The sequence below is a fragment of the Schistocerca serialis genome, chromosome 3 (genome assembly GCF_023864345.2).
Source record: "Schistocerca serialis cubense isolate TAMUIC-IGC-003099 chromosome 3, iqSchSeri2.2, whole genome shotgun sequence".
Classification (NCBI taxonomy): Eukaryota; Metazoa; Arthropoda; class Insecta; order Orthoptera; family Acrididae; genus Schistocerca; species Schistocerca serialis.
The window spans coordinates 990033764-990105852 of NC_064640.1; positions in this window are offsets into that span (position 1 = coordinate 990033764).

Consider the following 72089-nt stretch of genomic DNA (forward strand, 5'->3'; position numbering starts at 1 on the left):
CTAACTGAATGATGAACATCACATTAGCAGGAACCTGCTGGAAAGTGGAAGAAGTAAACTCATCTTCAGAACTGGGGGTAGGAAGATGGTGCAAAACAACTGTCACTGAACAAAACTACTTAAACTGGACTTTTTTTTTTACTGGAAAATCTGTTGATATGTTGAATCAGTTTAATAATCTTCCTAACGCTGTCAAGTGAAACCGCCCTTAAATGAATAAATCACTTTTAGACAGACTCCTTGCAATGCATTAATTTTATATGTTTGCTCAAAACACATTTGCCCTGATGAATTTATATCACATCGTTTTGTTGAAAACTCTGTCTGTTACAGTGGGTCTGAGACTCTCAGTGCAGTAGCTAACTGATGCAAAAAAGAAATTAAGAATTAATTTAGCCCATGAGATAAGGAGCGGCCTCACAGTTGCATTTAATGGTACTAGCTATCCTTTCACTTCTAAAAAACCCAAAAGGAAAATTCTGCGACCTTAAGATTTCCTGCACCAGCTCGGTGAGACACCTGTACAAAACGTAATGCTCACACCTTTTATTATGATAGTGTCAGCACACGACCTAGCGTTTAACTGAAATCATGAGCCTAGCTTGTTTCCGTTCCTATAATTTAGCAACATCAGAGGAATGAGAGATGTAGTATAAAATAAGAATTGGAATTTCGGTGATGGACGTAGGTGCGTTGTTTGAGAGACAGTGGTGATGTCACCTTGCCGCATGTGGTAGTTTGACGTGTGGCATGATCTTTCTGTTTTCTGACGTTATGTTGTGTCAGCATTTTATTATAACATATCACCGAAGTTAAATACACAGTAGTCTGTGTGCTAGTAGTGATGACATTTCACAGGCTGCTGTGTTATGTATCTACTGTGAATCTCTCTTTCCTAGCGTTTATCCTAGTGGTTCCCAACCTGGGGCTAATTACTCCCTGAGGGGTAAAATCACATTTTCTAAGGGGTAAAAAGTAAATGATTCGATTCAGTTTCAGACACGAAAATAAATTATTTTCGAAAGAGCATTATTATTGTCACAATTGTGTAAGACTCTAATACTGATTATATAACTTATCAAATAATTACTTTTTCTGAATTAGTAGCATTAGTGCGATGGACTTTACAGGTTCCTCATATAGCCCACTCACTACACATATATGTGTGCTTTGTCGCCCATATCGCTGATGATGAAAATGAGACATATTCGTAACAAATGCTAAATATATCAGGAAAACGTCTCCTCCAAGTTGTAGATAACACCTGCAGTAGCCCAGAAATTGCTTCATTACTCGCTTCGAAACAGATAAATCAATTAATTGAGAGAACGAGACAACAATAAGTACATAACGGCTACTACATTGCTGTACACATTATTATTATTACTATTAGTGGAGGTCAGACACAATGCATTAACTGCCTGTAGTCTTCCAATTTCTGCCAGTTCAGAAATAAGGAGTGCAGCAATCAAGTGATTTTCGAAAAGTAAGTATTGTGTACACGTTTTAACGTGGTTGATGTTAAATGGGGTTGCAGTATGCAGGTTAAGCAAGTGCCGCAATGGAGAGGAGTAATGCAGGGTAAGTATGTTTTGTAACAGGTGTCTACCCTCACTCAGGATAGTTAGCTTTCTTATTTGAGAAGAACTTGTGAGTACCACTTGCGATGCACACAAGCACACGCACACATACACACGCACACACACACACTGTGATTTCCCTAAATCACTCCAGGCAAATGCTGGGATGGTTCCTCTGAAAGGGCACGGCCGACTTCCTTCCCCATCCTTCCCTAATCCGATGAGACCGATGACCTCGCTGTCTGGTCTCCTTCCCCGAAACCAACCACACACACACTTGCATTCATGGATAATGGTCTAAGAAAGGTTGCGAACTATTGGTTTATCCGGTCATACGGGGTCCGCTGTTTTCATGATTTGGCAAATCTGTGTTATCTCAGCTTTGTATCCGGGTGCATTTCCTGTCACCACAGTTGTGAGCCTAAGGGAGAGAAGACGTGTGCGCCATCAGTTTATGAGTAACGTAAACTTTGTTCTGTCGGTTTTCCTCTTCCTAACTGTTTGCTCATCGTATTTGTGAAGGCGAAGATGTGTAACAGGCTCGTAATTTTCTAAATGAGGGTAGAAAGTCGCCTAAAATCCTGGCACGGACTATCGTTAACCCGCCACGCGGATACGATCCGGTTGTTGCTCATCGCCCTGTCTCGGAAGCTCACAGGATTGTCACTATCACGATCAAAATAAAACTGGAACTGCTTCTGCTACCGCTTGGACCACTGGTCGTTTTGAACAAGTGACGATGTGATGTCTTCGCATTTCAAATGTTAGTGTGGGATTAAATAAGACTTTAGTGAGCATATTGCAGATTGAAGGATCTATTGGCATTTCAAATATACACTCCTGGAAATTGAAATAAGAACACCGTGAATTCATTGTCCCAGGAAGGGGAAACTTTATTGACACGTTCCTGGGGTCAGATACATCACATGATCACACTGACAGAACCACAGGCACATAGACACAGGCAACAGAGCATGCACAATGTCGGCACTAGTACAGTGTATATCCACCTTTCGCAGCAATGCAGGCTGCTATTCTCCCATGGAGACGATCGTAGAGATGCTGGATGTAGTCCTGTGGAACGGCTTGCCATGCCATTTCCACCTGGCGCCTCAGTTGGACCAGCGCTCGTGCTGGACGTGCAGACCGCGTGAGACGACGCTTCATCCAATCCCAAACATGCTCAATGGGGGACAGATCCGGAGATCTTGCTGGCCAGGGTAGTTGACTTACACCTTCTAGAGCACGTTGGGTGGCACGGGATACATGCGGACGTGCATTGTCCTGTTGGAACAGCAAGTTCCCTTGCCGGTCTAGGAATGGTAGAACGATGGGTTCGATGACGGTTTGGATGTACCGTGCACTATTCAGTGTCCCCTCGACGATCACCAGTGGTGTACGGCCAGTGTAGGAGATCGCTCCCCACACCATGATGCCGGGTGTTGGCCCTGTGTGCCTCGGTCGTATGCAGTCCTGATTGTGGCGCTCACCTGCACGGCGCCAAACACGCATACGACCATCATTGGCACCAAGGCAGAAGCGACTCTCATCGCTGAAGACGACACGTCTCCATTCGTCCCTCCATTCACGTCTGTCGCGACACCACTGGAGGCGGGCTGCACAATGTTGGGGCGTGAGCGGAAGACGGCCTAACGGTGTGCGGGACCGTAGCCCAGCTTCATGGAGACGGTTGCGAATGGTCCTCGCCGATACCCCAGGAGCAACAGTGTCCCTAATTTGCTGCTACGGAACTGCGTAGGATCCTACGGTCTTGGCGTGCATCCGTGCGTCGCTGCGGTCCGGTCCCAGGTCGACGGGCACGTGCACCTTCCGCCGACCACTGGCGACAACATCGATGTACTGTGGAGACCTCACGCCCCACGTGTTGAGCAATTCGGCGGTACGTCCACCCGGCCTCCCGCATGCCCACTATACGCCCTCGCTCAAAGTCCGTCAACTGCACATACGGTTCACGTCCACGCTGTTGCGGCATGCTACCAGTGTTAAAGACTGCGATGGAGCTCCGTATGCCACGGCAAACTGGCTGACACTGACGGCGGCGGTGCACAAATGCTGCGCAGCTAGCGCCATTCGACGGCCAACACCGCGGTTCCTGGTGTGTCCGCTGTGCCGTGCGTGTGATCGATGCTTGTACAGCCCTCTCGCAGTGTCCGGAGCAAGTATGGTGGGTCTGACACACCGGTGTCAATGTGTTCTTTTTTCCATTTCCAGGAGTGTATTTCCATGTCCGCCCATAAAATATTGTCGGACACCAGTACTGTAAGTGACCACGAACACAACTCTGAGATACAGTGTAAGTGTGGTTTGCTGAACTCCCCACGGATGTAGCGTACTTACTTGGCTCCTGGAGTAATCCGCCTCAAATCGATTCGGAAAATCTGCGATTCTATTAGGCTCATGTACGCCTTTCGGACCTCACTTCGATGAATGTATAAGACCTGCGTGGGCGGCTGGGGCCATGAATCAGCGCCTTCCGCAGCCCCTGGTACTGCCAGATGTAATGTTTGTTAGAAACCAGGAGACTCTGTAGCACTGCGTTGACTGAGACTCCTTTTAGTTCCCTTATCATGCATACCCCCCCTGTATGTAGACTTAATTTTCTCCCTTTATCCTACCGAGCGAGGTGGCGCAGTGGTTAGACACTGGACTCGCACTCGGGAGGACGACGGTTCAATCCCGAGTCCGGCCATCCTGATTTAGGTTTTCCGTGATTTCCCTAAACCACTCCAGGCAAATGCCGGGATGGTTCCTTTCAAAGGGCACGGCCGACTTCCTTCCCCATCCTTCCCTAATCCGATGAGACCGATGACCTCGCTGTCTGGTCTCCTTCCCCAAAACAACCAACCAACCAAATCTCCCTTTATCTGTGCTAAGAGCGCCGTAGATCGATGTCTCGGGCAGGCTAGCACTTTGTATGTCGATCAAGAGAACCTCCTGTGCATTAGAGATACGGGATGAATTAAAAGTACTCAGACAGATTTTGGAGAAAGTTTCCTCTACACGAAATACAGAATAATGTGATGTAGATATACGTCCAGAAACCCTTCTTTTTTAGTTACTTCTGGAAGAACGTTTTATGTGATATTATGAATAAAGCTCAACTTGCTGATGAGCTCTTCCAAACAGTCTACGGAATTTCCCTCCAAGTAATAGTAACAACTAACTCCATGATGATGAATTGTAGTCCACTGTTCGGGATGTATTGGCCGATGTTAACAGAGACAGGTAGATGGGGGAGGAAGAATAACATGGCTTGCACGTTTGTTTGACGTCAATGGTCCAGATTTTCGTCCATAAGGATCGTATAAGAATCATTTTATGCTGTGGACATCTCATATACGGAGTCGTTTAATCAGCATGTCATGTAGTCCCGCGATAACTTACGATACCGTTCGGGGGCGTTTAAAGGATGCGGCAGTTCATTATACGTGTTCTAACGTTAATAGAAGCAAGATGAGGATATTTAGAACATCTTCTGAGAATTTTCATTAGGTACTGGCATTTGAACGATTCCTCTCACTAGCAGGCAGTATGCTATAGCAAAATGCTCTTTCGGGGAAAAATACGAAGTTACTTCCACACAACTTTTTTTGCTTCATGTTTTGAAGTAAGTCACCAATCCGAAAAGCTTATTTAAGTATTCTGGATGCTCGCTGTCAATCATGAAGTCGTGTGCAGAGTGCTCCTTGGGAGAAACGATTACTATGGAGATAGTGGTTAGATGAGCATTCACTTGGGGGAGGGGGGAGTTACCTATAGTGTCTCCAATGATGATTATGTTACTTTCCAGCTATATTAGGAGACGAGGTGTTAAAACTTATACGCTTCGTGAGCAAAGCACTAGAGATTACGACTATCTGTGTGGTGTATCATACTTATGTGGTAACCGCATGTAAGTATCAACATCATGTGCGACCAACATATGCAAATACGCTGACGCAAAAAAATCACAGCACTGACAAGGGAATGTGCGACATAAACGAAAGTTGGAAGGCGTGTTTCTGCATCTGAAAGATGATGTCTATTCAGATTTCGCAACAGTCACATAAGAATGGCACAGCTAACGCCACAATGAGGTTTGCTTTAAATACACGCTGTAACGGTCACGAGCCTTAGTTATCTTTGAGAACAGACGTGGCGAGTTGATGTTAGTCAAGAATACCTTTAAGGCGACAAAGACGCTATTATCAACACCTCACTGACTCGGAACGAGGTCGTGTAATAGGCTACGAGAAGTTGGATGTTCCTTCTGTGATATGGCAGAAAGACTTGAGAGGAGGGTAATCGCTGTAAGTAACTGCTGGAAGCGGTGGTCACGAAGCAAAACGACATAATTATAAATCAGAAGCAAAAAATTGTTGGTATTCTACAGAACATTCACAGTTTTATGGTTTCCATTTATAGCAGATTAATACCAATATTTCCAATTCTTCCAGAAAAATGATAGCATGGACACATTGTCACAGTCTCTAAAACAAATTAATGAGGCAGAAATTAGGATCCAACCAAGTATTCGCCTACTTGAATGTATGAAATGAACTAAAAATCACTCAGAGAGAACTTGGTTCTACAGAGTACCCATTCCAAATGAAGAGCACTGCATGTCATGGTAGCCCTTTAACCAACGGACCAGGAGTTATCATCTAAAAGGGCTTAAGATGGAAAGACATCATAAATCATTGTAAGAGATTTTAGAAAATGTAAATCATCCACCACGTTGCTGATTTATGATCTCTCGTCCGACTCAAACTTAATTACGTATTGTTCTCTGTTGTTGAATAATACCTTCCCTCCCTCCCCCCCCCCTCGCATCCCCCTCTCACCCCTCAAGAAAAAGTGTAACATGAGAGAGGGAGAGAGAGAGAGAGAGAGAGAGAGAGAGAAGATTAAAATAACAAGACCGTGGTTTTTCGCATACTTATTTAATATCAGTGAGGCGGTATTCTATTAAACTCCAGCGTCAGGAGTTGAAAAATGGGTTTTATTTGTCACAAAATATATATTTATCTTAAAACTCAGAGAACGCACCTTCCGCAGGAAAATTAAAAGAAATATTAAATTATTCCACATTTGTATCATATAAAAATCATGCCGATAAAATTATACAAATTCTCCTTTCTACAGTGTCCTATAGAGAATTATTCTTCAGTCGTACCATCCTCAGATAGGTGTGGTAATTCCTGACACACATCGCTGAAACACTGTGAATGACAGTAAAGGTAAATCAGCTGGTCAAGCTTCCACAACTTCCTTGTGACATACTTTACGAATATGCTAATTATTCGGATAATCCCACAGTTTAGTGTACTGTCTGACTACAACTTTGTCAAAAGTTTCTTCTGGATATTCGCAAGTACAGTTTCTCATTTATCTTACCACAGTGCCACACATTACATAAAATGTACTCTTTAAAGGAAATGCTTTGTCCTGACAGCTATGAGGACATTTTCACTGTCGCATGCTGAGGGTTTTAGATAGACTATTCAGTTACAGGTGGGTGCGGGCTATTGAATAGATGGATTCCAGTGTGAACTGTGCCAAGAAGATAGCTGTCATATGTGAGGAGATCACACTCCATGTCTGATAGATTAAAATAATTCATCTGTGTCCCACGACTGGAAGTCACGTTTGACACTTCGTGTTCACCGAACGAGGTGACGAACTGGTTAAGACACTGTTTCTTGGAGAACGACTGTTTGAAATCCCTCTCTGGCCATTCAGATTTCGTTTTTCCGTGATTTCCCTAAATCGCTTAAAGTAAATGCCGGGGACAGTACTTTTGGCAAGGCACGATCATTTATCTTCTACATTACTCCCCAATCCGTACTGGTACCCAGTCTCTAAAGAACTTGTAGTCGACGACACTTTAAACGCCAGTCCTCCTTCCTACATCATGTTCACAAGTAACTTAATTTAAATCGTGATGGTTGACAGGGACTTATAGAATTGTTAAGTTTCGATGACCAACAATAACCGCATAAAGAGTGAGCTTCTTATTCTGTTATAGTGACTGAAAAGTTCATAGAAAGTTTGTAACGAGAGAAGGACAGATTTCTTTCCGTGCACTGCTGTTATAATAATTTGAAAATTCAAGCGAAGTAATTGTGAGAAAAATCACTAATTTGTATATGAATTGACCATATAGCACCCGTACACATGCTTCTTATTTTAGCAATGATGTATTTATGCAGAACTAGGCTTCTACCGTTTCATGAAACTGGGGAATTTCTCTGATAAGACAAGTGAGACCAATTTTTCCCCTAAAAATGTGGTAGAAACTACTACAGCTTTTAGTTTTAAAGTCATATTATTCTATGTAATAAGCTTAGCTTCTATGAGATAGGGTAAACGTAAGTCTCCGTTTCGTCAATGAGCGTTGAAAACCACTCAGGAATCCGTATAATTGTCTTGGGTAAAGTCAATTTGGAAGTTGTAGCAATATACTAACTAAAGCTGTGTAACTATAGCGTGCAGCTGACTTAAAAAGTGCTTTTAGATTATAATCATTTGACTTTGTTGTTTCAGTCGCTAGGGAAGATTCTATATTCTGGGAAAACTGTGAAGAATTACAGCACGTTTATCAAAGCGATCGCATACTATGTCGGAAATGATCTATTCATGAGTGATTTTCGATTATTCGGATTCTGATCAATGCAGTATGTCTCAGGAGATCGAAGGAAATACTTGGATCGTAGAAGCAGCGTCAAGGAAGAAACGAAGAGAGAAAAAATACAAATTGTTGTCCTGTCGACATCGAAGTCATCAACCACTGGACAGGCTGTGGATGGACTCGGTGGAAGTAAGATATGATAGTTAGCAGAACAGCCATTAGAGTAGTAGGGCTGATAAATATCTGGGCCACCTTGACAAAAATTTTCAATTGTTTTACTTTTTGACGTCATATATCACACCAAACTGAGGTCATTGACACTGAATGAATGACGTCATCAGTGACATTGTCACGTACAAATATGACATCATCCATGATCTTGAATGCATGATGTCATCAAGATGGTTTATTGTGGGAATTTTAAAAATTAAGATCTGGTGACCTGTGGAAATTTTAAAAGTTAAAGATGGTGGTGAGCGGTAAATTAAAACACACACACACACACACACACACACACACAGAGAGAGAGAGAGAGAGAGAGAGAGAGAGAGAGACAAGATTTATATCTAATACTGTAGCCTCAGCAGTAACTTCCATTGCTTTCATGCTCGTTTCGTACTCCACAAATGTTTCCATCAGCCACAGTACTATCTCATCATCAGTGTAATCAAGAAGGAATCGGGATGACTGTGCATATTTAGATAAAACAAGAAATATTCAGAGTTCAAATTGTACAATTTTTACAGTATTTTTTGTACCAAAAATACTCAAGCTTCGTTAAAACCAGTTTGTTATATCGGTACTGTAATAATTTTACTTTTCTGTTATCTTATACAGTGGAAACATACGAATATAATACACTCTCTGATTCATCTTTGCCACTTTTTAGAATGTCATATACTGTAAATAGTAGATTGTTACAATTTGAGTGAATATTTGATATAGCGCCACCGGCTGATCATGTTTTGACAGCTGTATCTGCCTTAATAAAATCGAAATGACACTGAAATGCATTTTTGGACAAACTGTATACAATATGAATATATAAACTAGGACCAAAAAAAAAAAGACACACCATGAAGGAGTTATGCAAATTGGTCACCAACTGATAGTCATACACGTATTGACAGAAAATGCGAAATTGTAAACTATGGCGGCCGCTGGATGAATGTGAGACGCTGCTGCGTAATTTCATTGCGTAGCGGGCACGCATAGTAAACGGTGGACATGTCGTTACTAGGACATAACACCCTTGCGAATTTCATTTCGTGGGCTCAGTTGGATAGTAGCTGCAAGTCGCAGGCAGCCGCTTGAACAGTATACGTAGATGTCAGCGACTGAGACAGAACGTGTAGTGGGGTTCAAAGAAGCCCTATGGAGAAATCGGCGAATTGCTCAACATTTGAGTGAGAGCGATGCCACTGTTCGATAATGTGAACAGGAGCAGGTGAACCATAGCGTCAACAAGGAAACGGTCGACCTAGAGAGATAACAGAACTGGAGATCAGAGCACTCGTCAGAGAGACGCATTATAATCGATCAGACGTGCAACTGGTGATTCATCGACCACAAAGATGATTAATAGGAAGCTCACAGAAAGGGGGCTGAGCTCGCGGCGCCCCATCTGATGACTACCATTGACCTCTGTACACCAAAAAGCTCGTTTGCAACGATGTCGAGCACATTCGTTCTGGAATCTCATGAAATGGGGTAGAATCGTCTTCCGTGACGAGTCCTGCTTCGAAGTGAGCCCCGATGACCAGTGAAGATGTGCCTGGATACACCCTGAACAGCGGTGGGATACCAACTTAAGCCCCGTTTTGTTGCTCTTCATGGAAAGCCATCCTGAGCTTACATTTCAGCAAGATAAAGCCCGCCCGCACACGGCGAGAGTTTCTACCACTTGTCTTCGTGCTTGTCATACCCCACATTGGCCAGCAAGGTCGCCGAATCTATCCCGTTGACAACGTTTAGAACGTTATGGGCCGGGCCATCCAACCATTTCGGGATTTTGCCAGTCTAACGCACCAGTTGGACAAACTTTGGAACGATATCCTTCAGGAGGATATCCAACAACTCATTAAGTCAATTCCAAGCTGAATAACTGCTTGCGTAAGGGCCAAATATGGACCAATGCATCACTGAGTTGCTCTTTCTCTTGAATAAATCATCCAGTTTTTCCAGAAACGTAGTCACATCCATGGGTTTCTACCCCATTCGGATAATTCCTTCCTGGTGCGTCTTCTTTTGTCTTACAGTGTATATTACAAAAGGAATTAAATGAAACAGTTCTCCCTCCCGCACCCCACAGTAGCTAACGTCACCATTAGCTGACATTTCCCCAGTAGCTGACATCCTCAATACTGTGGGAACAAGTATTGACTTGATAAGACTCAGTTTTTGCGCCATGTTCGTATACGTGTAAATACTCGATTATCATCAGTAAAACACACACACGCACGCGCTCGCGCGCGCGCACACACACACACACACACACACACACATCTGTGAAACACGTTATGCTCGTCACTGCAGCTACTTTCTGGGGGAAAGAGAACTAGTGGAGGCTAGCGTGGGAGAAAGAGAGAGCTCTTACGTCTGAGCAGCAGTGGTTTCTGAGAAAATGGGCCAGCCGGCCTGTTAAGAGAGACGACTCGCATTATTTCGATAACGTTATATCTACCTCTCTTGCATGAAGTACAAACAATATAATACAGAGGCACTGGAAGGAAAAAATACTCAAGCAAAAAATACTCTATATGTAAAAGTATTACAGAACTGTTTTTACATTTTCGTAGAATTTGTTTACAAGTAATGTCATTACATTTTTATGCAATGATTTTACATCCAATGTTTTTATATTCGATATTACTAAATTTAAGTATACAATCTAGCTATAACAAGGGGTATTCAGAGTTTTAACTGCACAATGTTTGTACATTTCCATTCTCTGAGCAACTACGATGGACGATTCTTGATCACAAACAAACTAAACTTCCTAGATTTCCGTCGAAAAGTGCACATCTCTTACCCGAAATCAGATGAACTCAAGAGAATGAGGACATACTTTCCTGGAGTTTAATAGCGTCAGCCAGAAAGGAATATTTCCATATGAGCGTGTGAATTCTCAACACTTGCAAAAATGGATGTTACCTAACTTAGAATCTACGATTGCAATCTAGTCATCAGTTTATATTTTTCAACCCGCGTCTCCCACACACACACACGCACACGTCTCAGGTATTTACATTTTTTAAACACACCCACACTCTTTCACATTACTCACATTTTTCAGGTATTTGCGGTATATTCAATCGTCGTCGTTTTTCATGCGGTAGTGACCCAAAGCCAATCTATGTATCTTACCCCAAAGAATATAATGCTTGTAATCCTGTGAAAATAAACCAGTTTGTGTTGTTTAATGGTAGAAACCACATACATGTTGCTTTGATTGAATTATGTACAGCTCAGTTGTTTTCACTTTTGAATACAAGGTACATTGCCTGTAATCATCAGTGGCTAACCTGTTATCAGAAGACCGTTTTGTACCCTTTTCTCTGTGCTTTATACGTCCAGACTCAGTCTCGAGAACATACATTTTTGCTGATAGACCGACAAATTCTCTAATAGGTTCACTATTCAGTTCAACTTTCATTAATCCAACCTCTTTTTTATTCAACAGTGGAATACTGCACTTGTGATCTGCAGGAGGCAAACCCGAATTATCAAAGTTTGTATGGACCTCAGTCCTGATATTTTCATAGATATTTGATGTTGTAACCACATAGATTAAGTTGTCGGCGTCTGTGTATCACAGTTTTACATCATATATTCGAAAAAACTAGATGAATATTTATCCATAATAAAGTCGCTAGGTAAGGTTTTCGAAATATCCCAAAGGATCACTTCTACTGCAATTTGTTTATCAAGGACTACATTAATGCTGTTCATTACAACAGCAACTAAATTTCTTTTAAAAATAACAATCCTCTGAAAACTTTGCTTGGTAACTAATGCAGCTGCTCCATATCTGCCTTCCCGGGACGTTAATAGTCTTATGCTTCACAACTGTCGCAATTTCTGTATAGTTTTGCCAAACACACGATTATTCATTACTTTGAAAAAGTTTGATTTTCCGTATGTCCTGACATCATGATCTTACCAATAGTATCACGAACGAAAGGTATACTACTATTTCTAGCGCATTTGAGAACATAAATAAATGTTGCGTCTTATCTCTTTTACCCGGCGGCTGAAAGCCCGTCGTAGGATTCGCAGAAAATGTTACCATGGTCTGACAGAAGAAGCCTTAGAGATTTATTTATTTATTTCATTAACAGTACAGAGTAACCCACCTCCTTGAAATGTAAGGTAGGTCGGATGCTTCTAAATCCAACAGCAAACACTTCTCATTATTACAATGTTATTGGTATACAGTTGTTAACGCTTTTTGAATAATATAAAGAACAAAATATATACAAATTTCTCTAAGGTGACAGCAAATTGATTACTTAACAATTGTTAAAATGGTTCTATATAATTTTTTTCTGCTTACCTGATGAGAATGTAGTTTACATAATGCAAATGTCAAAGGAAAATAAAAACAAGTAAGTAATACAATGAGAGTGGTGAAAATAATCTGCAAAACGCCTTAGAGAGGTGAAGTAAATGGAAGTCACCCGGGCGTTCTTTGGCAAGAAGCTACGAACAGTCTATGTTGCAACAGCAAGAATCACTGCTTGGGCCATACAGTAGGAGAACTTGGACGACCACAGCTGGGGCTGTAACTTGTAACTCCTCTGACACAGCAGATATACGAAAATAGACCTGGATTACCACACATCCAGACCTGACACTGGGGCCCTTGCGTGATTCGCATAATGAATAGCTATGGATTGGCAAAAGAGTGGTGGATCTAACTGCTATAAATACTGCCTATTTCAGATATGTAGTTCTGTCATCACCTGCAACCAGCTATTAGAGGTACTCCACGCCAGTCATCGGCGTGAAATGAGCCTATTTGCTGCTACTAGCTGAGCCTTCAGTAGCTGTGGTGTTACTTATTCTGCCGAGACCTGGTGCTGCCAGAAGTGAAACTCGTGTCTTACAGCTGGGACAACGTCTGCTGGCCGAATTTGGGGTGCCTACTTGGGGGTCCATGCTTTGTTTCTGTTCGTGACCAGCCTCTGAGGAGCCGCCTGCACTGAGCGAGCACACTCTACTACTGCAGGCTCGCCCCACTGTTGTTGCCTCACTTTCACCTGTGCGCTATAGTCAAATTTTAAAATACCTCGTAGCACACTGTAAATCAGATTAAAGAGTGGAAATAATTCAGATCCCACCTTAGGGAAGAATTGTGCTTACGATGTAAGAGCTACCGCTTGTCCAGCTAGCGCTATGACTGTGCGTAGAGAGTTAAAAAGAATGAGGTCAGTGGTTGAATAGCTACACTCATTTCTAAAGTCAGTGTTAAGTGACGCTTGAAGCGGTGTAAAGAGTTATGCAGCTGGACAGTGGATATGTGGAAATGAATGATTTGGAACGGAGAACATTGCGTACCATCAATGAAGTACATAGGTTATGGTGTTGCGGTATGATGGTGTTTCTCAGGGTTAGGGCATGGTCCCTATATTATCCTCAAGAAAACGATAAATACAGAAGGGTATGAAAACATGTTACCGAACTGTGCATTGCGAACAACAGTGGAGAAGTTCCGAGATGATAACTGTCTTTATGAAAACAACAGTGTTTCCTGTCATACAGCAGCAAATGTGAAGCAATGGTTTGAGGACAATAACACTCCCGGAATGGACTGGCTTGGCCAGATCCCTGATACGAATTCAAAGAAACATCTTTGGAATCATTTAGAATGTCGGCATCGCTCCACATCTGAATGTCCTACATCACCAAGTTCACTGTTTTGGGCTCTTGAGGAAGGATGGACTGCCAGTTCTTCACAGACATTCAGAAGCCTTGGTGAAAGTCTTTCCAGCAGAGTTCCAGCTACCATAAATGCAAAAGGTAGACGCATTCCTTACTAATTTAATAACGTTGCAGTTTTTGCTAGGGTAATTTGTTGGAGTATTTTGCTGCAGTGTGGCAACATGTGGCCATCTATGAGGCAATGCTTATCTGTAACCGTGATTGGGAGAGAGAACGTAAATGCACCTGACACCCGCAATTTAATAATTCACATGATATTCAGACGATAATGAATAATATCTATCGAATAATATCTATTGACGTTCACAATGGCTGTCAAAAGACTCAATTCAAACCCCGTTTGAGTAGATGTCATCAGCTGACATAGACGCCAGAAAATTGTGTGCTTCGTGAACAGTTCACGTAACTGCAGTGTTTGGGCACATAAGAGAGTGCAGTGTCTAAGGTAAAAGCCAACTGCACGTCTTTATTATAGCACAGGAGGCTAGCAAGCGGTGACAAGTGTTGTGCCATGTGAGACGCGCGCCAGCTTGAATTATTATGCGTGACCTAAAGAGCCAAAAAAAAAAAAAAAAAATGTTTCTTGCAGTCACATAGAGATGCGAAGATTTTCTGTGCGCATATCTCTTTCCTGACATATCACCTACATGTGAGACGGAGTTTTCTTGATTATCAGTATCTTGAAGCTTGCATTTCTCCAGGATAATGTTTCTTGCGAATGTGGGAAACAGAAATATGACATTCGCTTACTGATCACAGTTTTTGCGTACCAGAACTTGCTGACACAACAAGGTGGTGCGTTATAAGAGATGGAAGACTCGCTGCAACTAGCTTCTCACTGTTATTGTATTTTCAGAGATGCCACAATCCATATAGTCGCCATCATCGTCCATAACTTCCTCTTTTTTGCACACGACATGTATGTAAGACATGCACCATATAGTGCTACTAATAGAATCTATATACGTTGCTTATCAATAACTTGTTGTAATGCTGTAAATAACCGATTCTTCTGATTGCGTGTAGCAGTACACCTGAAAAACTATCGGGATTGGCCCCTCCCGCCGGAGGTTCGAGTCGTCCTTGGGGCATGAGTGTGTGTATTGTTCTTAGCGTAAGTTAGTGTAAGTTAGTTTAAGTAGTGTGCAAGTGTAGGGGCCGATAGCCTAAGCAGTTTGATCCCTTAGGAATTCACACACATTTGAACATTTGAGATATAGGGATTGGCGAAGGGTCAGTGCCATCCAGTACTGAGTGCGAGATGTGTCAACACCAGATTTGGAGCCACACTACTGGTACATCTGAGGAGACTGCAAAATACAGCTGCCGTCAAGATTTTCGAGCATCAGTGCTGGTGAAGACTTTCTCAGCAAAAGCGCTGTGTGGATGATTTATCACAGAAAAGTGAACTACATAGACATAGTTGATTTCGAAAATAGTGCTACATCATTCTTTTCATACATACCTAGTAGAAAAAAAACAGTCTATATATAAATGGCAGTTTCAGATCACAAACTATCACATAATGGAACTATAAGAGATATTAAGACTACATCTCGAAAAGAAGGTTTTTGTGGCTCCTCAGTTAATTTGCGTTAGTGTTTAGTCCTCACATATAAAGGTATAAATTCACTGGATTTGGTTGCAATCCAAATGCTGTTTAAGAAGTCAATATGAAGATAGCACTCTCGTTTAAGATGATTTTTGATTGTGAACATTGTTTTGAGTTTGAAGTGTACAATAGGTATGAATCTGTTTATGTCACTCAAGTGTTTGCGTTTAAGTATAACAAACTGATTGATTGTTACATTAAGGACATATTATATACTGTTTTCCCACAAAATTCAATTCAGTGTCATGTCGATTTTAAACAGATGCAGCAGTCCAAACCTGGCTGTCTAATGGTTATGTCTCAAATATTTACTGTAACTGTAACAACCTCAACCTTCTGTTTGCAACAGATGATATTCTAGAAAATGATTTTATACACCAATATTTGTATCTATAGTATTTTTTCTCTCTGTTTTCTGTCCCTTTCAGTCTCTCTGTAGTATGTTATAATGATGCTGAGAGGTAGATGTGGAAATATTTTTTGATGTTGTCTAGACACATATATGAAACGAAATTTAATGATAAAGCAGAGGTAGAAATAAGAAAGAGAGAAAGAGAGAGAGAGAGAGAGAGAGAGAGAGAGAGAGAGAGAGAGAGAGAGAGAGAGAAATGAATTTTTTTGCGGTGTTAAAGAGAGAGAGAGAGATGATCATGATGCTAATTATGAGGCAGATGCGGAAACATGAAATTATTATGTGCAGTCATGTGACATGAAATTTAATGACAAGGCATTATTGGTTGTCAGCAAATGGTTGATGTAGGAAAACCTGCTGAAGCCTCTACCAAGGAGTCCAGAGTAAGGAAGAGATTCTTGAAAGAGGCTTCAGAGGTTAGAGAGTTGGTTTTTCAACATGAATATACAGCCGGTAGGTAATGAAGGAGCTGTAAACGTGACAATGTTGAAGCGAACTTTCCTTTCTCGTTTCCTGTATATCAGATTTTCAGCAAGCTCTACAATAATTACAGGAACACGTTAATGAAACTTCAGAAGGCAAATCTCAACACACCGTTTAATAATATTTGTGTAGCTTATAATGTAATTTCAAACTATTTAAGAATCTCTGCGAGTAACGTGTCATCGGCACGAAGAAAAGTAAAAAGGAAGACAAAGTGACTAAGACAAGAAATCAGGGGACAATATGCAAAAAAACGTATGCTCAACACTGAGCTATACAAAACACATCTAGGGTTGGCCAAGAAAATCAAAATATCGACTTACTTTGAGGAAATAATAGAAAGAATAAAGGTGCACACACAGTAGATAGTGCAAGCTAAATAGGAGAATCCCACTGCACACAATCATCAGAATCAAACATGTAATTTCCATTCGTAGAATAATCAACCTAAATGACATAAATCTCACGAAATAATAAAAGCGTCTACTTGGTAAAAGACTAAAACTCAACATTAACGCACAAATATAGTACAGAACAATAGAAAACATTCTACCGGTAAGTGAACACTTTATAGAGTAATGTTCCGTAACCTTTTATTACTTACAGTACATGAAGTCGGGGCAAGAATTAACACAGTACACCAAAAGGCATGTGCAATCAGCATCGTGTTGGTTGGTTGGTTTGTTGTTTAAAGAGATCAGAAACGTGTCACTCTTGATACAATTACGAATTATTACTTCGTTATGTAATCAGTTTATTATAAAATAGAAATAGAGTCATGTATTCATTAACAACTTATTTACTTTAATTCATTATAGTAAATCGTCATTTGTAATACGAATTTTAAAGTAAATAATTCTACTCACACAGTCAATATGATACTTGAGCCTCCTTAGCTGCATGCAGACACTTAGTTCTTAGCGAATTGTGGACAAATCAAGACTCATTTCTTCATCGATGGATTTGAGTCCCTAGCTCTTTGATGTTTTACTTGCAGTCTACGTCAACAAGCCCAGTTCACACTAATATGTTGTTGAAAATGGCAATAACGCATTAACTGCCATCTCGGAGATACCCGCGTATTCAATGCTTATAGACAACCAGAATGTATCCAAAGGTACTTCGAAAATTTTTGATTTCGATATTTTGTCTGTATTCAAAAATTCCAGTTCCACTCGTACGTCTAAACCTAAATTATTCGGAAGATGGTTCGAATCAACGCTGCTGCAAGAGTAATAAATGTTCTTTAAATAAATCCGTCAACATTATACTATCGTCGATAACAGTTGGGAACACCTCACTTGATCCATTTTCAATCATCTGTTTCCCAAAATTCAGCTTATTGATAAATCCTTGAATATTGTCCTTCCTAGTAAGAAACACTTGTACCTTGTATTTCTCTATTTAGTTCATTATAGTGTACGAAAATATCGGAAAAATATGCCGACTTAGATACCCATTCATCATCTGCAGATAAACCCGTACACAGACGTCCCTCGATAGTCAAAACTGCAAGTACATTTGAGTTAACACTTAACCTCTAGATAATCATCGTACTTATGCAGTTAGCAGAAGTGTAGTGTGTGTGATCGCATTTCTTGGGACAATACGTTAAAAAGCCGCCCACTTATGGCGTGCGATTTGATGAAGTTCACGGCTTTTACCATTTTGTCCATTTCCGTTTCCAGAGGAGATGGCAAACACTTATCATAATGGTTTCGCGGTGAATAAGACAATGGCCAGTGAGCAAGTTAGGATTTACTTAGCGTAGTTCACCTGTGAATCCCTTCATTGGACCAATTATAGAAGCATCTTCGTCTGTGTAAACACTAATGCAGCCATCCTATGTTAATTCATTAGGACCAAATATACATTAGTCATAAGAAATACGAGGATTGGAGCTTAAATAGTGTCAACTATTTGTTCACAACCGATACAAAAGAATTAAATGTTTGCACCTGTTACTGTCCTTCAAAGTAGTCACCAGCGTAGAGTAGAACCCGCTGCCAGCGATGTGGAAGGCGTAGTATACCGTGAACAGAGCCTGTTCTGTTGATGGTGCGAATGGAACGGTCTAAAGCTATGGCGAGACTCGTTTACGACTGTGATGGTGTTATCCTAACGCATTACGTTCCTCCACGGCAGACCGTCAGTGAACAGTATTATTATTCGCTTTTGGAGCATCACCTGCGACCAGCTTTACGAAAGAAGCGGTGACACTTTCTGCGCAACCCACCCATCATTTCGCACGACAATGCTCGGGCGCTTACAGCGCAAGCTGTGGCTGCTCTGTTCGGTCGATGGGACTGGGAAGTACTGTATCATCCACCATACTCCCCGGACGTAAGTCCTTGTGACTTGGATTTGATTCCGAAGATGAAGGAACTACTTCGTGGCATTCGCTTCAGAACTGTTCCAGAGATTCGACAGGCAGTAGACCACTCCATTCGCACCATCAATAGAACAGGCTCTAATAACGGTATACTACGCCTTCCACATCGCTGGCAGCGGGTTCTACACAACGCTGGTACTACTTTGAAGGATAGTAACAGGCGCAAACATGTGACTCTTTTGTATCGGTTGTGAATAAATAATTGCCACTATTTAAGTTCCAACCTTCGTATTTCTTCTCTAGTTGCTCATTCGGTTAGCTCCTTGAAAAAACAAAAAGTACTTGCAGTTAAATCCCCATCCATATACCACATGTAAGAAACAAATTGTGCGTGACTGCCAAAATCGGCGAACTCTTTATTTTATCTTTCAAAATGTCTTCGACGTCACGGGTCTGGTGCTGACTGTGTCTGCAGAGATAACACTTTTTGAAATTTCTGTAGCAGCTTCTGAACCAAGTCAGCGTTGTCAACTATCCGATTTTAACCAGACAGTCTGGCTTTTAAATTAAAACTGTGATATCCGGTCGAACGTCCCGACCGGAAGTCAGAAGTTCGGTCTTCCGGCCCCCTTAAATTAGGTTATATTCATATTCACTAGTTTCATTTTTTGAAATTTTTTTACAGAAGCAAAATAATGAAAATGGAGTGAGTTAAACTTTTTAGTTTTATTATTCTTTGGCTTCCATATTTTGTATCAGATTATGTCACAAGTTGGGAGCATTGCGAATTTGTCACAACGAATTCCAATGTATTTTAATATAAGTTCTCGCGGTCATTTGTTCGACAAGCCATCTCAAACAAGTCAAACAGACGTTGTTTTTTTATTACACCTCCGTGACCATTGTTGTCCATTGTTGTCAAGTCATTTGAAGAGTGCTCCAGTAAGAACGAACTAGGGAAGATAGACCAGTAATAGCCTGTATTTTCTTATGACAGCAGCATGTCAGTTCCACGTGGACAATACAGCGGAGTTACAATATCAGTTTATGTGTATTTGTTCTTCTGCACACTTATATTATATACCAGCAAAAAACAACAAACAAAACAAACGGTGGCAAGGTCGCATTTTCATTTTATTAACAGTGCTTGCAATACAGACCTACTAATTTTAAAAGGAATACCGCTGTCGAACAAATGAACTCGCTAAGTAAACCCATTATTGAGCGCGGCTGATTGATGTAGTGAAGTATTTTGTTGTGGCGCACACGGCATGCCTTCAGTTTAGATCTGAAGTGTTTAAGAACGGCATTGCAGTGACTGAGTGTTATGTTTACATATATAAAATCGTATTATAGTGAGATTCTTAAATCTAGTAGGCTAAAAAAAAGCGCCGTGAGTGTCATTTCAACGACAAATGGCTACAAGAAACAGACTTTTCGGGGTGGCTTTCGAAACAAGACGAATATACCGAATACTTTAAAACACACCGTGTAAGTTTTACAGTGAAATACGATTCACCGGAAACGGTAAAGCACCAGCTAGTACCAAGATTCATACTGATAATGTGCGGTATATGTTAAGAAACTCTAGTGCTCAAAGGTACTTCGTGCCAGCGGGAACTAATGAAGAAGCGGAAGTGTCCGCAACGGAACTAACATTAATAAGGCATGGAATCAAGCATCATCACAGTAATCTTTCACAAGTCTGTAGAAATGCTCTCCTATCTCACTTGTTTCCACACGCTTTTTTACTTTTTTCTGCTGTAGATAGATTGCTACATAACTGGCCATTCTTGATGTTCTATTTCCTAAGCTAGTGCCAGACAATACTGCTAAACTTCTCTGGACATTCGTAGCCCATGAAAACGACAGTGAAGTAACACTCCCAGAGATTTAAATCCATTTTGTCCACAATGTTATACATTTATTTAATATAACCATGAAAAACGTAGAATGTGATTACATACAGATAACTAAAATATATTCTGTATTCCTGAAGTTCCGGACAGAATTTATTAATTGACAGAGAAATAATTTCTTAGACTTCAAAGTATTACAAGAGCTCAAAAATGTTCGCAATGTGAACAAGCAATAACTGCGAGAGAAGCTCGCCAAGTCTATACTAGGATTCTGGAATATCTAGAAAAATGGTTTGTCTTCAGTGATTTTCAATCAGCTCTCAGTTAAATCTTGAAGAGCCCCAACATAGATTATTTCAACATAAATATAAACGGAGACAAACTATTTTTTGAAATATGTGATCTGAATGAGGTCTGGCCATTCATGAAGGACATACCAGACTCAAACATTTTAAACAAATGGGTGACATTTAAATAGATGCAATGCATATAATTCGCTGAAAGTTGTTAAACATTTGCTAGCAGTGCCACCGTCGAATGTGTTTGTAGAATGGATTTTCAGTGTGATGCTAAATATATGGAGCAATGAAAGAAACTGACTGAAAGTAGAAATGGCGAAAGCTGAACTATTTGTGAATTTTGACTACCATGCGAAATGTGATGAATAGGCTAAACTTGTCAAAGTTTATTAAGTCTCTGGGTGTCCATCTTTTCAGAGATGGTTGCGGGACTCGGCTGTTCGATACAGGATGTCAAATCTAACACTTTCCAGCCGGCTAGTTTCCAAAATTATTTTATTTGGCTACCAGTTTCGGTGATTACTACGCCATCTTCAGGCCCCTGGCCGACGTGTAGGAAGATTCCACCTCGGTTCTGGCCAAAACAGGGGCCAACGATACTGGTATTAGTAGATTTCTGCTTGCTATAGCGATCACTTCAACCATTATTTTACTAAAACCATGAAGTCAGAAAAGAGAAAATATAACTTCAAAATATAAGTAGCAAAGAAACTAGCGGCTCGCAGAAATGGCTGGATTTGCAGTATTAAAATTGAGAATCGTGTTAAATAAAGGTATGCTTCCTGTTGTAGTAGCTATGAGGTATGTGCTACGTAATTTGTTGTGAATAATAATAATAATAATAATAATAACACTGATATAATATAGTAATATATTTTTGATTTACCTAGTTTTGGCTCCAATTAATGTTGACAACCCTAAACCAAGTACTATTTTTACCATTTATTTAGATGCAGGCATTAACAACGTTCCTGCTGTTGTGTGTGGTTTTTCGGCACTTGCGAGGTGCCGGGGCTAGCCGTATATTTAACACTAAATTCTTCTAGCATCTTCATATGGAAATGATGCTCTAAGCCCCCCTTTTCTAATTCCGACTTTTGCTGTTGCACATGGATTAAGAAGAAACGCGAACTGACTGTAATCTACCCTGCAAGTGGAGTAGAAAAGAGTTTGTCACCTGCAATTATTTAATTTGACAGAAATTAATTTGATAAAGGAAAGTTTCATTAACGTAGTGAGAAATGAAAGGGTTGCTCTACCGATCAACAGAATGAAAGTTCTGTCCAAAATAACAATTTTATTTATTATGACTAAACTCAAAATAATAAACAAAACACATGAAACATTTACAATACGTCAAACTGGATACTCAAATAAATGCTGTGAAGGTGAAGTTGTCCGTAAAGTAGATTGTGACATTTATTACCAAGTGGTATGTGGAGCCAATTTCTTGCAACTCAAATCTTAAGAGAAACACCCAACCAACCCAACATTAATTGCTGCTACAGTAGTGAGAACTCAGACAATGAACAACCAAGACAGAACCACGTTAGAAGAGACGGGAACAGGCACACTCTGCTGAGCTCTGATTGTCACATAGCTAAATTCCCTAATCTGCCGGTGCTGCAGACATACGTTACACAATCACTGACGGTACAGTGATTGACTTTAACAAACGAAGTCACACAGTAACTCCGATACAGTCAACTTCAGCCAAAACTGTTCAACGGACAACATGGGCCGCTTGTACGCAGAACGCTCTATTGCCAACTGTACTCGGAAAGTTATGTTGAAGTCGAAATTTCAGCAACTTCGTCAAACAGTTACAATTAAAAGAAAGTATGTTAGACAGCCAACGGAAGGCAGGCTGTCCAGAGCAGCGTCAGCTCAGTTGTAACCTACTCCGACCGAAAGGCGCGAGCCGACTCTCTCAAGAGCACCCATACAAGCCGAACACAGAACATTCCCACCCCCGGGACAGTGGCCATGGTTAAAAGTGCCAATCAACAACTCGAAAACCGGCGGAAAATTCCACTCTGTTGCCAAAGCACTACTATTCCACCAATGGAGATACTTGGCGCCAATTTCTGCGCCGATTTTGCTACGTCACGGAGCTATCCCCTGAGCAAGCCAATCACAGTTACGATTTTGCAGAAAACGCGGGAATTTGCCCGCCAAGACTGCCGGGAACACAAGTCATTCCCACGCATCGCTGGAAGTCCGTCAGAAAGTGATTTCACTAAGTTTCTGCGAAGTAACGGAATCTCCAGCCCCAGCCGCTCCTTCAGGCCCCTGTGGGCGTGTCGCCCCCGCTGTTATGACAATGCCGGCGTCTGGAAAGCATCCACTCGACTCCCTCACACCCGTCGGCATAACCCTTTCAAGATCAGCAGAACCCGCCTGTCACCGCACCACCCGGGTGACAAGAGATGCTGCGTGGGAAGTCCGCGTGTGAAGCAATAGCAACTTTTCACCACATGCAATTAGAGAGGAAAATATTCATATCTTCTGAGTTTTCAATACTAGCCTTGTAATGACAATACTCGGCCATACTTCCCCAAATCGAATTACTAAGAGTACGATATAAATCTGAGAAGGGGCAAGTCACTGTGTGCATCTAAAGGCATGCCACCTCTCACTCTCGCAATAATTTCGGCTACCTAATAGGTAACTAACTTCCCATACATTTTGCAAAACATGTACTGACATAGTCATGAGCTTCACTTGCCTTTTATTTTACTCTAAAAGCCGATATAGATAACTGACATATTTACAGAACAGAGAGAAAAGTTTTGTTAAATTTCGTTCCAATGTACTGAGAACCATAGCAGCACTAGTGAGATTTTCACAATACACAGTGCATTTGGGGACTGGGCATGTTTTCTCCGCCCACGAAAAAGACCAGTGAGATAAATAATTATCAGCATATTACCATTGAACTGCGTTCTGTTTCTTTTTTTCGGGCGCGATGTTTTCACAACTTGCTCTCAAGCGCCGGACGGAGTGGCCGAGCGGTTCTAGGCGCTTCAGTCTGGAACCGCGCGACCGCTACGGCGCAGGTTCGAATCCTGCCTCAGGCATGGATGTGTGTGATGTCCGTAGGTTAGTTAGGTTTTAGTAGTTCTAAGTTCTACGGGACTGATGACCTCAGCAGTTAAGTCCCATAGTGCTCAGAGCCAATTCAACCATTTTTGCTCTCAATGCACGGAGCAATCCGCACAACGAACGTATCCGTACAGAAAAAAATGTTCAAAGATTCTGAAGACTGTAATGGAAAATACTGATGTAGCAATCATAATATTCGCACTATTTTACAGCACAGCTGTGATAAAACTGAACGGAAAGGCGGCTACAAACTGGAACGAATATCAAAACAAGGCAATAAAAATAATAAGAGTGAGATAGTTTTGCTAATCCAAAGAACTTCAGGGAAGAGCACGTACAGTAAACCGTACACAAAAGATGCGGTGTTACAAAATGTTCTTACTCTAGTGGCGTATTTAATTCCTATGAAAATATTGCAGATATCACCATGCGTTAAATATTTAAAGAAAAACAAGCACTTCCTTACGTAAAATTGAAGGAATTACTTTACATTCAATTTCTTTAAAAGCATAAAAAATTGCAGCTTATCTAAGAATGAAATCCCTCAGTTTCTTTCAATAATATATAAATGTTTGCATCAGAGCATTCACTTTGCGATGGCACATTAGATTTCCGTGGTACATCAGTTGCAGAACACTGTTATAAAAAAAAACAACAAAGAGTAAGCAGAGCAAATTTTAATGCAAACTAGACAAGAGAGTTAACAGCTGCAGAAATATCACAAGTCGTCAAATCACACAAAGCCACCATAACTTCCAATAACAGTACAGCTCAAGAAATTACATCCAAAAAGTTACAACAAAAATGAAAACAACAAAATGCCATTCTAAGAAAAGGAGACAAGTGATTGTAACTGTAAAGGACTATCTAGACATAATACAAGATTTTTCCACCGAGCAAGGTTGCGCAGTGGTTAGCACACTGGACTCGCGTTGGGGAGGACGACGGTTCAATCCCGTCTCCAGCCATCCTGATTTAGGTTTTCCGTGATTTCCCTAAATCGTTTCAGGCAAATGCCGGGATGGTTCCTTTCAAAGGGCACGGCCGATTTCCTTCCCCATCCTTCCCTAACCCGAGCTAGCGCTCCGTCTCTAATGACCTCCTTGTCGACGGGACGTTAAACGACACTAACCTAACTAACCTACAAGATTTTCTGAAAGATAACAATGTCATCGAGACGAACAGTGACACAGTGACTGCAAGATACCACAGAAACATTCAATAAACTCTGAAAAACATTAAAAATACATTCACAAATGGCCATATAAAAAGAATTACACAGAAAAATCCGAAGGCACCTACTTAAAATTCCTTACCTAAAGTTTAAAAACAAATCATTCCCGAAAGACCAGTCATTAACTTTAGAAATGCTTGATCTTATCACCTAACCCGAGAAACACACATTAATAAAGAACATATACACTTTTGAAAACAACAGAAACTTGGAAAACTCCAAGAAATTAATATAAGGGATGAACAAGACAGACACACTAGACGCAGCAAGACATATAATTTAAGTCACATCATTGAGTACTTGCATTCCAATAGAAAAAACCATAAGAATCACCACACAACTACTAAAACAACAAGGAAACACACCAAACACGCACATTGATGATATAGCAACGATATTCAGGCTATACAATCACAAAATCCTTTTTGTTCAAGAAATAATTTTATCCCCAACACGAAAGAATGCCAATTGTATGACCAATTACAGATCTCTTACCTAATACATTCATGACCAACCTAGAAAACAAGGTCTTCATACTCATAACAAACCAAAAAGTTGAAAATGTCAACGAGAAAATATGCCTCACTAACGAACCACATCCAGCTACTTTAGAAAATAAACAATTTACACCCGAAAAAGATAAGAGACTAAATTCTCTACATCTCATGACATAGAGAGTAGAAGACGCACATGATTTTAAAATATAATGAAATCTGCAGCCACATGTGCCACCATTCAAAATCACTGAAATCACCTATGGATACGGAAACAAACAAGCTTCAGATTCATGCTCCTCAGATTAAGCAGAATATTCATAAACAAATTACATACAACAGTTAAACATAAGTAAACAAATGGTAGTAGAGACTGGTTATGATACCTGTACGATAGAGAAATTATACCAAAAGTTATAATATCGGACAGGGAATGAACAGGCTATATGTATGCAAGAGTTTGCACAGCCACACAGAAGTAATTATTACACAGATAATGACCACACGTAGGAAACAACATGCAATAACCTACACACAAGACAAAGTGGCACATACTCACCTGCAATAGAGAAATAGTTCCCAGAATAGGCAACATTTTAAAGAAACAGATACAAAACAGATAACAACACAGAAAAAAAAGAATGCAAAAAACACCAACGGATAAATTCAACATATCAGCTATATACGAATTTACATGCAACTCTTTTCAGTCGGTATACATAGGGCAAACATGCAAGAAGTATAAAACGTGATATGCAAAACATTTGAGAGCTTTAAAAAGTAACTGCCCTCATGGCGTATTTGTCGACCACTTAATAACCCACAACCGTTACCCAACTGAAATAAAAACTGGTTTAAATCTTTCAACAACACGACAGTGTTTATAATATAAACTTACAGCAGAAGAAAACTTCCACATACAGAAGGCATTAGCAGAAGGAAAATAAATTATTAACGACCACACTACACTATGCAATAGCACACTAAACACATATAACACAATGAAGGACCTATACATAAAAGAAGACACAAACAGATAATAACACACACACACACACACACACACACACACAGAGAGAGAGACACTGAGAGAGGGAGGGAGAAAGTAAACAAAATTCAGATTTGGTGATATGAAAACAAGCATACACTAACAGGGAGACCGAGCGAGGTGGTGCAGTGGTTAGACACTGGACTCGCATTCGGGAGGACGACGGTTCAATCCCGCGTCTGGCCATCCTGATTTAGGTTTTCCGTGATTTCCCTAAATCACTCCAGGCAAATGCCGGGATGGTTCCTCTGAAAGGGCACGGCCGACTTCCTTCCCCATCCTTCCCTAATCCGATGAGACAGATGACCACGCTGTCTGGTCTCCTTCCCCAAACAACCAAAACTAACAGGGACTGGACCCACAACAGCAACATAAACAGTGTGTTTGGAGATGTGAAAAAATGTGGGTGGAGTTCTGGAAAAACGTGTATTGCGTTTGCATGTGCATTTACACAGCAAATGAGAATGTAGATGAGCACGGATTTTTAAAAACTACCTACAAGTAATTAAAAAATGTAGTCATGAAACATTTTCGCTCAACAAAATTAAATCAGATAAAGTGATTTGGTAACTCGCCAGCCAAACTCACAGGAATATCGTTTGGATGCAGATGGCAAGCTACCGGTACACAGTGATGTAAAGAAGATCCCACAGAATCCAAAAACATAGTAAAAGAAGGCAACAACCACAACTGACATAAACTGTTCTTGGACTTAAATTCATTAGAAAATTCTTAATTGAAACATGTTTACTTTTTACTGAAATGAGTAAAAGTACCCACTGATGATGACACAAACTTTCTGAAGAAAGTTTGGACATTGACAACAACAGTTGTTTGCTTAATGGGCTAACCTAAGTAGCACCACTGTGATAATGCAAATCAGGTTTGCTTTAAATAAAATACACGCTTTAACGGTCGTGAGGGTTAGTTACCTTTGAGATTGAACGCGTTGAGTCAGTGTTAGTCAAGAATGTCTTTAAGGCGGCAAAAACGCCAGTATCAGCACTTCACTGAGATTGCACGAGGTCGTGTAATAGGGCTATGAGAAGCTGGATGTCACTTCTGCGATACTGGAGGAAGACTTGGCAGGAATATAGCCACTGTATACGATTTCCGGCAGCGGAATGATACATCACAAGAAGACCGGACTCCGGATGGCCACGTGGCACTACCGAGAGGCAAGACCATCGTGTTCGGCGTATGGCTCTTGTGCATTGAACTGCATCTGCTGCAGAAATCTGAGCAGCAGCTGGCACCACAGTGACGGAACGAACTGTTACAAATCGGTTACTTCAAGGGCAGATCCGTGCCCGACGCCCTATACCGAGCATTCCACTGACCCCACACCGCCGTCATTTGGGACTTCAGTGATGTCAAGCCGGAGCTCATTGGAGGACAGGGTGGAGGTCTTTTGTGTTCTCAGATGAAAGCTGATTCTGTCTCTGCGACAGTGATGGCCGTGTGTCGGTAAGAAGAAGGTAGGGTGAGCCCCTGCAACCAGAGTGTCTGCGTGCTAGAGATACTGGACGGGTGGAAGGTGCGTCACAGGGGCCCAATGAAATGGTGCACAAACGTATTCCAAAGTTAAAGTATGCGAGATACGAAGGAACTTCATAATTTTTTTCTTATTGATAAATGTATTGATAATTATTCGACTCTCATACCAAATATTTATTTGGAAAGTATTTAACACTGACTGACAAAAGAAGCTTTACGCTCCTCGTTTATTAATTTTAGTAAGAGTTACCTTTCGTTGTTCTCATGTCCTGGTGATAAGACGTGCTCTGTAATTTTAAAGTGAAATTGTCTTATATAATGAAAACAATTTATGAACAATGTGATTTTCTTATTTACGATACCATGGATCCCAGTTCCTGTAACTCTGGAAAATTATTATTATTTTAATATTGTGTGGAGAATTTAGATGGAGGCGACGTTCCTCACGAGGGTGCAACTCAACGTGAATTTGTTCGTGTCTTTCCCTTCGTGCCCGCCAATGTCAGTTTCAATATTTAAGTCATATTTGCCACGACATTCAGAACATGCAGTCTTTCTTTTCATTTCATTACAAAGTCCGATTGTTTTCTTTCTTAGATGAATAAATGCATTTTATCATTAATTCTTTTTACCCAAAGCACGGGATATGATAATACTTAGAACGTACGTGCCACTATCCCGATCGTACGTTTGTATACAATTGAGTGTGTACCAACGTAACTATACTTATGACCCATTTCTTTCCCAGTATTAATTCTTATTTTGAACCACTCACTCGTGAATGTGCGTGGCCTCTTATTTTGTGTAGTCAGTCGGGTTTATTCCTTAATAACGTTACTTTTAATATTCAGTGGCTTAGTGTCCACAATTGCCTGTGTCGCAGTGGCGCTTCATGACAAAATTACGACATCGGCTGACTAAGTTTATAACAATTTTAATTAGCTAGAGAACATGACGCAAATTTTTTCCAAATATTTGCAAGCTGGCTCTGGACGTCATCTGTTATGTCCTTATGTGGCCCATGTTAGACGATTGCACCATCCGAAACTGATCTACTTGAGATGGACACAAATTTTTCGCTGCAACTACCATACATTCTTTTATTAAATCAGAGGGGGGGGGGGGAGGCAGGGATTTTGCCAAGAGCGAAGCATTCTTGTAATTTACTCGAATTTCAGGCTCAGTTGATATTTCTTCATGATCCATATTTTAAGTTCAATAATTTCCTGAGCGCTATCAATTCCATCGCTTTTTTCAGTTCCGTATTCTTTCGAGTGGTACGATATATACTGTCGCTGTGAATTAAATTTCATAAAAGAATTCAATGTTTTATGCAGTACCAAAAATTTCGCAGAATCATTGGCTGTTGAACTGCGAAGGCATGGTTGGAGCTACGCAACAACGACTGGACATGACTGTTAACTACGCGAGATCACTCTTACAACTGACCGTTTTATGTTAATAAAGTAAACAATCGGTGCAAACCGAATGTTGAAAGTTTAATAGTGCCAAAGTGTCAGCAAAGAGTGCCATGCAACGATTAGGGTCCGTTTTGAACAAATCAAAAAACATTCTGAAACGTTCCCGCACACCAGAAAATGTGGTTGCAGTCCACCAGAAAATGCTTCAGAGTCCTACCAAAAAAACACGACGCCCGTCGCAAAAGGTTGGCATGTCACGTCGATTATGTGGACGAATACTCCATCTGGATCTGCACTCACATCTCTACCGAGTTTCTGTTGTTCATGAATTAAAACCAGCAGATGCTCCTCAGCGCATCCAGTTTTGTGAGTGGCTGTTCACTGAGATGACAATGAATCGCTTGGATATGGATCTGTGCTTCTTGTCTGATGAAGCCTGGTTCCAGCCGAGTGGTTATGTCAACTCACTGAATCACAGGTTCTGGGCAGTGGACAATCCGCATAACTTCGTTGAAACACCATTGTACAATCAGAAGGTTGGTGGTTGGTGTGCAGTGTCTGCACGGCGCATTATTGGTCCCAATTTCTTTCATCAGACGCTGTCTTCGGCACGTTTCACTGCCAACGTTTTGAGACCTTTGTGGCAGCATTAACGGAGGAGGAAAAGAGTTATTTTCAACAGGATGGAGAAACTGCCCATACAGCCGGCCGAACCCTGTAGCACATTTACACAATCTTCGTGCCTGACAAATTGTTAGCAGAGATCAGTGTGGTCGCGGTCGTAGCTGGCCACGCAGGGCATCTCATTTTCCTAAATTATCGTTAATGCAAAATTCTGTTGCTAAAAAAACTTTCAACTCTATTTACACGTTTTAGTTTCCTTTAAGGAAGAGTTTGAGCAACGTTTTCGAGATTTGATGCCACTGGAAAGCGATTTTGATCTGAGGTTATCAGTCCCCTAGACTTTGAACTACTTAAACATAACTAACGTAAGGACATCACACACATCCATGCCCGAGGCAGAATTCGAACCTGCGACCGTAGCAGCAACGCGATTCCGGACTGTGTTGACTTCAGGTCTACAGTCAACCCACAGAAAGTAGTTGACACTTACCCGTTACCTCGCCCTTGAGGAACTCATGGACAGGCTTGGCGCAGGTTGTTACTTTTCTAAGATAGATTTGCGTGATGCCTATTTGCAAATCCCATTGGATGAAGAATCGCAGAAAGTGTTTGTTGTAAATACACACTTAGGACTTGCAAAAGTGCCATTTTTTTTTTCAAACTACCTTGACGATATTGTCGTCTCAGGTCGTACACCAGAGGAACACATTACCAATTTGCGTACACTTTTCCGAGTGTAGTTAGAAGCAGGACTCAAGTGCCGTCTCGAAAAGTGTGACTTTTTTCAAACTGAACTACAGTACTTAGGTCGTGTAATAAACAGTCAGGGTGTGGACCCCCTCAAATCTCATTTGCTTGCAATCCGTGACCTGCGTGTTTGTCGCCGTGTGTCTCACCACCTGCAGTCAATACTAGGCAAGATGGCGTACTATATTCGGGTCATACCGAATACCGCACAGATCACGGCCGCATTGCATTGCTTGCGTCGGGAAACTGTACCTTCCGCGTGGACCAGAGAGTGTCACGATGCATTTCAAAAATGCTTTACTTAGTGACCTTTCCACCTCCAGGGGATCTAACACAAGCTTTTCAGTTTCAAACCAACAAATTGCGACCTTACTGACGACGGTACAACAACTACTGGCTGCACAAGCTTCGTCGGCGGCACAAGACCAACCAACCAGCCCAACAAGTACTCCCGACCAGTGTACCACCGTTCTGGCAATTTAAGGACACACAACAGGACTGGATTGACACCTGACTGAGTTCCAAGCACATTGTCAAGTTCATCGTGTTCCAGGTACTGTAAAGTTATAATACATCCTTTCGACTGCGAGGCCCCCAGTGTTCAGGTTAATACAAAAACTATTTTCCCAACTGTGTCTCCTGTCAAATTCAGCTAACACCCAGTAATAGCTGCATCAACTTAACTCTATGACCAGCAAGTCCAAGTGGCTGCAGCCAGACAAGTTTTTTCGTTTGCAGGAAAAGCCAGAAGAGACGTTCCACCAGTGTTACACAGAATTAAAGGATATAACTAGGAAGTGTAAATTTAAGAGTACTTATTGCAACTTTTACAGTGATTTAATGATCCGCGATGCAATAACATTCAGTGTCCCAGATAGCAGAATACAGAAACAGATCTTAGAGTACTCTGATCCAACACTTTCCCAAGTATTGCTCATCTTAAAGCAATATGATTCGGATGCCATTGCAGCCGATATATTGAACACTGTGTTTTCAAAACCTAGGAACAACGTTCTAACGAACTATTTGTCTCATTACGAATGGCTGGCTGTCGTGTGTATTTTCAGTTAGATGCCTCGGTCACTTTGCTTAATCGTGTCACGTACGCACAGTTAGGCTCACCACGCGTTTCTAAATCTAGCAAGCGTCTCACTGCTTACAACGGACAGGAAATTCCAGTGCTTGGACAGTGTAGTTTCTCTCTCACTTACAAATCTCACACTAGAACAGTGAATTTTACTGTGCTGAAATCAAGAGACAGTGAGAACATATTCGGTTTAGATGCCTTTGACTTGTTTGTACTTAGCATCCACGACGATGTACTTTCCATATCAGCTTTTGCACCTAAAGACATTGTAGATAGCTTGCTTAAAGAATTTCCTGAATTTCCTTCGGAAGAAATGGGAAAAACTAATAGCTTTGTTGCGCATGTTACACTGAAAGATAATGCACAGCTTAAGTTTTTCCGGGTCCGCCCCGTTACAATTGCTTTCAGAGACAAAGTAGCCAGTAAATTCAAAAAATTGCAAGATAATGGTGTACTTGCTCCCATTCGACCTAGTCAATGGGCAAGTCCTCTCTTTTTGTTGCCTAAGCCTTGAAAAGCCTAGAACAGCTCGGTCACAGCGGCCGGCCCGACATCCTATTTATGGTTCCCGTGAAAAGCTCGAACGTAGCGTTTGCGTCATATTTTGTAAGCTATCTAATTCTTACTTAAATTCGTATTACATCAAAATGTACTGAGGTGACAAAAGTCATGGGGTAGTGATGTGGACATATACAGATAACAGTAGTATCGAGCTATCGAAGGGCAGTGCATTGGCGGAGCTGTCATTTGTACGGTTACCGACGTGATTATGGTCACACGACGGAAATTAACAGACAATGAGCGCGGAATAGTAGTTGGAGCTAGACGCATGGGACATTCCATTTCTTAAATAGTTAGGGAATTCAATATTCCGAGATCCACAGAGCCAAGAGTGTGACGAGAATACCAAATTGCCGGCACTACCTCTCACAACAAACAACACAGTGACCGACGGCCTTCACTTATCGACCGAGAGCAGCGACGTTTGCGTAGAGTTTTCAGTGCTATCAGACCAGTAATACTGCGTGAAATAACCGCAGAAACCAATTTGCGATGTACGATGAACATATCCGTTACGACAGTGCTGCGAAATGGGCTATGGCAGCAGACGACCGACGCGAATGCCTTTGCTAACAGCACATCGCCTCTCCTGGACTTGTGGGCACATCGGTTGGACCCTAGACGGCTGGAAAACCGTGGCGTGGTCAGATGAGTCCACATTTCAAGTGCGACGCAGACCCGACAAAGCCATGGACCCAGATTGTCAACGAGGCACTGTGTAAGCTGATGGTGGTTCCATAATTGTGTGTGTTATGTTTACGTGGAAGGAACTGGGTCCTCTGGTCCAACCGAACCGATTGTTGACTGGAAATCGCTGCGCTCGGCTACTTGGAGACCATTTGCAGCCATTCATAGACTTCATGTTCCGAAACAACAATCCAATTTGTATGGATGGCAAGCGGCCATTTCACTTGCCACAGTTATTCGCGATTGGTATGAAGAACATTGTGGACAGTTCGAGCGAACGGTTTGGCTACACAGATTGCCATATATGAATCCGATCGAACATTTATGGGACATAATCGATAGGTTATTTGGTGCACAAAATCCTGCACAAGCAACGCTTTCGCAGTTATAGGCGGCTATAGAGGCAGCATAGGTCAGTATTTGTGCAGGGGACTTCCAACGACCTGTTGAGTCCAAGCCAGTCGAGTTGCTGCACTATACTGGGCAAAAGGAGGTCCGACACGATTTGAGGAAGTAGCCTATGACTTTTGCCACCTCTGTGCACATGCCCTGAAAAGAATGTTCTCTTCAGAATAACATTTAGATCCAAGAAATGATCTTATAACGCTTGCGACTAAAATCTTTAAAAAAGAATAGAACAAAAGAACTGTAAGATTAGTTTGCTCAGCGCAACATAGTAATAATGGCAGGAAATGAAACATGTCACTGAATTCTGTAATAGTAGTAACTTGTGATAAGCCCATGGTCCGGCTTGAACAACATATTAGTAACCCAGCTTAAGCCAAATTATGTGCAGTAAGCATGCTTGGCTCAATCGGTTAAACTAACTTTTCCTCTTTAGAAACCTGAAATATAAAGACACAAAGAAATCACGTTGTATAAAAAGTCATGCATTACGAGCTCTCTCTGCATCTCCGGCGGCTGACTTACCTTCTAAGCCGAGAAACGTGCAACGAAATAGTCGAAGCGTACTGCGGACTGCAACTTTCAGAAACGTATGTACTTACTGTAGTAGTGGCTCAGGAAGATTGGTATATCTGCTGAGGCCGGAAAATTTATAACATTACATCAAAGCTGACTTAAAAATGCATACTCTGTTATAAATATAATAGAATCGTTAAACAGTGATAAGGGGTCACGACTAAACCACGTAAACGAGTATTTAAGAGAGTATAATTTCATTTAAAGCGTAATCATGGCCTCAGTGAGCCACAAAATCGTCCCTGAACGAAACACTTGTTACAATGGATCACCAAAAAGGAAATACTTAAACAAAGCGAATTCCATATGCATTAGAAAGTGCTGAAAACCGTTTACTAAACGAGGATATAATCAATTCAAAGGTCCTAGTATTTGGTTAGTCGAGTGTAAACCCAATTCTGTATCATGCTTCGAAAACTGGCCATGTGACCAAACAACGAATGTATCGTTTAAGTACAAATAAACCTACGTTTACGATCTGGATGTTCTGCGAATACTATTATGCTAAACCATGTAATTCAAGCCAGAACTTCGGCAATCATTTATACACTATGAGATCAAAAGTATCCGGACACCCATAAAAACATACGTTTTTATATTAGGTGCATTGTGCTGCCACCTACTGCCAGGTACTCCATATCAGCGACCTAACTAGTCATTAGACATCGTCAGAGAGCAGGATGGGGCGCTCCACGGAACTCGCGGACTTCGAACGAGGTCAGGTGATTGGCTGTCACTTGGGTCATACGTCTGTACGCTAGATTTCCACACTCCTAAACATCACTAAGTCCACTGTTTCCGATGTGATAGTAAAGTGGAAACGTGAAGGGGCACGTACAGCACAAAACCGTACAGGCAGACCCCGTCTGTTGACTGGCAGAGACCGCCGACAGTTGAAGAGAGTCGTAATGTGTAATGGGCAGACATCTATCCAGACCATCACACAGGAATTCCAAATTGCATCAGGATCCACTGCAAGTACTACGACAGGTAGGCGGGAGGTACGAAAACTTGGATTTCATGGTCGAGCAGCTGCTCATAAGCCACACATCATTCCGGATAATGCCAAACGACGCCACCCTTGGTGTAAGGAGCGTAAACATTGGACGATTGAACAGTGAAAAAGCGTTTTGTGGACCGACGAATCACGGTGCACAAGGTGGCGATTCGATGGCAGGGTGTGGGTATCGCGAATGCCCTGTAACTGTCATCTGCCTGCGTGTGTAGTGCCAACAGTAAAATTCGGAGGCAGTGGTGTTATGGTGTGGTCGTGTTTCTCATGGAGGGGGGCTTGCACACCTTGTTGTTTTTGGTGTCACTATCACAGCACAGGCCTACATTGATGTCGTAAGCACCTCCTTGCTCCCCACTGTTGAAGAGCAATTCGGGGAAGGCGATTGCATGTTTCAACACGATCGAGCTCCTGTTCATGATGCACGGCCTGTGGCGGAGTAGTTACACGACAATAACATCCCTGTAATGGACTGGCTTGCACAGAGTCCTTACCTGAATCCTACATAACATCTTTGGGATGTTTTGGAACGCCGACTTCGTCCCAGGCCTCATCGAGCGACATCGATACCTCTCCTCAGTGCATCACTCCGTGAAGAATGGGCTGCCATTCCCCAAGAAACCATCCAGCACCTGATTGAACGTATGCCTGCGAGAGTGGAAGCTGTCATCAGGGCTAAGGGTGGGTCAACACCATACTGAACTCCAGCATTACCGCTGGAGGGCGCCATGAACTTGTAAGTCATTTTCAGCCAGGTGTCCACATACTTTTGATTACATAGTGTAGCACGAGGACTGAGAATGAACAACAGAAAGAAACATGTTCATTGTAAACAAATCCGCTACAGTAGTAAAATGCAATGCTTTCATTGACCGAGGTCTTACACGAAAGAAGTCGCTATACATTGCCAAGGTTATAGTGTCTTACCACCTTCATCAGGTGTATCTGAAATGTGAAATAAAACAATAGTTTTAGCCTCCTGCTTTGATCAATAAAAAACTGAAAACTAAAGTTTAGAAACTAAACAATCAGATGAAATGATTGAAAAATAGCCTACCAAGCAGTACTAGGACATCACGTCCATTTCCAAACAGTTAGTACGCAAACATCCACCGTAGGAGGAGCATCATAATAACATACCAAATTGTGGCTGCAAAGAACCCCAAGTTTCAAGAGCGGCCTGGGAAAATGCCTCTTGTCGCAAAATTGTCACCAGGAATGCATGCAAACTACAAAAATAAACCCACCATTGGACGTTAGGTGGCAGAAACACGCTAGATCAAAGTTAAACTAAATAACTACTCTAGCATGCAAAAAGCAACTCAGCTATAAACCTGATATGGCGAAGCACGAGAAGACGGTGGTAACACTGGAGGCAACATTATTTTTAATCCTTTTATCTATTTTTTTTGTTCCTAAGTTTTAGTGTTTCAAAATTTTTATTAGTTAAAGGAGTAGGTTAGAACTATTGTTTTACTTTAGATTTCGAATGCATCTGATGATTGGGCTAAGACCATGAAACCGTGGTAGCGTGAAGCGACTTCTGTCGTGTAAGACTTCGGTCAATAGAAGCATTTTGCAACTATGGCGGATTTGTTTACTACGAACATTTTGCAGAACAGTTGAGGATGTCCCACAAACAAAAATTTAAATATAAAGAGACCCCAATTCTGCTTAATACATTACTGAACCATAACTGCTCCTCTGCACGAGGAACCGTGTCTTTCGGAACCCCAAGACAGACAGACTAGAACTTTCTTTGTCCCGTTTAAACTACCTGTTCAGAGTGTACCACGTGGCCCGCTCGCTGATTGGCTGCCTTTTCAGCTCGCTCAAGTTTTTCTATTCATATATCCCTATTTTGTTCACGTATCTCTGCTGAGTTCCATAGAACAGCGAAGCTTTAAGAGGTCGATTGCTCGGTACAGAATCGTCTTCGCAGAGTGTTTGCGACATAGTGTACTTGGAAGGAAGAGCAGTTCTGAATGTCACAGACAACTTTCAACTCGAAGTATTCTGTATTTCGCTGAGTTTACCGACCACAAACAAGGAACTGCTCTGTCATCTTCCTAATTCGTCTAGTTTTGACTAAAACCGATACACCACCTGTCAAACTCCACCAACCGGGCTGGAACGTCATGCGATTATCGCAGTCTGCCTATAGGAGCACTTATTCCCATAAAACGCTAGCGTCGGGGGCGAAAGACCCTGTATTCGAACACTGATTTGTGTCACACTGACGGCTTTAATAGACGCCCAACATTTCTGAGGATTTTGGGAGGGGCCCTGCGATGATACAGGGTTCACAAGTACGAGGGCTATTCGGTCCGGGATTCGAACCCGGGATGTCCTGCTTACTTGGCAGACGCTCTATCCATCTGAGCCACCGCGGACACAGAGGATAGTGTGTCTGCAGGGACTTATCCCTTGCACGCCCCCCGTGAGATCCACATTCCCAACATCTATTAGGCGCACTACGAATGTAGTGGTGTGGACATGTCTACATCTACTTCTACATCCATACTACGCAAGCCACCTGACGGTGCGTGGCGGGGGGTACCTCGAGTACCTCTATCGGTTCTCCCTTCTATTCCAGTCTCGTATTGTTCGTGGAAAGAAGGATTGTCGGTATGCCTCTGTGTGGGCTCTAATCTCTCCGATTTCATCCTCACGGTCTCTTCGCGAGATATACGTAGGAGGGAGCAATATACTGCTCGACTCCTCGGTGAAGGTATGTTCTCGAAACTTCGACAAAAGCCCGTACCGAGCTACTGAGCGTCTCTCCTGCAGAGTCTTCCACTGGAGTTTATCTATCATCTCCGTAATTCTTTCGCGATTACTAAATGATCCTGTAACGAAGCGCGCTGCTCTCCGTTGGATCTTCTCAATCTCTTCTATCAACTCTATCTGGTACGGATCCCACACTGCTGAGCAGTATTCGAGCAGTGGGCGAACAAGCGTACTTTCTTTGTTTTCGGATTGCATTTCCTTAGGATTCTTCCAATGAATCTCAGTCTGGCATCTGCTTTACCGCCGGCCGCGGTGGTCTAGCGGTTCTAGGCGCTCAGTCCGGAGCCGCGCGACCGCTACGGTCGCAGGTTCGAATCCTGCCTCGGGCATGGATGTGTGTGATGTCCTTAGGTTAGTTAGGTTTAAGTAGTTCTAAGTTCTAGGGGACTGATGACCACAGATGTTAAGTCCCATAGTGCTCAGAGCCATTTGAACCATTTTTTTCTGCTTTACCGACGACCAACTTTATATGATCATTCCATTTTAAATCACTCCTAATGCGTACTCCCAGATAATTTATGGAATTAACTGCTTCCAGTTACTGACCTGCTGTATTGTAGCTAAATGATAAGCGATCTTTCTTTCTATGTATTCGCAGCACATTACACTTGTCTACATTGAGATTCAATAGCGATTCCCTGCACCATGCGTCAATTCGCTGCAGATCCTCCTGCATTTCAGTACAATTTTCCATTGTTACAACCTCTCGATATACCACAGCATCATCTGCAAAAAGCCTCAGTGAACTTCCGATGTCATCCACACGGTCATTTATGTATATTGTGAATAGCAACGGTCCTACGACACTCCCTTGCGGCACACCTGAAATCACTTCGGAAGACTTCTCTCCATTGAGAATGACATGCTGCGTTCTGTTATCTAGGCACTCTTCAATCCAATCACACAACTGGTCTGATAGACCATATCCTCTTACTTTGTTCATTAAACGACGTGGGGAACTGTATCGAACGCCTTGCGGAAGTCAAGAAACACGGCATCTACCTGGGAACCCGTGTCTATGGCCCTCTGAGTCTCGTGGACGAATAGCGCGAGCTGGGTTTCACGTGATCGTCTTTTTCGAAACCCATGCTGATTCCTACAGAGTAGATTTCTAGTCTCCATAAAAGTCATCATACTCGAACATAATACGTGTTCCAAAATTCTACAACTGATCGACGTTAGGATATAGGTCTATAGTTCTGCACATCTGTTCGACGTCCCTTCTTGAAAAGGGGATGACCTGTGCCGTTTTCCAATCCTTTGGAATGCTACGCTCTTTTAGAGACCTACGGTACACCGCTGCAAGAAGGGGGGCAAGTTCCTTCACGTACTCTTTGTAAAATCGAACTGGTGTCCCGTCAGGTCCAGCGGCCTTTCCGCTTTTGAACGATTTTAATTGTTTCTCTATCCCTCTGTCGTTTATTTCGATATATACCATTTTGTCATCTGTGCGATAATCTTGAGAAGGAACTACAGTGCAGTCTTCCTCTGTGAAACAGCTTTGGAAAAAGACATTTAGTATTTCGGCCTTTAGTCTGTCATCCTCTGTTTCAGTACCATTTTGGTCACAGAGTGTCTGGACATTTTGTTTTGATCCACCTACTGCTTTGACATAAGACCAAAATTTCTTAGCATTTTCTTCCAGGTCAGTACATAGAACTTTACTTTCGAATTCATTGAACGCCTCTCGCATAGCCCTCCTCACACTACATTTCGCTTCGCGTAATTTTTGTTTGTCTGCAAGGCTTTGGCTATGTTTATGTTTGCTGTGAAGTTCCCTTTGCTTCCGCAGCAGTTTTCTAACTCGGTTGTTGTACCACGGTGGCTCTTTTCCATCTCTTACGATCTTGCTTGGCACATACTCATCTAATGCATATTGTACGGTGGTTTTGAACTTTGTCCACTGATCCTCAACACTATCTGTACTAGAGACGAAACTTTTGTGCTGAGCCGTCAGGTACTCTGAAATCTGCTTTTTGTCACTTTTGCCATATACCATGGCTGCGCGCGCGCTGCTGGGCCACGTATAATGTGAGGGCGTCACGGTGGAGCACGTGGTCCCAGTGGCCAATAGCATCGTACTCTGTAAGGTATTTAAGCGCCTGCCTCTCGCTCAGCAGGTAGTCTGATATTCGCGTTAATCTATAAATATCTCGCCTGCAGACAGCGGCCGGCCGGTGTGGCCTATCGGTTCTAGGCGCTTCAGTCTGGAACCGTGCGACCGCTACGGTCGCAGGGTCGAATCCTGCCTCGGGCATGGATGTGTGTGATTTCCTTAGGTTAGTTAGGTTTGAGTAGTTCTAAGTTCTAGGCCACTGATGACCTCAGATGTTAAGTCCCATAGTGCTCAGAATCATTTGAACTATTTACAGACAGCGTGTTTATTTGGTTTCTGTCTACGAGTGTACGTTGTGGATTCGTGAGGTTTTGCTTGTGACCTCGTTGCTATTTGCTTATTGTTGTTCGTTAGGTCTGGTTCGGTCGTCCGTGTTGTTCGTGCCCGTCCTTCCCCGTTTGTTTTGTTTGTTCGGGGTCCGCTCCCGTTTGGTCCCGCCGCGCTTTCGTCCTCGGCAACCCCGCGACCGTTCCGGTCGTGGTTACAACAGGAACTGTTTCATCATCCACCATACATGGACTAGGCTCCCTCTGATGTTCATTTTTGCTCACATGAACCACTGGCACTGGACTCGCATTCATGAGGACGATTGTTCAAAACCACTTCCAGCTATCCTGACTTGGCTTTTCCGTGAATTCCTTTAATCGTTTAAGGCAAATGGCAGCGTAGACCCATCAAAAGGGCATGACCGCTTTCCTTCTCCATCCTTCCCCAGTCCGAGCTTGTGCTCCGTCTCTAATGATGTCGTTGTTGAGGCGATGTTCAACATTAATCTACTCCTTCTTGAACTGCTGACTACGAAGACAACATTTACGCACAGACAACGAACTGCAGGCCAGCGTAGAGATGTGGCGTAAAGCATAGGCGGCTGCCTTCTATGACGAGGGTATTGGAAAGTTGATACAACACTACAACAAATGTCCTGGTCGGGGAGGGGGGCGGGGTAGGGACTATGTAGAAGAGCTGCTGGAAGGTGTAACAAAATGTAGCGAATAAAACATTTTTTAATTTCATTACTTTCCGAATAATTCTCTTATCTACATGGTTTTGTAGTATGACTGTGCAAAAACTACAAGACATACAGAAAGTAGATTCATATCAGTTGGTAGAGCATCTCTCCAAGTTCGTAACTCACAACACACGTATTAGAACCGATGTAAGGTGGAAAACCTCAGTAGGTGTGAGGATTTTGTTGAAGTCGCTGACACTGATTTCCTGGCATGGCGGGACGGCAGCCCTCTTTCGAAATCTGTTCGTTGGAGTTCTCTATCTGCAGGCGAGAACTAATTTAGTTCTGTTTGACATTATGGATCTGATGATTTGCCTACATGTTCTGACACGCCTGTTCCCTGGTGCACTACACCACGGCACGTATTACGAATGTAAACGTGGAGAGCTGCTCTATCCACTGTTTTGTGTAACTTTTCTGTATGCCTTTTATTTCACACAGTCGTCTTCCGAAATCCCAAAGATGCACTGCCGAAAAAAAAAATTAGTTCACCTGGAAAGACGACTCCGATTTTTATCCGATGACGGAGTACGCCACCTGGGCATAGTAGACGTACTGATAATAGTGAAATCCGATCTGAGGTGTAAAATTAGTTCCACGTTATTTCACTTTCACGTAAGTAAACTATCAAAATTTTACCGACCTCTAAAGTTTTTTTTTTTATGTGTGTGACATGTCCTGCTACTGCAGTGAAAAGAAGAGAACCAGTGGAAAAATGCTCCTCTCAGTGCGAAAAAAAAGGCGAATATGCTCCTGTTTAAAATACTGTGACTGAAAAATGTTATACCAGCTACCTGATTCTACCTTTCTCAGCACCTTTAAAGATGTTCCTAAGATCCTGACATGGAACATATTCGAGCTTTTTTATGCTGAGAGACAGGAGACAGTGGCAACTGGAGGGACACAAAGAGATAATGACAATAAGTAGGGCTGCATGAGTGAGTGAGAAGTGGGTGGATATGAGTGACTTACAGCGATGGACTAGTGGGTGTGAGCGAGTTACGTTTAGGAGAGCTTGTGTGAGTGAGTTGCTTTTTCAAAAGAGCGCGAATATGTTCGCATGCCAAAACTTTTGGGGAAGTGAAATTTTTAAGGTGCTGAGGAAGGTAGAATGAGGCTTCTAGTACCACACTTTTCATTTAGTGTCTTTTAAACAGGAGCATATTCGTCTTTCTCGTGCTTCGATATGAGCACCTTTCCTCTGGTCCTTTGGTCTGACAATGGGTCACTCTTGGTGGGGCAATGGTCTTTTTAATGCAGTAGGACATGTGTAACTTACTTTCGGTAGTCCCTATTTAAGAGCGGGTTTTCCATCAGACTTTCTTCACTTAATACAAAGGCAACCCATCGACCCTATTCTCCTTATCTACTCCTACCTATGTTTTAGTTTCTCTTGAAATACATGAGACAGAACTGTATTAATAACTTGATTATTTATTTGATTATTAATACATTTGTGTGTCATTAATTTTAAAAAAGCCGTTAGTGTTGTTAGAAATCGCGTGCAAGAAATGTTCAGTATTTTAGTAGTCTTCTTCTTAATAGCCGATTATGGTCCAAAATACTTTTCAAACAGCTTAACAGGGAGATGATGACAAATGCGCGCGCGCGCGCGTTCCCATTTGGCACACACACACACATACACACACACACACACACACACACACACACACTCAGCACTCTCAGCTTTCTACTTCTACATTATTTACAACTATACTCCGCAAATCAGCTTTGGGCGTGTGAGGGACGGTACCTCTTGCACAGCCATCACGTTAGACTTTCTCTATTCCTGTTGGAATGGTGCGGGGGAAGAAAAACTGTTCGAAAGACTCCTTGTGAGGTCAAATGTTTCTTATTTTACCTATATGACCATTTCTCGAGACATACCCTTATTAGTCAAAATATTACCACGGCGAGATAGCATGCCGCCTGGTGGCGTTATGAGCCTGCGATGCGGTAAAGGAAGTACCAGATAGTTATGATTTAAGTGAAGCCACTCACGAAGGTCCATTGTGAGCTGCAATTTGGTGCGGCAGTGAAACTTGTTAGATGTGTTAATGCATCAATTTCGGAACCGATTTTCGCTGGAAAAAATTAGTTCCAATTTTGGTCATCGGGTGCAAATCTGGCGTTGTACATCATCTCGTCGACGTCTCCGGTGTTCATCTTGAACAAATTGTGTAAGTGGCGGTTAAAAGTAGGATCAACATTATGCCTATCTCACTTCTTTGAACTTAATGCCCACGTGCCGTTCCTAATTCATTACATATGGAAAATATTTCCATACGTCCTTTTTGCATTCACAGCGCCAGATTTGCACCTGGTGGCCAATAAGAGGACTAATTTTTTTCCCAGCATGAACTGGTTCCCCATTAACGCCCTAGGATATCTACCAACTTTCGCTGCCATACCATAATTACAGCCTACACTGGACCTCTGTGAGTAGCTGCACTTCAATTATAGCCACCCAGTATACAGGCCGAGCAGAGACGAATGGCGAATCATTTTAATGACGACATGCGCAGCAAATGGGAAAAACCGCTAACATAAGCGACTTTGAAAAAGAGAATATCGTGTAGCAAAGATCATCTCAGAAACGGCGAACTTGGTTGGCGTGCTACTGTCTTGAGCCTCTATGGAAACTTGTTGAAAGACGGTGAAACCACAATTTGGCGGAGAAGTCTTGGATATCCACATGTCATCACAGAACGTGGAGACCGGAGCCTACCCGCTTTGTAAAGCATGGTGGGTGGCTATCTGTGGCGGATAGCTGACAAGAGTAGAATTTTTTTATCTGGTGTAGGCGTAAATGTTTCGCTGCACAGTGGTCTGCGCACATTGTTCAACATAGTGCTCCGCAAAAAACAACCATTACGTGTTCCCATGTTAACCTAACGACATGGTCAATTACGACTGCAGTGGGCTCGGAGTCATCGAAATTGGACCGTAGATAATGAGAAACAGGTCTCCTGGTCGGATGGATCACATTTTGCTACACCAGGCGGATAATCGTCTCCGGATACGCCATCATTCAGGCGAATGGCTGCCGAAATATGCACAGCGCCAATGGCGCAGGCCGGTGGAGGCAGTGTTATGCTATTGGGGAATTCACCTGGGCTTCCTTGGGACCTGTGATAGTAAGTCTCAGTTACAGTGATAGCTGTGGACTACCTGCAATCCTTCGTGTTTGTTGTCTTCCCCAACTGCAGAAGGATAACTGGTGGTGTCACAAGGTCACAATCGAGCTAAAATGGTTGGAGGAACCTTGTAATAAAGCACACGCTGACGTCCTGTCCACCAGTTTCGCCTTATCTGAATACAATGGAGCATATCTGGGACGCTGTAGAGTACTATCTCTGTGCCCAAAACCTACTGTACCACAGTTTACTAGAGTTTCGTGACCTATGTTTAGACATCATATGCTACATACCTCCATAAGCTTACCAAGAACTTGTAGAATCTATGCCACGCAGAATCGCTGTTATATTTGCTTTCCGAGGGTGGACCAAAACTCTGTTAAGTAACTGGTGATAATGTTTTGATTCACCACTGTATGTGACAGGAAGTTTAGAGTTGAGCAACGTACGCTCTATAAATTTGAACGGTTAAAAACAATGAAGGCCACTGAAGTTGGATGAGCATCTCCGAGACACATTTTGCCCCCACGCAACCAACTCGTGACGAAACGTGCTGTTCAACTCTATCGGTTCCATCAATGATACCTAGTAAGGGAGTCAGACCGAACTGCAATACTCAACGGGCGCACGAAAGTTTCGCAGGCTACGGATGCACTGCACTTCCTGAATGATTTTCTATCGAGTCTTCGTCTGACATATGGCTTTCCAACAATTATTTCTATGTAGTCTTTTCACTTTGTATCCCTCCGTACATGCATCGCAAGATATTTAATGACTGTGACTGTTTCCAGCTATTTTTCGTGTAATCAAGCAATAACGGGTCTTTATGCCAATTCGTATGCCATAAATTAGATTTGCTTATCTTGAGGGTCAATTGTTAATCTCTGCAAGAACCATCGATGCTTTGCAGGTCGTTGTACATTTCAATACAATTTTCCTGCATTGTGAATTCTTGATATACAACTGCATCATCCACTAACAACCTCATTGACCTTCCGACGTTATTCTCCAGGTTATGAGGAAGCCCAAAGTTATTTTTACGTCTCCAGAACTCTCTCTTGTACCTATGGATTTCTGTTGTTCCATTTGTTTTGCCTTTCCGACAGCATTTACTAGCTATAGTAAACACATGTCTTAGAAATGTGAACTATACATATTTTCATCACCTGTAGTTATAAAAGGGCTTCGTTAATGGAAGAGTGGAAGTCGCTAACACAGTAATACAAAAATGAACGAAGTTGGTAACATCCGGTTACCACTCATTTCAGCTCTCTTTATTGTTATTTTGTTTGTCTTCTATGCATGAATTTGAAAGTGTTGTATCATGGAACGATGGCTGAAATCATTAAAATCACGAAGCACCGCAATGACTCATGCAAGGAACCGTCTAGTCCTTAAATGACTAATCTTGATTCCGTATTCCATGAAACGAACCGGCATTATCTGACAGCAAATCCATCCCGTGATCGATAAAGCTATTACAAAAGTCAGTATCGAGAATTTAATGTTTAGTTTTACGGGCAAGTGGCGGATGTAGCGAGATCTTGACCATGTCACCTTTGAGAGAGGTTAAGACAAGGTCAATTATAATCACATCTAGCACGTAATCTCAGCTGAAGTGTGTTATGGGAAACATTTCCGTAAGTAAGAGACTAGTTAGGATAATCAACGTAATTTGTTCCGCCGCATTTCCTTATAGCTGTTGAGTCTGAGGAGCAATCATGTCGTCAGAACTTAGGAGCGCATCGCAGCGTAGAACTGCGTAGCGAGCTTATTTTGCAAGAATGAAATTGAAAGTTAGAAATGGAATTGTCAAGGAAAGCAGAAGAGAATTTTCCCGTGGTAATCTTCGCCTGAAGTCTAATTTGCTCCGTTTTTTGTTTGGTGCACTTCTACAATGAGATTTTAAGCTGTGAAACAGATAGATCACCAGATTTAAATGAACGAGCCACTCAACATAACAAAATAATAATAATAATAATAATAATAATAATAATAATAATAATGTCATGCCCAACTAAAATAGAGAGTAGACCGTAATTTGAATATACAGCTACCATTGATCTGGAAACAAAATACTCTCTGTTAAGAACTGTTTCTGCCAAAGTGGAAGCTGCTCATGTTACAGCACGTATCCAGTGGGGAGTGTCCTAGAGGATGTACGAAAGAGACAAAAAATTGTTTTCACTACCCACAACTCAACAATCTTTGGTGAAAGGCATTTGCCACCTTTACCATAGTCTACAGAAAAATTTGCATATTGGACGTCATAGACTAATAATTTTTTATTTTGATGAGGGCTTGGAGTTTTTGTTGCTCCACGTAACAGTGATCCACTAGAGAGTTGCAGATATATTCTCAAAAGTTATTTGTCTGACTTAGAACAACAGTTCGTGAATAGACAACATGCTCGGTGATATTAAAGATTAAGCGTTCATAGTCTTAGGATTTTTAGAGGGAGATTTCGACATCAAAAAAACGGGAAAGGAAATAAAGAATACCCAACTAATTATGAAGGAATATGATCAGAATTTTAACTTAAGTTCAACACATGGTTAACATCATTAATTGGAAATAGTGCTGGCATGAAATCACAAAGACGCGTATCTGTTGCTTTTCCTGCAGCAACTTTCTGTGAATAATAAGCGGCCATCCTCCATTAAATCATTAATACATTCTCAGAAGCATGCATGTGTATGCGGAGGCTGTAATAAAAATAAAAATTTAGGTCAGTTCTAATAAACATCGCTGTTTTGGACTCACAGAAGGGCAAATTTCGACTGCAGATTTTTGTGGGAAATCGGATACTTTTGATCAGGAAATATAGATACCGAACATGAAACTAGGGTGTGGTATTCCGGGCTCTTTGAGAAACCAGTCTTAAGCCGTTGGCACACGGACCGAGCTGTCGAACGTTAACGTTGAGCGTGCCAAGTTCAACGTGCTGCTGAACGCTCAGGAACGATGCTACCTGTGCGTACGGTACGTGGGCCCCAACGTGGTATGCGCGATCGCAACGCAAACCAGCGGCAGTTGTGGGATACTTCTAGTTCGTAAATCACAATGTTTACTCAACAGGCGCGCGTAAAATTCCCACGTTAGCTCTATTAAATCGCACATTTCCTCCATTGTTCATATCCTAGTCACGTAGTTCTATATGTAATATACACAAATAAAAACGTCAGTATCGATGTACATGTTTCAAGACAAAAAGGAAAGTACCATGTCCAATCAATAAGGATACAGTCTTATAAAAGTTCCATTACAAACAGTGCGACACAAATTTTCAATAGTTCTCCACATAAGATAAACAGTATTTTATCTTTCCCACATTTTAGTAAAATCCCAAGGTCATTCTTACTTGATCACTGTTCCTACCCAATTTCAGAGTCTTTACAACATGTAAATTGCGAAACTCAAAAGAAAAATGAACACAATATCTTTATACACGTTGCGCAAGCTGTCCTGTAGATTAAGCCAATCGAACAAACTCACTCCTCAAAAAAAGGTGAACTTATATTTACAAAACATCAAATATTGTAGTATATACTTACATTAAACTAATAATAAAGCATCAGAACCTATTATATACGCGAATGTTAGGACAAAAATATTTAGATTTGGCGGGAAGCGAGCCATCATCAGATTACATATCTAGCCGTGAATTATCAATGCTACGCACTACGCTAAAGTGACAAAAATTTATTTATTGCCAATTCTAAGATGTTGCCACGTGCTAAATGCTTTAATCGTAGCTATGTTACTAACTGAAATTCAATTATAACAAATTGTACCAAGAACAATGTGTTTTTGATGGTTCCTTAGTGTGTGGCTACCTTCAAATGACATACTCTCATAATACGCAAGTTAACAATAATTCCTTTGCCACGAATATGATGTCCCTCATTATTTTGTTGCAACGAATCACGCAGTTAACAACGGGTTTTCGAGTGACTCTCAATTTGCTGGTGCTCAGAAACGACATATATACGTATAGGCTTGAACTCAATGCCAATATGGCGCCTCACAGCTCAATGCTGAAGGGAGATGGCGTGCATGTGACGTACGTGGCGTTGTGCCATCTGATTAGTCAACGCTCAGACGCACGCTCAGAATATCTGACATGCTAGATATTGCTCTGCACGTTCGGAAAGACTCCCAAACGTGCTATTACATGCTACGACGTCAGAAACTCGGCACGCTCGGATGCACGGTCATCGTGCCGACGGCTTTACGCACTAGCTGATGAAGAGGTTTTTGGTGATGTATATCTTAAGTGGAGGTTAAATACGTTAAATTTCATTTTAGTAGAAATGTAAAAAGATTTTTCATAAGGGCTTAATGACAGGAGGGAGTTCTATACTAATGACCCAAAACATTATGGCCGGCCGGTTTGACCGAGCAGTTCTAGGCGCTTGAGTCTGGAATCGTGCGACCGGTACGGTCTCGGGTTCGACTCCTGCCTCGAGCATGGATGTGTGTGATGTCCTTAGGTTAGTTAGGTTTACGTAGTTCTAAGTTCTAGGGGACTGATGACCTCAGATGTTAAGTCCCATAGTACTCAGAGCCATTTGAGCCAAAACATTATGACCACTGTCCACCGCGAGGTCAAATGCCTCCTAGTAGTGTTGCGGGCACGTGACGCAGTAAGGAAAGAATGTAAGCGGGAAGGGGACGAATGGGCGAAGATACGGGCCGCAGATACGGAAATGCACTAATGTAAGCGGTTTTGATAAAGGGCACAATGTTGTGGCGCTGCGGCTGGAAACGAGAATCTCTTAAACGGTGAAGCTGATCGCCTGTTAGTGTGCCACTGTCGTGAGCAGTGGTTGAAGGATGGTGGAATAACGCGTAAGCCTTAGTGGGCGTCCACGTCTCATCACCAAACTAGAGGTCGGAGCATCCCCCATTGCGTAATCCACGATAGGCAGCGATCTGTGACATCTCTGACGATACAATACAATGCTGCCACAGGCAGAAGCGTTTCGGAGCTCACCGTTCAAGGCCATTGTTGAATATGGCATCACACGACCCCTAAGTGTTCCTGTGTTGATCCAGCGACTTCGTCAGTTACGATTGCAATGGGCACAGCGTTACTGGGGTTTCACCGTGGATCAATAGAAACGTGTCGCCTGTAGAATGAATCGCATTTCTTGTTACACCATGTCGATTATTGTGTCCTTACAAGCCGTCATCAAGGTGAATGGCTGCTGGAAACGTGCACCACGTCACAGATTACAGGCCGGTGAGAACAGAATTGTGCTATGGGGTACATTTAGTTATTGCTGACCACTTGCATCCCGTCATGGTTGAAGTCTACTCTGTTGGAAATGGTTCAAATGGCTCTGAGCGCTATGGGACTTAACTTCTGAGGTCATCAGTCCCCTATAACTTAGAACTACTTAAGCCTAACTAACCTAAGGACATCACACACATCCATGCCCGAGGCAGGATTCGAACCTGCGACCGTAGCGGTCGCGCGGTTTCAGACTAGCGCCTAGAACTGGTCGGCCACCCCGGCCGGCCTACTCTGATGACGATGACATCTTCTAACAGGATAACTCTCCGTGACACAAGGCCCGAAACATGCTGTAGTGGTTTTAGGAACATAATAGTGAACTCAAATTGATATCTTAGCCAGCAAATGCCCCCCGATCTATACCCACTGGCACACATATCGGGTGCCAACTGCGTGCCCACAAACCACCGTCCAGTTATTTGAGGGAATTTAGTGATCTGTGAGTCGACATTTGGTGCCTCATACTTCTGGAATCATATCAATGACTTATAGAATCCATGCCAAGCAGCATCGCTGCTGTACTGTGAAAAGTGGACCAACATGCTATTAAACAGGTGGCCATAATGTCTTAGCTCATCGCTGTATAATAATGCTAACAATGGCTGATAACGGATTGTCGGACTTCAGTCGTGCAAATGATTGCTTTAACAGTCACTTTCGTGTTATTCTTCCGCAGTAAAAATACTTTCGAGCACTGCCTTTAGAAAGGTAGCCGCTTTTACCGTTTTGGGATGGGAAGCGACAGCGTACCGTCCTTAGCCTATAGCGAAAACGATCGTCATGTCTATCCAGCGCGTGCTTTGTATGCAAAACAGCGGAAAACTTATATCAGAATATCCTCCCCGGTGATGGACTGCAAGATTAGCCGCATAACGGCCCGGACTCCCGCTTTGGGAAACACGCATAGTGAGAGCTGCCGCCTCATACCAACTTCTGGAGATACTCGGTGAAACACAGACACGGGGCTCAACGCTGACATTAGTATTCCACCAAATGTTAACGATATGTGACAGATACCTGACTTAGGCCTTTCAGTACAAAGAATGAAAAAAAAAGATTACTATCAGGTACTGTTACCCTACCAAAATTAATTCGTTATAAAACCATCCAGTACAGATTACATAGCCACAAATATTAAGTGCACGAGAATTGAAATTAGTGCAAGAATTGTACGAGGTTTCTACAGGCGTCCAGCGAACTCATAATGACTGCATTTAAATTAAAATTTACCCTCCTCTCACATAACGACACTGCGAGGACGTGTTGTTGCTGTGGCCTTCAGTCTGAAGACTGATTTGATGAAGCTCTCCACGCAAGCTTCTTCAGCTCCAATAACTACTGAAACCTGCACACGTTTGAACTTCTTTGCTGAAGTCAAGCCATGTCTTCCCCTACAATTTTTATTCTACACGCTTCCTTGCCGGCCGGAGTGGCCGAGCGGTTCTAGGCGCTTCAGTCTGGAACCGCGCGACCGCTATGGTTGCGGGTTCGAATCCTGCCTCGGGCATGAATGTGTGTGATGTCCTTAGGTTAGTTAGGTTTAAGTAGTTCTAAGTTCTAGGGGACCTCAGATGTTAAGTCCCATAGTGCTCAGAGCCATTTGAACCAATTTTACACGCTTCCTTCAATTACTACGTTGACGAGTCTTTGTTGACTCAGGAAATGTCCTATCAAACAATCCCTTCTTTTAATCAACTTACGCAATAAATTTATTTTTCTCCACTTCTGTTTAGTACCTCCTCATAAGTTATGAGCTCTATCCATCTAATGTTCAACATACTTCTTTAACACCACATTCCAAACAATTCTACTTTCTACTTGTCTGAACGGTTTACCGTCCACATTTCACATCCTCAAATGGTTACATTTCAGACACCTACTTTCAGAAAACACTTCCTAATACTTAAATTTATTTTTGATGTTAACACATAGATGTCTCTTTTAAAGAAATGCTATTGTTTTATACTCTCTGTATTCCTACCGCCATCAGTTACTTCGCTGCTCAAATAACAGAACTCTTCTACTACACTTATTGTCTCAATTCTCAACCTAGTTCTCCCAGAACCACCTGATTTAATTCCACATCATTACGTTACACTTGTTCTACTTTTGTTGATATTTATCTTATAACTTCTTTTCCAGTTACTATCCATTCCTCTAAACTGCTATTCCAAGCTCTTTCCCGCCTATGACATAATTATAATGTAGTCGCTAAACCTAAAAATTTCTGCTTCTTTCTTTGAGCTTTAGGTCCCTTTTCGAATATATCTCCTTGATTTCCTTTATTGCTTGCTCAGCCCTCCCTGCTGAACTACCGCTTCCCTTTCATGTTCTTCGACTAATAAATGCAGTCTGGTCTTGGTAAAAGTTGTGGATAACCAGTCGCAAATTGTACTTTATCCCTACTACCTTTAGAGTTTCGAAGAATGTATTCCAGTCAACGTGTCAAAAGCTTATCTAAGATAAATAGGAAGATCAATATACGCTTGTATATCCACAGATGACTCTAAAACAGAAGAGGGAATGAAGTACCCCTTTTCCAGCCCTCTACCGGCATCTGTTAAATTATCGCACTTCCACCTGAAACTTCTATCTATGCAGCGAAGCCGTCAGCTATAAGATGGCCGTTCATTATAGGATATAGACATTTGGATTCCTAATATCATGTAGGATCTCCTTTTGCGAGGTGTAGTGCAGCAAATGGACGTGGCATGGACTTAACAAGTCGTTGGAAGTTCCCTGCTGGAACATTGAGCCATGCTGCCGCTGTAGCCAACCACAAGTCCGAAAGTGTTACCACTGCAGGATTTTGAGCACGAACTCACCTCTCGATTATGTCCCATAAATGTTCTATGGGATTCATATTGGGTCATCTGGGTGGTGAACTCATTCGCTAGAACTGTCCAGAATGTCCTTCAATCTAATCGCGAACAGTTGTGATCTGGTGATTCGTTTGGAAACACGAAGTGCATGAATGGGTGCAGATGGTCTTCAAGTGTCTGAACATTAGCATTCTCAAGTCAATAATCGGTTCAGCTGGACCAGAGGATCCAGTCCATTCCATGTAAACACAGCGCACATCATGATGGAGGCATCACCAGCTTGCACAATGCCTTGTTGAGAATTTGCATCCATGGCTACGTGGGGTCTGTGCCACACTCCAAGTCTAGCATCAGCTCTTACCAACTGAAATCGGAACTCATCTAACCAGGCCACAGTATTCCAGTCGTCGGTGGTCCAACCGACATGATCACGAGCCCAGTAGAGGCGCTGCAGGCGATGTCGTGCTGTTAGCAAAGGCCCTCGCTTCGCTCGCCTGCTGCCATAGCCTATTAACGGCAAATTCCACCGCACTGTCCTAACGGACACGATCATCGTATGTCCCACATTGATTTCTGCTGTTATTTCATGCGGTGTTGGTCTGTTAGCACTGACAACTCTACCAAAACACCGCTGCTCTCTGTCGTTAATGGAAGGCTGTCGGCCACTGCATTGTCCGTGGTGAGAGGTAATGCCTGAAATGGGGTATTCTCGGCACACTATAGACAATGTGGATCTTGGAATATTGAATTTCCTAACAGTTTCTAGCTCCAACTACCATCCGCGTTAGAAGTCTGTTAATTCCCGTCGCGCGACCATAATCACGTCGGAAACCTTTTCATATGAATCACCTGAGTGTAAATGATAGCCCTGCCAATGCGTTTCCCTTTTATACTTTATGTAAGTGATGCTACCGCCATCTGTATATGTGCATATCGCTATACCATGACTTTTGTCACCTTAGTGTGTGTTATATTAGCCGTTATTCCCTATCTGTACTGTAGATGAGTTCTGGATGAGGCTCCTGAGCGATCTGGTGCTGAAGTTAGCATAGCACACGCAAACTGGGAAGGAGCGGGGTTGAGTGGCGTTCACTAGGTTTCAGCGATATGTCTGTGGCATTAATGATACCATTAGAGGGCACTAAGAAGATCCCTCTCACATCGGTACACGCAACTTCCCAACCACCCTGATCTGTATTGTTGACATACAATTGCTAATATCATAAGATATTCCTATGCTCTGCCAATGCGGGAAAGCGGTTGGTATCTCGAGTGAGACGAATACAGATCACTAGGGCCTTGAGTATCCTTCTAGGCTTCGATGTCTCGTAATTGATGATGTCTCAGCTGGGACAACTAAGAACCAAGTGGCCGAGAAGTCCATCGCAGCATTGCTCCCCGGGGCACGCGGCTATTGCAGTTTTGACCACGTCTACATTTCTACCTTTACCCCACATTCCACCTTACGGTGTAGCAGACGGTACTTCTGGCAACCTATATGATGCCCACTTCCTTGTTCCAGTAGTGAATGGCGCAAGGGAAGAATGATTGTCTGCAAACCTCCGCATAAGCTGTAATTCTAGGCATTTATCGTTGTGGTCATTTCGCGAGACGTACGTGAGAGGAAGTAATACACTGACGGAAACAAAAATCGCAACACCAAAAACTAAGTAATGTAGAGCAGTGAAATTTCGGGAATACATTTGTCTAGGTAACATAATTAATTGATTAACACTGCAAGATCACAGGTTAATGTAAGCGCGAAATAAGCCATTGCAACAAATGTGAAATCCCAGCACATTAATAACCGGTGTAACCGCCAAAATATTGAAGGAAAACACGCAGACGTGCATGCATTGTGTTGTATAGCTGCCAGATGTCTATTTGGGGGATGGAATTCCATGCCTGTTGCACTTCGTCGGTCAGTCCAGGGACGGTTAATGCAGTTTGTGGATGACGCTGGGATTGTCGTCAGATGATGGGCTTTTGTGTGACGTCACGTGTGCTGGACTGCTGCTGAAATTGTACGTCAATATTTTATAAAGTTTTAGTCTTCAGCTACTTATTCTAGTATTTATTTGTGTTAATATTTGCTGTAAAAGTAACTTATTAGTGGATTTTCATTAATCTCAGGCTTTCTTCCTGTGATATTGACTCGAGTGGTCTATTATTCGTGAGTGTGCTTACGTCGTTCGTCTAACCCTCACGCCTCAGTAGTGTGTTATGTTTTGCAGCGTGCACTGCAGCTGTAGCGATTCTAAAGCTAAGTACTGACAAACTTATTTCAGCACTGTTATACAGTTACTACATTTAATAGTTTTCAATAGTGTTTCATGCCGTTTGTGGCGAAATAACTATTTAATAAACTTTTGGAAACGTTCGCTCGCTGTGTTTTTTAGAGTTCTCTGTGCGTTGAAGTTGTTTAGTAAATTTCGTGCTTTAGTTTTCAACTGAAGTTTTTTATTGTTTCTGGTGAAATATTTCAGTAAAATTTTCATTCACTGCTTTAACTTCGTTTAGTGTTCCAGTGGCCGTTTGAATTTTTTGGTTTTAGATAATAATTTTGTGAATTTTGTTGGTATTAGCTGTAGTGTAGTAGTATTCATACAAGTAGTTGCTTTCTTAGTAGACAGAGAATTTCGAGATAGTGATAGTGAGTGGACCAAGGAACAGTTTTGATAGAGACGGGGAATATGATGTAAGCGGTGACCTGGTAAAGATAGCTGCTAAAACTGGTGGCACTAATGTGCATTTCGTGCAACTGTTTCAGCGTAATGATTGGCCTCACTTTAATGCGGCTGTTAGGCGCATTAACAAGGGGCTGGGTAGGGCGCTGATGGCAGAGGGCATGGGTCACATCTCAGTGATGCCAGTTGGGTCTATCAGTAGATGGGATATCGGGATTCATTAGGCATGGCCTGCACCTCAGTAGGTATGGGAAGGGGAGGCTGGCAAAGCTTATAGGTGACAGTGTACTGGGTGGTAGTAGGATCATTCATGGAAAAATTCCTGTAGTAGTTTGTGTTCGAGCTGCACCTTTTTTAGATTGAAGTCAGCTGATAGGTGTACCTGCTTAAAGGAAGTCCCTGTAACTAAGGGCTCACCTTTTGAGGAGGTAATGCTTCCAAGTAGAGAAGGAATTAGCATATATCATCAAAACATAAGCGGTATTAGAGATAAAGTTAGTGAACTGCTTGTAGATGTTGACTCCGAAATTATTGGTATATCAGAGCTACACTTAAAGAATTTGACAGTCCAGAGGCTTCCTTTATCAGGATTCAGGTTAGCTCGCTGTTTCTTCAAGGAGTTTCTAGTGGGGTCGGGAAGTGACTACGCACGTAAAAAACAGTATTCCATTTGAGTCCATAGACGTATCACGACACTACACTGAACAGATATTTGAATGTTGTGCAGGGGAAGTTGAATTTAGTGAAACTAAACTTCTAATTGTTGTTGTTTATAGATCCCCTAACTCCGACTTCAGAGCATTTCTGCTGAAGCTAGAGAGGGTTCTTGATTCACTTTGTAGGAAGTACCAGAAATTAGTTATATGTAGTGACTTCAATATTAATTTTGTATATGATGGTGCAAGAAAAATGATGTTGGTAGATCTCATAAATTCATCTGACCTGATGCATATTGTGTTTTTTTCCAACTAGGGTGCAGGGGAACAGTAGCACAGCCATAGACAATATTTTAATTCATTCTTCATTACTAGATGGGCATTGTCAGTAAAAGGGTAAATGACCTTTCAGACCATGATGCACAAATTTTAACACTAAAAGGCTTTAGTACTCAAACAAATTTCATATTTACAATTGCAAACTATGTAGGAAAGTTAATCTGACAGCAACAGTTTTTTAAATCTTGTCAAGGAACAAGAGTGGCAGGGTGTTTATAGTGCCTATGGCAGATGATAAATATAATGATTTCCTTAAGACATTTCTAATGCTCTTTGAGAGTTGCTTTCCATTAGAACGTTCTAAACGGGGTACTAGCAGTAATAGGCAGCCTGAGTGGCCGACTAGTGGGATAAGAATATCTTGTAGAACAAAGTGGGAATTATACCAAAATGTTAGTAGTCACAATCAAGCTGCAGTAGCCCTTTACAGATAGTATTGTAAGGTGCTTAAAAATAGTATTAGGAAGGCAAAGATTATGTGGTATGCAGATAGAATAGCTAATTCACAGGATAAAATTAAAACCATATGGTCAGTTGTGAAGGAAGTGTCTGGTCAGCAGCACAAGGTCGACGATGTAAAGTCAGTTCGCAGTAAAAATATTTCTGTTACTGATAAATCAGATGTATGTACAGTATTTAACAATCATTTTCTGAGCATTGCTGGTGAATTAAATAAAAAATTAGCTTCTACGGTGAATCATACAACTTTCTTGGCAGATGCCTTTCCGAGAGTGATGTCTGAAATACTCCTCTATGATATAGGCAAAAGGGAGATTGAGTCAATAATTAAATCACTGACGACTAAGGACTCTCATGGTTATGATGAAGTGTCTAGCAGAATATTAAAGTACTGTGCTGCACATGTTAGCCCTGTATTTAGCTATATGTGTAATTTTTCCTTTAGGAATGGTGGGTTTCATGAACGATTAAAGTTATCGAAAAGGCTGTGTATGTAAGGATAATTGATCATTTTAAATCACACGATTTGCTATCACATGTACAGTTAGGCTTTAGAAGCCGTTTAACGACTGAAAATGCTGTATTTTCTTTTCACTGTGAGGTACTGGAAGGGTTAAACAAAAGGTTTCGAACGCATGGCATATATTTTGATTCAGTTAAGGCATTTGATTGTGTTGATCACAAAATATTGCTCCAGAAGTTGGACCATTACAGAATATGGGGAGTAGCTCACAATTGGTTCACCTCTTACTTTAGCAACAGGCAGCAAAAGGTCATTATTCACAATGTTGATAATGGCTGTGATGTGGAGTCTGAGTGGGGTATGGTCAAGTGGGGGGGGGGGGGTGCCCCAGGGATCAGTGTTTTGGCCACCCCTGTTCCTTATTTATATAAATGATATGCCCTTTAGTATTACGGGTAACTCTAAATATTTTTGTTTGCTGATGACACTAGCTTGGTAGTAAAGGATCTTCTTTGTAATTGTGTGTAACATTGGCTCAGTTTCAAATAGTGCAGTATGTGACCTAAGTTCATGGCTTGTAGAAAATAAACTAACGCTAAATCACAGTAAGACTCTGTTTTTACAGTTTCTAACACACAATTCAACAAAAACTGACGTTTTAATTTCACAGAATGGGCATATGATTAGTGAAACTAAACAGTTCAAATTTCTTGGTGTTTAGATAGATAGTAAGCTGTCGTGGAAAGCCCACGTTCAGGATCTTGTTCAAAGACTTAATGCTGCCATTTTTACTATTCGAACGGTATCTGAAGTGATTGATCGTTCGACACGAAAATAAGTCTACTTTCCTTGTTTTCATTCGCTTATGTCATGTGGTATTATACACTCATGCTCATAAATTAAGGATAATTACAGAATGTTGTGGCATACAACATGGCACTACACAGAACTGGAGCTAATAGCATAGGCACATAGGAAACACACATGAATTAGACCTTTATGTCCATGGTATTGGTGATAAGTTGAGAAAACTGTCCCGAAACACATGTTACAAGGGGGACACCACAGATGTCAATAATTATCGGCCAGTATCCTTGCTTACTGCATTCTCAAAAATCTACGAGAATGTAATGTATTCAAGAGTGGTCAGCCATCTCAGCAGTAATGAGATACTTAGTAAATTTCAGTTCGGATTTCAAAAATGCTCTTCCACTGACACAGCAATACATAATTTCACTGTCCACATAATAGTCTTTAAATATTAAAATGTCATCAATAGGAATTTTCTATGACTTACGTTACACAAATTACAATTCTGTGGTATAAATGGAATAGAATATGAGTGGTTTAAGTCCTACCTAGAGAACAGGAAGCAAAAAGTTTCCTTATATGGGTCAAGTGATTTAAATACGTTTGCCACTTCATCTAACAGGGGTGAAATTACATTAGGTGTTCCACAGCGTTCATCATGGGTCCCCTTCTGTTTTTGATATATGTGAACGATCTCCCTTCCTATCTGAAACAGGAAGCTGAACTGACACTGTTTGCTGATGATACAAGCATCATCATTAATCCAGTAAAGGAAAGTCCATTTGAAAATGATACAAATAACGTCTTTGGAAAAGTCATTAATTGATTTTCTGCAAATGGGCTTCCTCTAAACTTTGAAATAACGCAGTACATCCAATTTTTTGCTGGAAAAGGTACAGTTCCTTCAATAAATATAACACATCAACAGAAGTCAGTAGACAGGGTAGAGCATACTAAATTTTTGGGTGTACATATAGATAAGACTCTTAATTGGAAAATTCATATTTTGGATCTCCTAAAGTGACTAGGTTCAACAACTTTTGCGATCAGAATAAGTGCCAATTTTGAGGATACAGAAATTAGGAAGCCCACATACTTTGCATATCTTCACTCTCTGATATCATACGGAATAATATTTTGGGGTAACTCAACATTTGGACAAAAAGTTTTCACTGCTCAAAAGAAAGGGGTTGGAATAATGTTTGGGGTTCATAGTCGCACATCTTGTAGGGATCTTTTTAAAAGATTGGCCTCACAATACATCTACTCACTAATGAAATTTGTTCTCAACAACATGGACCAGTTTAAAAACAACAGTAACATTCATGATTATAATACCAGAAAAAAGAAAGACTTACACTATCCTTTGCTCAACCTATCTTTGGCACAGAAAGGGGTAAAATATGCTGCTATAAAAATTTTCGACAAATTACCAGATAAAGTAAGGTGTCTGACAGACAGCAGTAATAGCTTCAAAAATAAATTGAAATCATATCTCCTTGACAACTCCTTCTATTGCCATAGATGAATTCTTGAATAAAAATATATAAATCTATAAATATAGTATATGCATTTTGTGCCATTTAAGGGACTGGGGTAAATAATAGACATATTAATCTTTAATTCTGTATTGTTATATATATATATATATATATATATATATATATATATATATATATATATATATATATATTAAAAAATTTTCTTGCATATGTGCACTTGGCACGTTCCACGTCATAACGGCTACTGTACCGTGGGATTGATCAATGGAACACGCAACCAACTAACTAACAAACTAACTAAGTAAACGCCACTGTTTCCTGTACATGTACCTCGTCATCAATACGGGATATGATCACCATGCACACTTACACAGGCCGCACAATGGGTTGGCATACTCTGGATTAGGTGGTCGAGCAGCTACTGGGGTATAGCCTCCAATTCTTGCACCAGTGCCTGTCGGAGCCCCTGAGGTGTCCTAGGGGTTTGAAGACGTGCAGCGATACGTCGACCGAGAGCGTCCCAGACGTGCTCGATGAGGTTTGGGTCTGGAGAACACGGAGGCCACTCCATTCGCCTGATATCTTCTGTTTGAAGGTACTCCTCCACGATAGCTGGAGGAGGGTGGGACCCACTACACCCTTGAAAAGGCGGACATACTGGTGCAAAATGACGTCCCAGTGACACTTCCTCTGTCAAAGACATGCAGCGGTGTACGTGCACCAATCATAATCCCACCCCACGACCTCCATACATGTCTCTTTCAAGGACATTAAGGGGTTGGTATCTGGTTACTGGTTCACGTCAGATGAAAACTCGGCGAGAATCACTGTTCAGACTATGCCTGGACTTGTCCGTGAACATAACCTGGGACCACTGTTCCAATGACCATGTACTGTGTTCTAGAGACCAGGCCTCACGGGCTCTCCTGTGAGCAGGTGTCAGTGGAATGCACCTTGCAGGTCTCCGAGCGAATAAACCACGTCTGTTCAGTCGTCAGCAGACTGTGTGTCTGGAGACAACTGTTCCAGTGGCTGCGGTAAGGTCCGGAGCAAGGCTACCTACAGTACTCTGTGGCAGTCTGCGGGCACTGATGGTGAGATATCGGTCTTTTTGTGGTGTTGTACACTGTGGACGTCCCGTACTGTAGCACCTGGACACGTTTCCTGTCTGCTGGAATCGTTGCTGTAATCTTGAGATCACACTTTGTAGCACACGGAAGGCCCGTGCTACGACCTACTATATTTGACCAGCCTCCAGTCGCCCTAGTATTCTACCCCTCATAACGTCATCAATATGTGTTCTTTGAGCCATTCTCAACACAGAGGCACCATTAGCACGTCTGAAAATGTCTGCACACTTCTCGCTACACCGTACTCTGACGTGCACCAACACACCTCTGCGTATGTCCACTGCTGCCAGCGCCACCGTGCGACGATCGCAGGTCAAATGCACCGCATGGTCATACCCCGTGGTGATTTAAGCCCACAAACCGCCCACCAGAGCGTTGTTTCACCATGTATCAGCATTATCCTTAATTTATGAGCATGAGTGTAGTTTGTGGTAACTCTTCCCATTCTAAAAGGATATTTTTGGCTCAGAAACGGGGGGTTCGGGCAATAAGTGGTGTCAGCTCACGAACCTCTTGTCGACCCCTGTTCATGAGTCTGGGTATTTTGACAATGGCCTCTCAATATATAAATATTCCTTACTGTCATTTCTTGTTAACAATATTAGCCTATTCCCAAGAGTAAGCAGCTTTCACTCGGTTAATACTGGGCAAAAATCAAACCTGCATTTGGATAGGACTTCCTTAACTCTTGTGCAGAAAGATGTGCAGTACTCTGCTGCATCAATATTCAATAAGCTACCACTCTTATTCAAAAATCAACGCGCTTTCAAATCGAAACTCGAGTTTCCTCATGGGTCACTCCTTCTATTCTGTCGAAGAGTTCCTTGAAAAATTAAGCTGTTTCTTGTTGTATTGTTGATTGCGTTTACTTAAAATTTTGGACTGATTTTTTTCAGGTTCATAAACATTTATTTTTATCTGTTATTATTTTTATGTTGTAATTTCATGTACTGACATATTCCATGACCTTGGAAGATTTGCTCCTCAATTTAGTCCTACGGAAAAATAAAATGATGCCCCATACGTGCTTGCTCGACTGGACAAACATCTGGTGATCGAACGAACGACGGCAACATGTCGACATTCTGCAGAGCATGTTGCGTTACAACAGCGGTGTGTGGGCGAGCGTTATATTTTGGTAAAAGGAAGGAAGGAAGATTGGGTTTAAAGTTCCGACGACATCGAGGTCATTGGAGACATAAGACAAGCTCGGGTTGTGTCACGAATGGGAAAGGAAATCGGCCGTGCCCTTTCGGAGGGCCCATCCCAGGAATTTGTCTGGAGTGATTTAGGGAAATCACAGAAAACCCAAACCTGGATGGCCGGACGTGGGCTCCGTCAGTCGAATCTCAAGACTGACATAATTTTGCAGTCAGAGTGAGTGGGATAACCACGAGAATGCTCCTGCTGTCATACGAAATCGCACCACAGGATATAATTACAGGTGTAAGTCCAGTACGTCCAGCACGCATACGCGTTGCTCTCAACTGCCCTCCTCCTAACCAACGCACGACCATCTCTGGCACCGATGCAGAACCAGCTCTCATTAGAAAACACAACGGACTTCCGTCCTGCCCTATAATGAGCTCTCGCTTGACGCCACTAAAGTCGCAAGTGACGATTGTTTGGGGCCAGTGGAATTCACGGTATAAGGGGTCTGGCTCGGAGCTGTCCTTGAAGCCACCGTTTTGTAACAGTTCTTTTGTCACTGGTCAAATTGCTGCTGCAGATGCGGAATGATGCGACAGAGCCATACGCCGAACCCGATTATCTCCCACCTCTGTAGCGCCACGTGGCAGTCCAGTGCCACGTCTTCTTGCGACTGTACATTCTCGTGATCTCCACTGCTAGCAGTCATTTACAGGGAGTACATTCCTGCAATGTCCTTCTGCAGTATCGCAGAAGTAACATCCAGCTTCTTGTAGCCCTATTACACGACCTCGTTAACTCAGTGAGGACTTGATTACGTCATTTTTGTCACCTTAAAGGCATTCCTGACTAACATCTGCTCACCTCAGTATGCACAGAATTTATTTACGAACAAAGTCAACTGCTAGTCCCTGCATCATTCATCAGTTCGCTGCAGGTCTTCCTGTAGTTCACTACGATCTTCCGATGTTACTGCCTCCTTACAGACCACCGCATCATCTGCAGCCTCGTGGAGCTTCTGAAATTATTCACTAGATTATTTGTGTACACGGTGTCCCACAAATATTGCTACAATCTTTGAGAGTTAAAGGTATCTTGAGGAGCAAATCGTCGATAGGAACCTGTGCCCGGAAACGTCATTCGACGACGCTACAGAGCGTCCAAGTTGTAGGCGCCGACGCCTGCCGTTAGGCCACCCCTTCGGCAGCCGCTGATGTCCAGTGGTGGAACGTCTCTCAGTGTTAATTGTTAACTCAATCACTGTCGCCAGTGGAGAAGGTGGAGCCAGCTGCTGCGTAGAAAGTTGTCTCCTGTGGTTGCCCTGTTACCGCGGCGAGACAAAGCCTTTGTACACAGCAGCTAGTTCAATCTTCTCCACTGCCTATTGTTGCAGTCAGTCGCGATCACTGAATGACAAACATTGCTAGACGTTCCGCCTACGGACCGTCAGGTGTAAAGTCACGTTTGCCGCGGAAGGGTAGGCCTAGTGACACGCGCCGGTGCCTATAGCTTCGATGCCTTGTAGCGTCGTTGTATGACGTTTCCGGACACTTGTTCCTAGTCTAGATTTGTTCCTCAAGACACCCTCTACAATCAGAGAAGGTCCTGTGACACTTCTTCGGATTTGTCCTGGAATTAGCTCTACATCTGTCGATTTTGTTCTGTTGGAAGGGGTGAGTTGAATTCAACATGCAAAGAAGTCTTGCGCTCAGTCACAAATCTCGTCCCATACTCAGTAAGCTCGTTATTGTTTTTCATCAGATTAAGGTGCGGAACGGTATCAAATACCTGCCCGAAGTCGAGGAACGCGGAATCACCCTGAGCACCGATGACTACGGCGCGGCGGCCTGAATATCGTCAACGAACAGAGCAATCTGAATTTGCGTAATCCGTGTTGATTTTATAGAGACCTTCGTTCTACAAACGTAAATAATACATGATTATAAAAAATTTCCATAATTCTGTAGACTGAAGTGAACAGTATAGCCTTGTAATTATGTGAGTCTTCCTACAACCCTTTTTGAAAACGGGAATGATCTGTGCAGGCGGGGTGCCCTTCGTTGCGAGGACGTAAATACTCGGTCCAGTAACATTGTGATCAACTATGTTCGACGTCAAAGTGCGATAACCACTCACAGACGCAGGCGGCAGCACCAGCAACGGAGGGAATACAAAAAGTGTTCGGGTGACGCGAATAGCAGTACAGTCGTTGCCGTGATGTGGAAACCCCAAAAGGGCACGATCACCACCGAACGAGGTAGGGCAGTGGTTAGCATATTGGATCGTATTCTCGAGAACGACGGTTCAAATCCGCTTTCGGCCATCCTCATCTAGGTTTTCAGTGATTTTCCAAAATCGCTTCAGGCAAATGGCGGGATGGTTTCTTTGAAAGTGCACGGCCGATTTCCTTCCACATTTTTCCATAATCCGAGCCTCTAATGACCCCGTTGTCGACGGGAAGTTAAGCACTAATCGCCTCCTCCTCCTCCTCTGCACGATCGTTGGATTTCGGCCCAAGTGTGGAAGTATTTCCGAAACGGCAACGTTTTTAAACTCTTCGAGTACCGCTGTTGTTATAGTGTTGCTCGCATCGCAAAATGGCGCTATCCAAAACTGGCACCGAGGCAACTGTGGTTCACCACGGGCCATAGATGACACGAGTCAACGGCGGTTGCGGAGACGTGGACGGGCGAACAGACGTGCAATTGTTGAGCACCTGACTGCCTGTATGAAACGAGGGCTGCTGTTTCCTCAGTGACGTTACGTATGAGCAGGCGCCTCGTTAATGCACCCGTGCTAACTTCTGTTCATCGGCGTTGAAGGCTAGAATTTGAACGCCAATACGGCAACTGGAAGTCCAGAGAACGGCCAAAGGTGGTGTTTCCAGATGGATGTTTTATATTCCATCGGACAGATGGTCGTTGGCGTGTATGGCATGAAACGTCCGAAAGCAAACCCCTTTCAGCAGCCGTCGGAATGGTCCGAGACGGAGGAGGGAGTGTTTGGTATGGGGAATGTTTTCGTGATATTCCGTGGGTGATCTCATCATTCTTAAAGGGACAATGCATTAACACAAGTATCAGTCCATATCCATCCCTACGTGCGGTCTGTTTTTCCTCTGAACGTGTGGTGGTGGTGGTTAGTGTTGAACTTCCCGTCGACAACGAGGTCATTAGAGACGGTCCTCTGAACGATGCGTCTACCAACAGTGTACGTGCGTGTTTCGTAGGGCACCCGGATGAGTTTACTCTACTCCTCTGGCCACCCAACTTTCCCGATTTAAACCCAGTCGAGAATCTGAGACCACCTCTATCGGGCTGTACGCGTCGTGGATCCTCGACCGAGAAACTTATCGGTAATAGCCACTGGAGTAGGCACGGCTCCACATCACTGAGTGTCACAGCGGTCCGCGCTGCGGAAGGTGCCTATCCAGGCTTCTTACATCAATGTGAATGGACAGATGCCTGTGAGAGACTCAGTTTTCGTTCCGGTGCGTTTAATCAAATAACAACTCGACTTTCGGCTTAATTTAAAATTATATAAAATATCAATGGAAGTATAAGGTGTTTCTCAATGTTTTGACTATTTCAGAGTTTAATAACAATCTAAACACAAGATACAGTGACGGTGGTGGCATCTATGAGTAGTGCAGAGTGTCATGTTTCATCCCATATACAAGTCAGTAATGATGTCATACTGGTCGAAGCAACATCGAATCCATTCGCGCTGGTGTGCTATTTTCGCTTCGGCGAATCTGTCGTGCGCTTGGAACGTGCCTTTTTTAAGAATTTCGAGATTCATTCGCGATATCCTATTCCTGCTTGTGGAACAATATTGAACTGGGTAAGAAACTTCCGAACAACTGCCACTGCATCGAATCGGAAAACCATTCGAGCTCCCGAGAACATCGGAAAGAGTGCGTTGCAGTTTACGGGCGAGCCCTCGTCGTTCTTTGCGAAAACTTGGTTCCAAATAGACGGCGCAACATGCCACACATCCAACAATACTTTGCAACTTCTCCCTGAATTACACTCCTGGAAATGGAAAAAAGAACACATTGACACCGGTGTGTCAGACCCACCATACTTGCTCCGGCCACTGCGAGAGGGCTGTACAAGCAATGATCACACGCACGGCACAGCGGACACACCAGGAACCGCGGTGTTGGCCGTCGAATGGCGCTAGCTGCGCAGCATTTGTGCACCGCCGCCGTCAGTGTCAGCCAGTTTGCCGTGGCATACGGAGCTCCATCGCAGTCTTTAACACTGGTAGCATGCCGCGACAGCGTGGACGTGAACCGTATGTGCAGTTGACGGACTTTGAGCGAGGGCGTATAGTGGGCATGCGGGAGGCCGGGTGGACGTACCGCCGAACTGCTCAACACGTGGGGCGTGAGGTCTCCACAGTACATCGATGTTGTCGCCAGTGGTCGGCGGAAGGTGCACGTGCCCGTCGACCTGGGACCGGACCGCAGCGACGCACGGATGCACGCCAAGACCGTAGGATCCTACGCAGTGCCGTAGGGGACCGCACCGCCACTTCCCACCAAATTAGGGACACTGTTGCTCCTGGGTTATCGGCGAGGACCATTCGCAACCGTCTCCATGAAGCTGGGCTACGGTCCCGCACACCGTTAGGCCGTCTTCCGCTCACGCCCCAACATCGTGCAGCCCGCCTCCAGTGGTGTCGCGACAGGCGTGAATGGAGGGACGAATGGAGACGTCTCGTCTTCAGCGATGAGAGTCGCTTCTGCCTTGGTGCCAATGATGGTCGTATGCGTGTTTGGCACCGTGCAGGTGAGCGCCACAATCAGGACTGCATACGACCGAGGCACACAGGGCCAACACCCGGCATCATGGTGTGGGGAGCGATCTCCTACACTGGCCGTACACCACTGGTGATCGTCGAGGGGACACTGAATAGTGCACGGTACATCCAAACCGTCATCGAACCCATCGTTCTATCATTCCTAGACCGGCAAGGGAACTTGTTGTTCCAACAGGACAATGCACGTCCGCATGTATCCCGTGCCACCCAACGTGCTCTAAAAGGTGTAAGTCAACTACCCTGGCCATCAAGATCTCCGGATCTGTCCCCCATTGAGCATGTTTGGGACTGGATGAAGCGTCGTCTCACGCGGTCTGCACGTCCAGCACGAACTCTGGTCCAACTGAGGCGCCAGGTGGAAATGGCATGGCAAGCCGTTCCACAGGACTACATCCAGCATCTCTACGATCGTCTCCATGGGAGAATAGCAGCCTGCATTGCTGCGAAAGGTGGATATACACTGTACTAGTGCCGACATTGTGCATGCTCTGTTGCCTGTGACTATGTGCCTGTGGTTCTGTCAGTGTGATCATGTGATGTATCTGACCCCAGGAATGTGTCAATAAAGTTTCCCCTTCCTGGGACAATGAATTCACGGTGTTCTTAATTCAATTTCCAGGAGTGTATTTGGTTACCGCATTATTTTCTAAGCTCGCTTGTGTCGAATGGTCGCCTCGCTTGCCTGATTTTACCGTGCCGTACTTTTACCTATGGGGTTATTTGAAGGCGAGAGTGTACTCCGACTGCCCCTGAAGCTTGAAACAGTTAAAAGATCAAATTTGCGATGAAATTTCATGAACTCCTGCAGCTTTTATGTTAAAACACTGAGTGAAACACTGCAAGTATTCGTCATTTGTGCGATGTAGTATTTCGTAGGTAAACTTGAGTAAATGTTCTTCCTTCGTGTAAAATGTTCAACTTTCTTCAGTTTATGTGTTATTAAAATTTTAAATCGTCAAAACATTGTGAATCACCCTATATTGAACATGTCGTCTTTGTGACGTAGGGCTCTCTAGACGCAATAATAACAGCGTCACAAGCCACCATTTCAAAAGAAATTGCCTCAGCTGAAGGTCGACAGTGGGTAGCGTCTCGGGGAAGACGACGCACTGTGTGTGGTCGAGCTGGAACCGTATTATTGTTTGAAATAATTATGTTTTGGCAACACTGACGAAAGCCATCTGAGAAATCGAACCAATGTGTAGGTTTCATTCATATGCAGTACTTCGAGCTGCAAGTCGAAAAACTAAACAAATGTAACAAAGTTCCTTCCGTCATTATTTGGTAACGCAACACTAATGGCTCTGAGCACTATGGGACTTAACATCTGTGGTCATCACTCCCATAGAACTTAGAGCTACTTAAACCTACCTAACCTAAGGACATCACACACTTCCATGCCCGAGGCAGGATTCGAACCTGCGACCGTGGCCAGCAATAGTAATATAACATCAGAAATCAAAATAAGATGTCGACAAAAACGATGACGTGAAATAGATAAGCATATCCACGGTAGTTGTGATATTTGGAGTTTGTAAGTATAGGTACGTTCACGGAGGCCCGTAATATTGCCACAGTTAAACGTTAGGTGGATCTCAGCACTGTCACATGAAAGCAGTACTTCTCTCAACATTCTACAGATACCATTCAGTACATCTGCCTTATTTTCTGAACACAACCACATCCATTGCCTGGTATTTCTATGAACGTTTCACTTCTGTCCCATACAGGTAACTTATGTTAATGACAGGTTCTGATTGGGATGTAATTTATGCTATTGAATTTGGACGTTTAGAGAATATTAGACACATCACTGAAAGATCTAGCCCTGTCAGTGAGATATCTATTTGTTTCTAGCCAGAAAAGTTTTAGCACCTTACAAAAAGAAAATACTCAGCTCGTATACGAAGAAACTTTTACGCCTTCAGAAAACAATTATATTCCCAGCAAAAGATGTGTTATACATGTCGAAATGTGAAACCTCTGTAATACAGTGTCTACCTTTTGTAGGTAATTATTAAGCTCTTACCAGAGAAATCTTGCTACACTCGCCCAGATAGCTGCGCGTGTTAGCAAGCCGCTTCCGGGATTCGGGAGAAGCCCTAGTCCCAAACAAAATTCGCCTAGCACATTAACGATAAAGGTTCTGCGGGTCGGCCAGAATGGTTGTGATTTTTTGGCGTAAACACCGGAGCAGTGTTCACGTCGAGCCTCAGTTACACGAAAGCAGACATTTAGCAAACGTTCGAAAAATTTCACATAGTATAACACTACACGCAAACAGTTGGGGTAGACACATTCCTCCCCGGGGTGGAGAAGAGCGAGGTGGCGACATGAAGGACATCAGAACACGCTCTGCCACTGACATTACCAACTCCGAAAATTAATCTGCCGAACGAGTGGTAACGAAAAAGAAGATAGCAAAGAAGATCAAATTGGTCGGATTAAGCCTCACTCTCTATTCTACATTGATTAAATCAACGGTATCTAAGATCCCTAACAACAATTCAGGGTTTTCATTAAGGAGATCAATTAGAATTACGCCAAATTCTACCGCACTGTTTATTTCACCAAGGTGACAAACGACATGGAACAGCGATATGTACTTATAAAATGGCGGTAGTACATATAGAGGGTCTATACAGGGGCGATGTTCTTGAGGCCAATATTATGGAAATGGAAGAGGAGGTAGATGAAGATGAAATGGGAGATATGATACTGCGTGAAGAGTTTGACAGAGCACTGAAAGACCTAAGTCGAAACAAGGCCCCGGGAGTAGACAACATTCCATTAGTACTACTGACAGCCTTGGGAGAGCCAGTCCTGACAAAACTCTACCATCTGGTGAGCAAGATGTATGAGACAGGCGAAATACCCTCAGACTTCAAGAAGAATATAATAATTCCAATCCCAAAGAAAGCAGGTGTTGACAGATGTGAAAATTACCGAACTATCAGTTTAATAAGTCACAGCTACAAGAAACTAAAGCGAATTCTTTACAGGCGAACGGAAAAACTGGTAGAAGCCGACCTCGGAGAAGATCAGTTTGGATTCCGTAGAAATGTTGGATCACGTGAGGCAATACTGACCCTACGACTTATCTTAGAAGAAAGATAAAGGAAAGGCAAACCTACGTTTCTAGCATTTGTAGACTTAGAGAAAGCTTTTGTCAATGTTGACTGGAATACTCTCTTTCAAATTCTGAAGGTGGCAGGGGTAAAATACAGGGAGCGAGAAGCTATTTACAATTTGCACAGAAATCAGATGGCAGTTATAAGAGCCGAGGGACATGAAAGGGAAGCAGTGGTTGGGAAGGGAGTGAGACAGGGTTGTAGCCTCTCCCCGATGCTATTCAATCTGTATATTGAGCAATCAGTAAAGGAAACAAAAAAAAGTTCGGAGTAGGTATTAAAATCCATGGAGACGAAATAAAAACTTTGAGGTTCGCCGATGACATTGTAATTCTGTCAGAGACAGCAAAGGACTTGGAAGAGCAGTTGAACGGAATGGACAGTGTCTTGAAAGGAGGGTATAAGATGAACATCAACAAATGCAAAACGAGGATAATGGAATGTAGTCGAATTAAGTCGGGTGATGCTGAGGGAATTAGATTAGGAAATGAGACACTTAAAGTAGTAAAGGAGTTTTGCTATTTGGGGAGCAAAATAATTGATGATGGGCGAAGTAGAGAGGATATAAAATGTAGACTGGCAATGGCAAGGAAAGCGTTTCTGAAGAAGAGAAATTTGGTAACATCGAGTATTAATTTAAGTGTCAGGAAGTCGTTTCTGGAAGTATTTGTATGGAGTGTAGCCATGTATGGAAGTGAAACATGGACGATAAATAGTTTAGACAAGAAGAGAATAGAAGCTTTCGAAATATGGTGCTACAGAAGAATGCTGAAGATTAGATGGGTAGATCAAATAAGTAATGATGTGGTATTGAATAGAATTGGGGAGAAGAGGCGTTTGTGGCACAACTTGAGTAGAAGAAGGGATCGGTTGGTAGGACATGTTCTGAGGCATCGAGGGATCACCAATTTAGTACTGGAGGGCAGCGTGGGGGGTAAAAATCGTAGAGGGACACCAAGAGATGAATACACTAAGCACATTCAGAAGGATGTAGGCTACAGTAGGTACTGGGAGATGAAGAAGCTTGCACAGGATAGAGTAGCATGGAGAGCTGCATCAAGTCAGTCTTAGGACTGAAGACTACAACAACAACAACCGTGTACACGAGGTATGAAAGGGCAGTTCTTTGGCGTAGCTGTCTTTTGTGCTCAGGTGATACATACCAAAGGATATTTGACGTATTTATGGCCGCACGACGGGAATTTACAGAATTAGAACACAGAATAGTAGTTGGAGCTAGACGTATGGGACATTCCATTTCTGAAATCGTAAGGGAATTTAGTATTCCGAGATCCGCATTCTCAAGAGTGTGCCGAGAATACAAAACATCAGGCAATACCTCTCACCACGGATAACGCAGTGGCCGACGGGCATCAGTAAACTACCAAGGGTAGGGGCTTTTGCGTAGAGCTGTCAGTACTAACAGAAAATCAACACAGTTTGAAGTAGTATGGAGTTGGCGGCATCAGCGCAATATGGTATCAAATTGATATGCAAATTAATTAAATTGATCAATTAATACCCCCGCCCCTGCCCACCCGCGACCACGTCCACCTCCACCCCCAGATGACGACACGAGTTTTTCTCACCCTAACGTGTGTGCCAGAGCCCTCCCCACCCTCCCCCTCCCCACCAGCTTAAACTATTGGTGGGAATTTCGAATTCTGGAGGCAGTTCCGAATTTTGGTGGTACAGTAATTTCAAATTTCGGCGGGAATTTCTTTGTCCCAGGGCTGTGCTGACATCCCACCCCACCCCTACCTGAGAACTGACGAGAAATTAAAATTGACGGTGCCTTTTCTGGGACTCGAACCCTGATTCTACTGGATGTAAAGCCGAAGTGCTCCCTCCCAACACATGGAAACTGTCCTGATGAGGGAGAGGAATGTTAGGATAGTGTATTATATTTATTTTTGTCAGGAAACAGACTTAAAGATCGATCCTAATTACGTAATTAATCATAAGGATTGGGCATGATTACACAATTACATGCATAGTGCTTCACAAGGGCGACATAAAAGCGCAAATCAGATAAAAAACTGAAGATACCATACAACTGGCGTTAACCTGCAGGGAAAAAATATCCCAATACCACTCGAAACTAGCGACAAGAC